General features: G+C 32.1%; 5 protein-coding genes across 5 annotated transcripts in view; 4 read left to right on the top strand and 1 right to left on the bottom strand.

Annotated features, from left to right (window-relative positions):
* Window positions 1-2,043, top strand: part of LOC134718700 (uncharacterized) — a 5,390-nt gene extending 3,347 nt beyond the window's left edge. The window contains exon 3 of the mRNA XM_063581364.1: window positions 1-2,043. This exon is cut by the window's left edge and continues 463 nt beyond it. The gene's annotated coding sequence lies outside the window, so the exon portion shown is untranslated.
* Window positions 2,044-4,568: 2,525 nt separating this feature from the next.
* LOC134719542 (uncharacterized) lies at window positions 4,569-8,219 on the top strand. The gene is made up of 3 exons (XM_063582535.1): window positions 4,569-4,704; window positions 5,872-6,105; window positions 8,020-8,219. The coding sequence occupies exons 1-3, from the start codon at window positions 4,671-4,673 to the stop codon at window positions 8,115-8,117; spliced, it is 366 nt and encodes a 121-aa protein (XP_063438605.1). The 5' UTR covers window positions 4,569-4,670; the 3' UTR covers window positions 8,118-8,219.
* Window positions 8,220-11,437: 3,218 nt separating this feature from the next.
* LOC134718699 (uncharacterized) lies at window positions 11,438-13,685 on the top strand. Its single transcript, XM_063581363.1, has 2 exons — window positions 11,438-11,696; window positions 13,109-13,685. The coding sequence occupies exons 1-2, from the start codon at window positions 11,471-11,473 to the stop codon at window positions 13,333-13,335; spliced, it is 453 nt and encodes a 150-aa protein (XP_063437433.1). The 5' UTR covers window positions 11,438-11,470; the 3' UTR covers window positions 13,336-13,685.
* A 113-nt stretch (window positions 13,686-13,798) lies between these two features.
* On the bottom strand, window positions 13,799-35,441 carry LOC134718698 (uncharacterized). The gene is made up of 15 exons (XM_063581362.1): window positions 35,324-35,441; window positions 32,937-33,057; window positions 31,737-31,946; window positions 28,205-28,444; window positions 27,465-27,622; window positions 26,303-26,425; window positions 24,748-24,859; window positions 23,455-23,612; window positions 22,537-22,635; window positions 21,659-21,733; window positions 19,147-19,270; window positions 17,969-18,078; window positions 16,966-17,142; window positions 15,621-15,714; window positions 13,799-14,293 (listed from the first exon to the last, which is right to left on the bottom strand). Exons 2-15 carry the CDS (start codon window positions 33,049-33,051, stop codon window positions 14,211-14,213), a joined length of 1,878 nt encoding a protein of 625 aa, XP_063437432.1. The 5' UTR covers window positions 33,052-33,057; window positions 35,324-35,441; the 3' UTR covers window positions 13,799-14,210.
* Window positions 35,442-37,433: 1,992 nt separating this feature from the next.
* On the top strand, window positions 37,434-54,065 carry LOC134718697 (uncharacterized). The gene is made up of 5 exons (XM_063581361.1): window positions 37,434-37,540; window positions 39,876-39,950; window positions 42,390-44,719; window positions 45,340-45,499; window positions 52,256-54,065. The coding sequence occupies exons 2-5, from the start codon at window positions 39,899-39,901 to the stop codon at window positions 52,708-52,710; spliced, it is 2,997 nt and encodes a 998-aa protein (XP_063437431.1). The 5' UTR covers window positions 37,434-37,540; window positions 39,876-39,898; the 3' UTR covers window positions 52,711-54,065.
* The last annotated feature ends 10,676 nt before the right edge of the window (window positions 54,066-64,741 follow it).

Raw genomic sequence — 64,741 nt, 5'->3', positions numbered from 1 at the left:
AACTGTTTACAAAATTTTGAATTATTTTAAATACTTAGGCTTTTCGTCCCCAGGCAAAGATAACCGAGCTGTATGTTGCCAAACTTTTAGGAATTTTGGTCCTCAATGCTCTTCAACTTCGTACTTTATTTGGCATTTTAAACTTTTTTGGATTCGAGTGTCACCGGTGAGTCTTTTTTAGACGAAACGCGCGTCTGGCGTATATACTTAAGTTAGTCCTGGTTTCTATGATGGGTTTATTCACTTGATTTTTCTATCTCTTACATTGACTGACAAAAGATCATTAATCAATAAGGATACATGTTTAGTGTTAATTGGTGTATTATGTATGAACTAATGGAACTAACATTTTATATAAAGTACAAAATATATATTGCAAACCGGACGTCCTTATTTCTAACCTAATCATCTTGACTTTGAATACATAATAACAATTAAAAGATAAATCTAATTATTATTGTGAATTATCGAACATTGAACAAGCGCTCTATTGATTAGTGAAGCATTACAGAAATGTTGGATTCATTATAATTTGCCATCTTTCATTTTTGTTCACATTCATCAACTACAATACACAGTTGGAGTAATATCCGTAACAAAAATGATAAGAACTAGTTACCTTATAAATTTGTGCAGTTTTTGTGCTGAATAATAGACGGTCAAACTATGTATTGAGTATAACTCTGTGAACCAGAGTAGGGGAAGTAATTTTGTGTCCATGATTTACTGCTAACAAATATCTCCACTATGTATATTTCTTTTAACTTTGATGTACTTGTGTTATATAATAAACTTAAAGTAAAGAAAAATCAACATTCAGATTAACTTTGTATCATTTTCTTAGTTTCTTATTAAATATAAAAAGTAGCGTTTTTCAACACGACGAACTAATGGTCTAAGTAACCTTTAACATGTTTACATCTTTCGCGAAAGAGGAACAAAACACAACTCTGAACTTCTATCCTTTGGATATCATATAATGATATTTCATCATTTTATGATGTACCATCTTAAACCTGGTCACCTAAACTGAACATCTTTCTTAAATGTTTACTACATTTGTTTGTACAGTGAGATATTGTTTCTAGAAATATCGTGATGAGTTATATTCAACCAGTGTTGTCAATCTAATGTGGATCCGTACAAATTCTAAAGAATTACAGCAAACTCTTTCACAATATTCAAATCGTGCAGTATCATGAAAATGTAAAAGAGGAAAGGTCAATTTCTTCATAGAAGGGCCAATTTCAAAAAGTGCTGGAAGAATAAAATTTACGATAAAAACAAGAAATAAAAATGATTTTTGATCAATATCTGGATTTTTATATATAATGATGTCTGATTTTTTTTTAATTAACCCCCAAAAAAGACGAAAGTCAAATATGCGGAATATACCGTGTTTTTGTACAACTTTTTTTATCCTAAAAAATGAAATTGGCTTAGACTGTCCTCAACACCTTAAACAACTTTTTTTAACAAATAGTGGAACATCACTCAAGTGCAACTATATAGCTGCTTAATAACAAATTCGTCCTTAAGAGTCGCCGTGGCTCCATCGGTAGCGCATATTACTAACATTAAATATTGGATTGCTTTTTAAAGAACGTGTTCAAATCTCACAAAGATTTTTTGCATTTTTTGTGTTGAAATATTAAAATTTAATATTCCTATCATATTTTGGGATGTTTGTTTAATTCAAAGAGTCATTATGACTATAAATCATTTCATTAAAGAAAAAAGTAATGTGTTGCTTATTGTGTGCGTTCCTATAACTATCCATACTCTTCACCTACTTTCAATTACTGTGTTCACCTTTATTATATATATGCAAGGAACAATTGCCGTCAAACTGAAGTAGGTGCTTGTACATATTAACCAATAACACGATAATTGATCATGTATCACAATGAAGCCCTAACGTTTTGTGTGTAATATACACATAACGAAGAAATGCCAGAGCAGAACAATTTCAAAACAACAAACTGTGTACTAGTACTGACATTGTTACCACCGTCCATAAATTAAATGTGTTTGTTTTAATTATTTTTGGATTGTTTTTTTCTGTTAGTTTTATGTTGAATAAAGCTATATAATGCATGTACACTACAATCACTTACCGATATTAACACGCTAACTGAGGCAACGGGTTTTTTAAACATAACTAATTTTGAACATCTTCTAGTTGATAACTCAATGAATTATATTTGGACACTTCTAAACATTTACAAACAAAATCAGTATTGATAAAAACAAAAAATAAATCGTCTTGGCCTTGTTTATTGTAGAAATACCTGTTCAAGGTATGAAAATAGATGATGTGACGTATATTCATAACTATAATAAGCATCAATCAGGCTTTTTAAAAACATGATTAACCTATTTTATCAAATGGAAAAAAGTCAGCAGAAAATGACCCTACCTCTTTGTCTGGAATATATTCAGTACTTTTCCCATGCTCAATTAAAAGATCTATAAAGGTCCAGTGTATGACAAACTGTTAACCCTAAAGATCTTATTTATATTATACTTGTGTTTGTCTGTGTGTCTGGCTGTTTCACTAACTTGAGAACGGAACTTTTTGATGTTTGGCAATGGTTTTTCTTTGGGCGTGCTATAAAATGAAATCCTTTTAAAGACATTGCGAAGCTTTATTGGCAGAAATGAATTTATTTCACAATTCTATATTTTTTTTAAATTACATGTCGATTAGTCTTAGTCTACAAGAAATCAGATGGGAGTTTAATAAAACATGTGTATCCCTAATTTAAATGACTATTCATTGTCCACCATTTTCTCCGAAGTTTACAGTTAACAATGTACAATAGAAACAGATAAAAAGTGTCACCGATGTTAGTACATGCGGGTCAATTGTTCGTTTGTTTTAAATGTGAGAGGGTTAGCGCTATAGAACCAGGTTTAATCCATCAGTTTTTACATTTGAAAAAGCCTGTACCAGGTCAGGAATATGACAATTCTTGTTCATTCGTTTTTTATGCGTTTTGTTATTTGATTTTGCCATGTGACTATGGACTTTCCGAATTGATTTTCCTCTAAGTTCAGTAGTTTTGTGATTTTACTTTTTAACGACATTTAAAAATGAACTTACTGACTATGATATCTTATGCCTTATTATTTGAGGGGGGGGGGGGGCTTGGAAATTTAGTGTTATTTTATGGGTAATCATGAATCATAGTTAAAATATCCCTTTTCAAATAAAATATCAGATCAGTAATTCTAAATAGTCAATTCAAAATATCAATTTGGTGTTATTTTACGGGTAATAGTTTATCATGGTTTAAATTTCCTTTTGTAAAATTAAATATCAGATGTGTAATTCAAAATAATAAAACCCAACACAATAAGGGCGATAGATACCAGAAAGACTTTCAAACTAAAGTAAAACAAAATAGTAAATCTAAAAGACGAGAACAGGGGTGGTAGAAGAAACCAACGGGACATTCAAACCTATCAGTCGAAGCTAAATTGAAACATCTAATCATGCATGTGTGATTTAGGACGTGTTACTAAACATCATATAGTTATCAAAGTGATAGGGTTAGCGCTATAAAACCAGGTTTAATCCACCATTTTCTACATTTGAAACTGCCTGTACTAGTCAGAAATATAACAGTTCTTGTTCATTCGTTTTTGATGCGTATTGTTATATGACTTTGCCATGTGATTATGGACTTTCCGAATTGATTTTCCTCTAGTTGAGTATTTTTGTGATTTTACTTTATATAAAGAAATATGAATGTGCACTACTTGTATGAATGATTTAATAATCTACCGTTTACGCTTACACTTTACCTTTAGAAAAGCACCGAACTTAATATGCTCGCTTATAATAATAATAATAAATTCTTTTTAACGAAAGAAACTCATTTAACATTACATTTGTTAATCTCACACAAGACCTTCACTCATTTAAATGAACAATTCATATAACTATCAATGCATATAGCACAATAATCAATAGAGATGTACACAATTACAAATACATAATGTATACACAAGCATGAAAACAGACTGTTAAACTAGCATGACAAGAATGTGCTAAACATAGTTTGTCTACTCCTTTTGTTTTGTGATACAGAGAATAGCAAATTTCTGCATAAAGCTTTCTAAATGTCTGAAATCCTTTATATTATTTGGCAAACTATTCCAAATGATTAGACCAGAATATTGAAAAGTATTTTTAAAGAATTCAGACTTTGGATTTGGTATTTGAAGATTTCTAGATTAAATACATTCTGAATAATGGCTTAGCAGCCACTACTTCCGGCTTTATTGTTATCGTGTTTATACAGGGTTATTTAAAGAAACTATAGCAAGAAGATGTTACTTAGTGTTCTCGTTTTATACATTATACGCTTGACTAATTTTGAATATAATGCATTCAATTTTAGCTGTAAATATAAAGTAAGAAAAGGATAAGCCAAACATTTTATTGTCAATAGGATTTTCAAAAAGGTTGAAAGTAGTACGTGAATTAAATAAAACGTCAAATACGTTTGAATTTTAATTATTCTAAATTCACCCTATGATAACAGCTAATTTTGTATAACCATTCAAGTGTCCTATTAGGAAGTAATCCAGTTAAACTTCCTTCTTCATTGTATATTCATTTATATTAAATTGATAGATTAGCTAAAGGTGTTAATTGAAACATGGAAAATATTGTGCTGTTATCGTCATTATTTGGTACGTTCATTAATTAATATACATTGTATTCATTTAATATAACTTTCACACATCAATTCAGACATTCTTATAAGTACTTATACAAATAAAGGCAACAGTAGCATACCGCTGTTCAAAACTCATAAATCCATGGACAAAAAACAAAAACAGGGTAACAAACTAAAACCGAGGGAAACGCATTAAATATAAGAGAACGACATAACACTAAAATGTAACACACACAGAAACGGACCGAGCATCAGACAAAATCCCACGAGAATATCAAATATAACATCAAAACCAAATACATGAATTTGGGATAGACAAGTACCGTGACACGTCTTATCGCAATGTGAATGTACACTAAAAAATAAGAGAAAACAAACGACACAACGTTAAATTGTAATACACACAGAAACGAACTATAATATAACAATGGCCATATTTCTGACTTGTTACAGGGCATTTTTTAAGGACAAAATGGTGGGTTGAACCTGGTTTTGTGGCATGCCAAAACTCGCATTTTTATGGCCATGTGAAATAAAACATCAAAATGACAACACAACACCACAGGACACCAATATAAATAAATTGGAGAACACAATTGACAAAGAATCACATGAGCAACAGCCAACAAAAGGCAACAAGTTCAAAATTTTAATACGCCAGAAGTGCATTTTGTCCACACAAGACCTACTAGTGACGCCCAGATAGAAAAGTTTGAAAGCCGAAACAAGTACAAAGTTGAACAGCATCGAGGACCAAAAGATAAAAAAAGTTGTGCCAAAAACGGCAAGAGTTTTTTGTTAGTTACCAGAATATCCCTATTATTTAGAATAATTTATACTTTTGCAAACAGTAAATTTTATAAAATGACTATACAAAAGATGTACATGATAAAACTGAAGTATTAACTAATTACAGGAATTACAAATGTATCGTCATGTACTGCTTTTAATTGTAATCCGACCACATTTTCTTATTTATATATAAACAGATTAGCCACATCATACATGTCATACTAGTATTCAAAATATGCTATACCAAGGGGTCCTAAACCCTTGTCTAATACAATAACATGAATTATGAAATTCAATTTCACAGACAGAATTATTAGATTACTGCCAGGAAATGCATTTTGATTATTTTCGCAAATTTAACGTAGTTATCTATTTTCTTCCTCTGAAGCTAACGTGTATGCAGGATCTTGCTACTACAAACATACGGATCCAACTTACTATACCTCTACCTATGAGTACTGCCTTGCTGGCTGCTGTGGGGCCGATAAACAAGGTGGATTAAAACATTGCTGTAACTCGACAGGGGCTACTATTGGGATTCTGATTGCTGTAGTGGTCTTCGTGGCGTTGGTGATCACAGCTGTATACATGTATAGACGACGAAGACGTAGAGTTTTACACGGTATAAGTAATGGTATTCGTTTGACTGTGTTACTGTCCTTTTCACAACCTCATTAAAATGCAGATCTGCAGATCCTGGGCCTTTTCATACAATAACATAACGTTCCTTCTTTTTATTTTGTTCTTGTTACTTTTTCATCACCCGATGAAGTTACCCCTTCAAAATTTTGAAAAGCATGTATCAATCCAAAAACACTGGAGGATCTCAAATATTTTTTTTTTAAAATAGAGAGTAGAACGGGGGGATTTCATTTTCCTTGTATGCAAAACTTGGAGACAGGAACTGTATGTAATCAAAAATTGTCAGTTTGCGCACTTTGTTGGAGGAACATATTTAAAGTGTTTTCCGTCCGTCTAACACATTTGTAAACACTCAGAACTTATTCAACGAATACGTTGTATACAAGTTTTCGAAGTTGTAAAAAGAGGCCTTTGTCCAGTCTAATGACCGCAATTTGATTTGACAATTTCTATGAAGATTATCGGATTTTTAGTATGTTATAACTTGACGCACGTCATAATCATGCATTATGTCAGTCTGACTTCATTGTTTTCGCTCTTATATAACCAGGGACTATAAGTTGTTTAATATTTAATTTTTTAAATGATAATGGGAGAATGTGTAATACAAAACTGTCAATAAATACACCTGATTGTTTTAAAGGATTTGTTTTGTTCGTAAGTTGATCTATATCATTTTCTAACTAATAATATAGTTTTCTCAAACTTACTACACACCACAAGAACAAAACTACACATAAAATCACTCTGAAAAACTTTAAATTAATGGAACAAAAATAATCTACTCCGAGGAAGAAATGGAAACGGAAAGTCCTCAATCAAATGGCAAAATCAAATTATAAAAAACATCGAACGAATGGACAACAACTGACTTGGTACAGGTAATGTAGAAAATGGTGGATTGAGCGTGGTTTTATGGCGCTTAACCTGTCACTTGTATGACAGTCACATAAAAATCCATAAAATTTACAACGATGCGTGTACAAAACATAAATAATAGGTAAAATATTCAAAACATTGGTACAGCAGTCATCACTGTGTCTCAATCTCAAAACAAAAAAATATTTTGAAAAAAAGCACAAAAGCATCTATCAAATTTTAAAACCACATTCATTGCCTCGCGTGTTTGACATCAGAATACTTACTTACTTATTTAGTCCTTAATATGCCTTATGACATAAAATGCATTGACAAGTTTCCTCCATTCTTCTCGGTTGTTTGCTTTTCTTTCCACTGTGACCCAGGCATATCCTCTTTCCTTTAGCTCATTTTCTATGGTGCGTCTCCATGTTGTTTTAGGTCGGCCTCTTTTTCTTTTTTCCTCTGATGTCCATCTAAGGGCTACCTTGTTCAAGTCATCAGATGGTTTGCGTATAACATGACCAAGCCACCTCAATCTTTTTTGTATAAGTAAAGTCTCCATGTCCTTGGTCATCTCATGTAGGTCTTTGTTATATATATAGAGAGAATATTTTCATTATCTTCCCCAGACATGTGTTATGGAAGCTGCAGTCATTCTCCAGCAATCTGAGACATATCGGAGTAAGGAAAGTACACAGCTGATATAGAGTCTGAGCTTGGCTTCTTTGAAAAGGCTGTTGTGGTCCAGATGTTGCATAATCTAATGAATGCGGATTTAGCTTTTCCTATTCTGATCTTGAAATCTCTTTCATCACCTCCTTCTAATGTTATACAACTGCCTAGATAGTTAAATGATTTACAGCTGTTTCCCTTCTATAATTATGACAGGATGTCTCTCTGAATTGAGATACATTAACTTAGTTATTATTTTTCATGGGTCGTAAGTCCAATAATTTTAGCTGTATCTGTTTTTGTTGGTCTTCTCCTGTATATTGACGTCAAAATATCATATTTATCCATTTTCGTTTTGTAGGTGGATCGACTGAACAAGACAGATTGGTGATACCAGGTTATCAGTCAACAGAAAGTCATACAAACTTTCAGAGACAAGCAAAGAATATTTACCAGTAAACAGAAACAGATCAAGGAATTGTGTGTTCACCAAAGAGTACTATATAAAGTCCGTACAGCAGACATAATACTACTTTGTTAACAATAAAATCATCTTCGATACCAAGTTTTGAATATTGTACGTCATACGCATGTCTCGTCTATCATACTCATCAGTGACGATCAAATAAAAAGAAAAAAGAATGAAGATGCAATACTGTGGATTCATTTATTTTCGTGGGAATCAATTTTCATGGATTGCTGAAAATTTGTATATTCGTGGATATTTGATTTCGTGGTTTTGCCAATCTCTGTATACAAAGCCTGATGGAAACATGATATTCGTTGAACATTTGAATTCGTGGTTTACCTGTATCCACGAAACCAACGAAAATTGGTATCCAACGAATAATAATGAATCCACAGTAGTATGATTTTATATTTAAAGATTAAATTAATGTTTTCACAACTTTATATTTTTCTTTGATGCTTTTTTCCACTGTTTAGCTCTGTAATATTCGTAACGATTAAAAATCTACGATAACATGTCTTGTTAATGGTAATAATCAATAAAAACTTATGTATATCCATCAAATTTCAAGCAGTCTTTGCTGCTTTGCTAATTACGGAAGGCCGTACGGTGACCTATAATTGTTAATGTTTGTGTCATTTTGGTCTTTTGTGGATAGTTGTCTCATTGGCAATCATACCACATCTTCTCTTTTATATTTGGACAATTTAGAGACCCTGTTGTATAATGATTGTTGTTTATTGATGTGGTTCATATGTGTTTCTCGTTTCTCAATTTTCATATATATTAAACAATTGGTTGTCCTGTTTGAAAAAAATAAAATAACAGAAATACTAAACTCCAAAGAAAATTCAAAACGGAAATTCCCTAATCAATTAGCAAAATCAAACGATAAAACACATCAAACAAATGGACAACAACTGAATTGTTTTCCATTAGTAATTTTGTAGCCCTTTCTCACTTGCTGTTCTGTGTGAGTCAAGGCTCCAAGTTTAAGGCCGTACTTCGGCATACAATTGTTTACTTATTTAACATTGTGATTTTGAAGCAGAATGTTTCATTAATTCCCATACCACATCTTCTTATTTATATTGATATCAATATAAACGAATGATGCAAACATATCGAGCAAACCTTAAACTTATATATATATATATAACACTGTAGAGACAATCTATTCTGAAAATTGTAAAACACAAAAAACAACAAGATAACGTCTTATAACTGATAAACCTTTTTGGAACTTTTTTTTGAAATCTGAATAAATGTTTTCTTATTTTTACATCAAAAGACATACGATAAACTATTTAGATAAGAAAAACAACTTGTTTTGGGGTTGTTGTCACAGTAATGTTGCGTTTAGCTGATTTTTGTCCGGTTTCAATGTTTAGTGAGCGATATAAGACAATGTGTTTATCAAATCTTGATTTTCATTTAATGTTGGTCAGTGTTTGCTGTATATAACAGTTCTTTTACAGATACTCTTCTAATAATGGTTTTTAACATTTTGAACAAATATAATAATTAGTAAGGTATCGGTAAAATTGTGGAAAGCATCAAATCGTGGTTCGGACTAAAATTATTTGCCTTTTTTAACCGACGCATGTGCATTAGTTGTAATGTTTATGCAATGGCATTTACGGTACCAATGTGTTATCACTAGATGCGTAATTTGGGATAATGGGGTTTCTACGACAGATGAAGATTACTTGAAATTGGAAAAGTTCATATGGTACATAAAATAGTATACAAATAACTTCTATAACCCATTGTTCGTACATATAGTTATTTAAAATTTTCGTTTCGTTTGGTCTCTTGTGGAGAGTTGTATCATATGAAATCATACCACATCTATTTATTTTTATATATATTTTTTTATGCATACATGTCGCCATGCATAAACACTCGTTATCATTACTGTCATAAGGATGTGATAAAATTTCTCTTCCGTGTTTAATATAACAAGGAACAACACTTTTTATTACACTTCATGTACCTGGGCCGTATAATCAACACAAATATGGAGAAAATTGTACTCTTGTCTTTGATTGGTTTAATTTCAGGCTATACATTTACCGATTCTATCATAGATGTGTTAATTAAAACAAACTATATTATACATGTAAAAATATTTTTGAAACATGTACTATGTCTCTAATGTCCTGATCTGCCTTTATAAAAAAAAAATCATGTTAATTCATACCTGCTTAAAATATTACTAGAGGTAAACACATGTGATTTAAAAGTTTTGTGTATCGTTAATCTTTACACCAATTATCCGCCGCTCTATGTGTTGTGTAAGACCGAAATGTTTTTGTTCGATAGCACGTACTTTGATAAAACACGAAGATAGAGACATCGAATGAAACATCAAAGATTGTTGTCTTGCATGTTTAGTTATTATGTATAGTCATCGTTTACTTTTCTACATTGGCTAGAGGTATAGGGGGAGGGTTGAGATCTCATAAACATGTTTAATCCCGCTGCATTTTTGCGCATGTCCCAGGTCAGGAGCCTCTGGCCTTTGTTAGACTTGTATTATTGAAATCTTAGTTTCTTGTTTACAATTTGGAAATTAGTATGGCGTTCATTATTACTGAACTAGTATATATTTGTTTAGGGGTCAGCTGAAGGACGCCTCCGGGAATGTCTCGCTACATTGAAGACCTGTTGGTGACCTTCTGCTGTTGTTTTTTTTATTTGGTCGGGTTGTTGTCTCTTTGACACATTCCCCATTTCCATTCTCAATTTTATTATTTATTGTGTATAATCATCGTGCATGTTTGTTGTAAACAAAAGTATTATTCTCAGTACAGATGAGGTTGATATTATATGTCATTTTTGGTAGGTTTGACATTTGGTAGATAACCGGTTTCAAATTTGTAAATACTTCATAAACATACAATATCACGTATTTTTGACAACAAAATGTATCTGGAGCAATTATTATTTATTTCGCAATTTCAATAACAGATACACAGCTTAGACAATTTCATTTATCTTTTACGACAAGTTCTTTATTTCACCTGTGTAAAAAGATCAGCATCTGAGTAGTGAGAAATGATTTAGTCAGCAAATCTGTTGTATGTTTCGTCTTAATTTTACGACCTTCTTATATATCATTAAAGTCAACATAGTTGCACATCCCAGTGGCTTATTACAATAGTAAGTGCACCTCCTTTTCTCATCCACCAAGATCAAGAAGGAAGCTTTGCAAGAGACAAATACATATGTTTATATTATTCTTAGATGCATTTATATGTATTTAACAATGATTTTCAATTAATAACGTTGTTTTATTGTAGCTGGAGTTGATACAGGATCATGTTACTATAAAAAGATTATGTACGATCCAGTTTTTCCGAACTACCATCCAGACGACTTTACGGTCTATGAGTTCTGTCTGAATGGGTGTTGCGGTTCAACTACAATAGGTGATATGAAACAGTGCTGCGACGAAATAGGAGTTTTTGTAGGGATTTGTGTTTGCATGGTGATCTTCTGTGTATTGATTGCAGCAGCATGTGCACTATATAGACGAGGAGGTCGGCAGGATTTTCGCATAAATGGTAATTTAACACTTTTTGAAGTTGAAATTTTCACTCCAAAATTGATCAGTTGTTTGTTCAAATTCTAATATACTCTGTTATCTACAATCGTTTATCAAAGAGAAATATACCAGCGCCTAATACTGCAACTGACACCCCTTACATATTTCAATCCGTTGCGAAAGTGATTTAATTCTAAAATCAATTTTAAAACAAACTCTTGCTGTTATAGTGACTTTTCTGTACTGATGTGGAGTATCAATCAATCATTTGTATTAGGTTTTAAATTTTCAAACATTTTATATTCGAAATTCAATGCCGAAATATAGATTGTCGTGATGCATATCTGGTGTAGTAAATAATTTCAGTAATGGTTTTAAATGTGTAACAAAGTGATAACAGAAAAAACAAAATCAAAAACGATTTTATAGAAAGGTTGAGTGAAAGAAGCAGATTGATATCATTAGAAAGTGGGAGGTTTAGCTTTATAAACCAGGTTTAATCCACCATTTTCTACATTTGAAAATACCTGTACCAAGTCAGGAATATGACAGTTGTTGTCCATTTGTTTTTTATGTGTTTTGTCATTTGATTTGGCCATGATTTACATACACAGTATTCATCCACAGCTGGCCCTTATAAAGCTCAAATAAGGAAAAACATAGAGAATTGAAATGGGAAGTGTGTCTACTTGGGATTTGAATGTTCGATTATAGTAATTTAAGATATTGAGGAGCAAACTATACAAATAAATAGTTATCAAGGTCCTAGGCTTATAATTTGATACTCAAGTCGCGCGTTTGGTCTACATAATACTCATCAGTGACATTAAAACACAAACGTTAAAAAACAAACAATAAAAACCCGTGGTAACATACACAAAATAACGAAAAGACAATCAACAGTATACGCAACACAACATAACAAAACCGAACACGTACCCTACTTAAAACGGGTGGGGGTCTTAGGTGTTAAGGAAGGCCATTGTTGTGTAGCTTATCTAAGTACAAAATAAGTCTCATCTTGTAATGTCACATTCAAATGCAGAAAGGAAATCATGTTGAACTCTGAAACAGTGTTTAATTAGGAGGTAATACAAATATTGTCAAACGGATAGCCTTTACTTGTTCCTTAAAACAAAATGAAAAAGTCGTAGATTTATTTAGTATCTTTGAATATTAAATGATAAACTATATTTAAACATAAATTGAACATATAATAATCCTTTTAATATTATTTCAAGCAATTCTTGCACATTTTCATAGGTCTTAATTTGGGTTTTTTCACTGACAATACAAAGTTGTTTATGTTGTTGTACTTCGTATCTCCTGCTGTAAAATCATTACATTGTATTGTGGATGAAGAGTTGTCTCATTGGCACTCATACCACATCTTCTAAAATCTATTTTTAAAGTGTATCAAATTTATTTTAGGAGGGTTGAGTGAACAAGGGAGGTTGATACCACCACCGTCACAGTATACATCCACAGCTGGTCACGGCAATTACCAAAGTCAAGAACAATATAATTACCAGCAAACAAACACAGGAACAAGATATATGTATCCCCCAAACACAGGAACAAGATATATGTATCCCCCAAAAACAGGACCCAGCCAAATATATTCACAGCAAATAATTCCGAATGAATCCTTGTATTAGACGTAACATTTAATACCACGAACACAGTGACAATATTTTATTTTTTTATATTAAAATGTGTTTGTACACAATTATCTAGTAGACGCTTTAGTATGTGTACTGTCATTTATATACCTTTACAAGAATTTTGGGGCTTTTTTTGTTCATTTTTATGTTTACCGTATAATGTCTTCATTCAATCATTTAAAAAGTGGAATCTACAGACTGTATTGAAATAGACTCATAGCTCAAAAACGTTGACTGTTTATCATGGAAGATTATTTGGATGGCGCTATGTGAACATTTTAAAAATGCTTTTAAAATGACACATTTTATTAACAGGTTTTCTTTATCGGAAGATGACGTATGATCATATTAGTTAACTAGGTAGATTTTTTATGGGGTGCTAGGACAGCAACAAATCATAACGTAAACAATAAATCATAGAAACTGTACCCACTAAGTAAACATAACATAATTGTAATTCAACTTTTATACATTTATTCTATTTCATGTATGTAAATTTAAATATCGAATATGTATGGAAGCCCATTTAGGACTTTTCAAAACGTACTGATCAATTTAATCTAACCGATTATCTTCACAAAATGTGATTTAACAGTCTTTAAGGGTTTATTTCATTATGTATTACACAGCACGCTAGTGTGTGTTTGTTGTTATATAATAAATCTTCATTAAAGTAGCTCTTTAAATTTACTTTTTGTTTTTTTATTAAACATACACACTAATTTAAAAAAAAAATCATTACAGGAACTAACGTCTGACCATGATATTGCCTAATAAATTGATGTTTGTAACGATATGATAATGTTTATATTGTTCAGTAAAATAAGTTCATCAAAGAGTATTACATGTATTCAATTATGAGATTGTGTTCATTTAAAGAAGAAATATGAGAACAGTCCCCCTAGAACTCCACCAACAATTGGCATGACTACACCGACTGCTGCCATTGTACCTGTGGAATAAAAAAAATATATGGTAAATGTATATATCCAAATTTGTCAGGAGCTCGATTTTATTGCATCAATTGCAAAACTACCTTTTACATGTATTATAGTAACTGGCTAAAACATTGACCATGTACTTAAAAAACAACATTTGTACTTTGAAACCCTTAAAAAAATAAAGTTCGACGTCCGTTCAATTTTGCTGTATGTAAATATTCGCGGCCACGTGCGATCAGAATGGAACGTACGTTGACTTCAATGTGGTATGACTACAAATGAGGAACTCTACATCCTAATTCAAATGAAGTTGATGTCACCAGTCAAAGGTAACTGTACTGCCTTCAATAATGTCAACCACATAACGTAAAGCCACCCAATACGGGCCCAAACATAAAAAATAAAGAAAGTCCAAACAAGAAACGTAATGGCCTTATACATTATCTGTATGATGTATAACAGTTATGTTACGATAAACAAATAAAGCAGACACAAACCAACGAAAACCACTGTACTACAGGTTTCGTTTATCAGACTTCATCCAGGTCGACCTGTAATTGCATGACCTCCATTTTCAGTTTTTGCTGGTCCTGAACAAGAAAGATTATTGCTAAACGTAATAAAATTAGAGTCAATCAATCGATCGATCGTCTCATTGACAGTAATGCCAAATATCCATAGCCTTGCAATTATGCACACGCATATTTGGAAATATCTACACACACGGATACTTAAGGCGATACCTAACACTACAGGGAGATAACTCTGTAAAATCGGTTAAACGTTTTAATTACGTTGTGGTGTTAACAGAATACTAAGCTTCTCAATGATCAAAATTAGTGTTTGTCAAACTGCTATATTAAACCAGTGTAATTTTTCTGATATATTGGTTGGGTCAAGTTTTTTTAATTTTTTATATTTTTTCAAAGTGTAAAACTAAATACTTTGTCAAAATTTTATGAAAATTAAACGAGCCAAATTCATTTTAGTAAAGGTGTTGGGTACCACCTTAAATGGTTACAATCATCCTAAACAATCGATATGTAACCAATGACAACCATGATGTTAATTTCATTTCTGATTTTTAGGGGAAAAACAAGTATTCACAAGACTGTCGAATTATTTCCTTTGATTCAGGAATACGTATACCCTTGCAATAATGTTTGAGCTACTACTATCTTATTATAACTTGGTTTGTTTGGCAATCCCCTCGAGGTCATCACCGACTATTTCGGGTAATGGCTTACCTATTTGTATATTATTGGAACTTAGTTGTTTTGTCACTTTTTATTTCGGGTATCTTTTGAGCTATAAGTATTGTTTGTTCTTCATACTAACCTGGTCCATTTCCGGTATCACTGGAGCTTGTTGTATTTTGTAGTAAGTATGTTATTTCCACAAACCCTGTCTTTTTTGGTACCATACCAACCAACTGCAGAAAATTTAAAGTAAGTATGCGATTCAATATTAAGGACAAGTTGAAACAAACATGATAAAACATATTTAATGCTACTTTTTAAAAAATGCGTTCATTGAAAACGCTTGTCCTCTTTAGTAACACACATTAATACTAAAAAAAGATAATAAAAGAATTGGGTTTAAATTCATAGCTCTGCTAATAAAAGTCTGTTTAACAAATATTTGTTTTAATTATAACAAAAATGTGTACCTTATACACGGATGCCCCGTCCGCACTATCATTTTCTATGCTCAATGGACAGTGGAAATATGTTTAAAATCCATAATAGGGTAAAATCTTTTATTTTGGCATTAACATTAGAAAGATCGTATCATAGGAAACATGTGTACTAAGTTTAAATGTTGATGGGACTTCAACTTCATCAAAAACAATCTCGACCAAAAACTTTAACATGAAGCGGAGCAGACGGACGAACGAATGTACGCACAGACCAGAAAACATTATGCCCATCAATGGGGCATAAAAACAAGTGAAACTGTAAGTTAATATTAAGACTATTGTGTCATTTGATTTACCAAAATTGTATTAAGACGTATACTAATTTGTAAAAAATAGTTTTTGTCGACATTGTAATTTTTATTTCTTATGTGCAATGTTGATAAAATTATTTCTCAATCGATCCACCTGCCATAACATCAGGTTTCTAATTTTCATAGTATTAAAGAATCTATAATGAAGCAAGCGAAGCAATATGCGTTCCTTTCGGAAAAGTCTTTGTGGAATTATAAAAACAAGTTAACCTGAAATAAAGAGCCCAACGAAATACAAGTTTCCAATTGCGCTCTGTCCTTAAATGTGCTCATATTATAACAGAAACACTTTGAATATGGCAACCAATCCCTTACCATCACCAATGGGCCACGTCTGGTCTAACATATCTTAAGTCTGGTACTTTTGACGAGTGTTTTATCTTATCTTCCTCTTGATATGTTTTCCCATTAAACTTGCAGTCAGACATTTTAGGTTATTAAATGTACCATGCTTGTTATTTGATACACCAGACGCGCGATTCGTCTGTATAATATTCATGAGTGACTCTCAGATCTAAATAGTTAGAAAGCCAGACGAGTACACAGTTGAAGAGTAATGAGGACCCACAATTCTTCCAAAAAAATGTGCCAAAGATACCCACCAACACCACTTCCCGGTTATGAAAATAATTTTTAATATCTGAAATAGCGTATAATTGACTGACAAGCTTACATTTTTGAATGCTGCGTCTTGCAACAACACGAAAAACTGATTGTTGTTAACCATTTTGACTAATTTATTGGCAGCTGTAAGTAAAGGTGTTTCCTGGACAATATTGGTTACATCGCCTATAATTGGAGCAACGTCCAAAATCTCGAAAACAACCAGAATGTCTTGGTCAATAAACACCTGTAATAGAAGGGATTTGTAATGGAAGTTTTCATTGACTATTTTAAGTGTAAATCAAATAAACTATTTCAATGTGCTTCTTGTCAAAACATGGAAAGGTTTTTAAGTATATATCAAGTTTACTACTCGAAGAGATGATACTTGTTACTGCTATGGCAGTGAAATAAAAATGTGTTACCTTAAATCTTACTACTAATAAAACTGATGTTTGTAATTGTTGTGTCAGTAAAATAATTATATATTGCTGTTAAGTTTGCTTCTCAGAAAGCTGTTAATTGTATCTCCTGTGTTATCGGAGGACGTATATATAAACCTTTAAGTTTGTCAATCGTAAAGCTGATTTTTGTTATTGTTGTGTCAGTGAAATAAATATATATTACCTTAAGGTTTGCCACTCGTAAAGCTTATGTTTGTAACTGTGGTGGCAGTGGAATTATTATAGATGACCTTTAATTTGCTACTTAGAAAGCTGATATTTGTAATGGTGTGTCAGCGGAATATTTATATATAACCTTTAATTTTGGTACTTAGAAAGCTGATATTTGTGATGGTGTGTCAGTGGAATATTTATATATAACCTTTAATTTTGCTACTCAGAAAGCTGATATTTGTAAATGTGGTGTCAGTGACATAGTATTTCGTATATTCATGTATGAACTTTAAGTTTGCTCCTCGTAAATATGATATGTTTTACTGTTGTGTCAGTGAGATAAATGTATCAGTTTGCCACTCATTAAGGTGATATTTGTAACTGTTGTGCCAGTTTAATAATTTTAAGTTTGCTATTCGTATAGCATAAATATCTAACTGCGGTGTCATGTATTACCTTTAAGTTTGCAACTCGTAAAGATGATATTTGTAACTGCTGTGTCAGCGAAATAAGTATATAATACTTGAAAAGTTTCATATTTTGAGTGACAGCACCTGCATAGCTACCTGTCAGAAAAATAAATTCAAATATATAACCTCACTTATCGTTACCAGATATAAACTTATCAGGAATACACTTTTGTACGCCATACATTTGTTTTCTCTACAAATGTCTCATGGTTGACGCTGCTGGAAATTCCGAATAACAAAAATTAAAAAGGCAAAAAAAAGTACGAAGTTGTAGAACATTGAACACCCAAAATGTCGGTAGGTTTTACCTAATACAGCTATATAAATTTATTCCGGAAGAGATTTTCATGCCTTGTATTTTGTCACTCATAATTAGTATCTTGGGGTTATGTTGGCGTATTAATATTTTCATCAAGTATTCAAGTTTTTAAGTTGTTCATCACCTTTTAATTAGTTGATTTTCTGCGATCCTGTTTATGTTAAATTTTGAATGACTCTTCGGACGCTACAATTTTATAATGTTTTATTTTTATTTTTCTAGATTTAGGTCTGTTCCATCAGCTCACTAGTCGATGTTTTGTTACTGACTGATCTATAGCATACTTTTGTAACTAAATTCTCTGTCGATTTTTGAAGAAAAAATAAAAGCTAAGGTTCTTAAATGTTATTGCACAGTTGACACAAGTTAATTGCCGTTATTCTTTTTTGAGCCTTTTTCCATTCAGCTGTGCATGACGTTTTACATCACTAGCCTTGACCTGACGTTTTTGATCATGAGCTTTGAGGGTTAACTAGTTACAGTAACGAACTTAACAACCAATTTACCAAGCTTTATTTTCACTTTATTTTGTATATAAAAAAGAAGATGTGGTATGATTGCCAATGAGACAACTATCCACAAAAGACCAAAATGACACAAACATTAACAATTATAGGTCACCGTACGGCCTTCAACAATGAGCAAAGCCCATACCGCATATAGTCAGCTATATGTATGCTTTTAGATTATTTGTTTTCAAATGTAAAGGCATTAAAGACTATTAAATTAGTATGCACCATGCACCATTTCAAAATCTAAAAATAACTATGGGTAACATGCGCATAGATATGTGTACAATTGTCAGTTTGAATATCGGAAAATCTAATCATTCAGTGTTAAATTACCTGGGAAATTCAGCTGGAATTTTCGTCTATTACCGTTTATATAACAAGCACTAATATCAAATCCCAATATATCGGGTTTGTTCTTTGCAAAATTATACAAATTATATTCATAATGTATACCAGCCTAAAAAAGAACATATATTTATTTTACATACAACATTTTGTTCAAAATGTATACTATTAGGGTGTTACGTGTTTATATCAACTTATATTTTAAGGACAGGCGGACGCACGGACGAACGAACGGAAGCACAAACCTCTTACTTCTATGACAGTGTGTGTGAACGAAAAAAACCAAACATAATATAATAGGTCATAAAAAGAAACGTAATGATAAAACATAATGCCAATAAATGGGGCATAAAAAAGAATATTAAAAATGTTAACTTTCAGAGCCATCATCTAATAAGTCATAGCAATTATTACATTATTAGTATAGTAAATAATTTTAATTCCATATTTTCAATTTTAGCGAGTTGTTTGTACCTTTTTTATTCGCTGATCTCAATTTGTTCTTATCTTTTATATCCCAGAATGGCGTGGTGTTAGCAGTGATTGTAATGAAATCAGTAGTATATGAATATATCTCACTTAAGGATAGGACTAATGTTCAACATTGAATAGACCTTATCATTACAATGATACATGTATGTATATGGTTATCTGTCTAAATATTTACATAAGATAAATGATACCAGGTTTAACATCAATTTGTGTTGATTACTTGACTATAACTGTACATGTTGAACCTTTGATAAACGAAACACTCTGTAACTTATATAATTTGTATTTGATGTTAATGGGGAAATGAAGTTTCTATTTGTGATAATTTTATATGTTAGATTTTGTAAATTTCAGCATTATTTTTATCTTGAAGGAAACGCCTCTTAGTTTTACATGAAAAGTGATAAACTGAAAATAAAAGTGAATTAAAATAAAATGCAATGTTTTATAATTTGATTATTTTAAACATCATTATTTAGAACTATATGTATTGCCATATTCGCAGTTGGACAACATTCCATTTTTGCTCTTTCCATTTTTTTTTTCATTTTCTGATTTAATTTTAAAAGGAGAAGAAAATACCTAAATACTCTAATGTAAAATCGGAAATTTCCTGACTTCAAAACATTACCTGTTTTAGAGATGGAACAAGTTGTCATTTGTGTCATTAATTTTGTTTTACACTATTGTTAAGAAAAGGTCGCATTAACAAATTGAAAGGGTTACAAGTAAGGCAATGCCCCGTCTACGCAAAAATAGGAGAGATCGAGCTATCTGGATGTTGACAGCAGGAATGACTCAAAAGCAGTCTGCAAATTATTTTAATGTATCAAGAATGACTACTATAAGGCGTAAGACTCGTCTATGAGATAAATGAAACGATGTTGCGTCAAGATGAGTACATCCGCATCATACATCTCAAGAATCGATTTATAAAATTCGGATACGGATTCATTGGAAAATGCTAACAGTGAGACAGGTTCTTTTACCGAAGAATCGAGGTTCAACTTGAAATTTAGCGACAGCTGAGCCAGGGTGTACCGGAGGTGTTCTGAAGCGTATTTACAGGAAACAGATCGGTTTGGTTGTGGCAGGATTATGGTATTGGGCGCAATAACCTACAAAGATGGCACCGAGCTCCAAATCATTGACGGTAACATAAATGCAAAAAATGCATAAGGACGAAAATTCTGGCTCCAGTTGCTCTTCTGTTTCTGAGGGTACATTGTTTCAACTATTTCAGCAGGACAACGCCAGTTGCCACATTGCACACATTTTAATGAACTTTTTGGAGTATAATCATATTCTCGTGTTGCCATGACCAGCAATGTCTCCAAATTTATCGTCAAACAAACATCTTAGGGACGAACTTATACGACGTATCAGAAATAGCAAAAGTCCACTGGTAACGCTCGCCGAGCCACGAACAGCACTTTTCACATCTCTTAAAACCATATTTGACCTCTTATTGATTCAATGAACCGGAAGTGTCAGGCGGCCATAAATGCGGTCATACACGGTATTGGCACGTAAATTTGAATGTTGTACTCGTTCTGATAAAATTGTCCTAAAATGTGCAATATTGTTTCAAAAGAGAAAATGTATTAGTGTTCTCTTCAAAACGATGCTGACTTACTGTTCTATAAACTTACTGTAATCATTGTTTTGTTATAGAAAATATAAATGATCTTACAAACATGTAACGTTTCTTTTTATGACCTATAATATTATGTTTGTTTGTTTTGTTCACACACACTGTCATAGAAGTAAGAGGTTAAACCAGTTTAAACTAGGTTTAGTTCACCATTTTCTACATAAAAAGTTTCTGTACCAAGTCAAGTATATGAAAGTTGTTATCCATTCGTTAGGTGTATTTAAGGTTTTGATTTTGCCATTTGCTTATGGGCTTTCCGTTAAGAATTTTCATTGAAGTTCGGTATTTTTGTTATTCTAATTTTTACTGTTGCTCTAATTTATCTAAATTTAATTTTTCACATCTATTTCTTACGTCACCGTTATCAATAGTAAGTCGTATAGGTGTACTACTTTGTTCTGTTCCTGTGTTTACTTGCACCCAATCAGCCTAAAAAACGTAAAATATACTTTACTTATAATTTGGACACTAATTACTACAGGGTATTTGAGGTAATCAACACAGTATCCCCCAAAAAATATTAATCATTATTAATGAATTAATCAATAAAAACCTGAATACATATGGAAAATATTGGAAAATACATAATTTAAAAGTAGCCAACACAAATACAACAGGAAAATGTTCGACTTAGGTATGGTGTTCGACTTAGGTATGGTGTCTGACTTTTTGTAGTTTTTGTATTTGAAATAAGTTATTGACATAAGACCTGGCGCAATATCCTACAGGGTAGTTGTCATTAACCCAAATTTGGATTAAATCAGACATGCGTTGTTATGTGTAGCACACAGTACTTCCCCTCTCAATATGTGCCTATTCCGAATCAATAGATCTTTCATGTTGTCTGTCACGATAATTCATTACTTTTCAAGACTCGGGAGGATTAAGAGAGTTAATTATTCCTTGTCCGGATTTGGTTCCATTTTACGTCCTTTATGGTATCATTAGGTTACAATATTTGATTAGTTTTTGGTCTTTAAAAATATTTCAGCTTCGATCATCGCTAAAATTGTATTTATTGTCATAATACGAATTTAGGGCACAAAATTAATGAAGCACTTGTCTGATTGTGGAGACAGCTTATGAATTGTTACTGTAGATGATATTTGTTGGGTTTTGTTTGTCGTCGGATAATTATATCATGTTATTCATCTCTTATGGTATGTTTCGTACGGGACACATCATGCCATTGAACAAACTTTACAGGTATTATTATTTATCAAGATACTTACTGTTGCAAAATACCACATCCATGTTGTGTTAACACCTGAAGCAGGCCAGTTCGTCCGGATTCCTACCCAGCTGTCACAGTCAATGTTCCGGATCTTTTTCTATTATAAAGAAAGGAATTATTATATTTAAGGTGGCACGGTAGTATTTCCTGGCCCATAGGGGATAATGATAGCCTTTTTAGAATTTCATCCATTTCTAACACTGTGAAAAATTCTACATTCACAGTGAACTGAAATACTTTCATTTTACTATTCAGAAATTAATTTGAATGTGTATCATGACCGTTTACTTTTTTTGCTATTTTAAAAAACCTAAGGCCACTAGTGCATTTCGGTCTTTTATCGCGCAGTGAATACAAATTTTTTTAAAAAATCCCAAAAATTCATTTTCATCTGTATGTAAAATTATTTCATATTTTTCTACACCTGATTCATCCCTCAGTTTGGGAAAGTATGTTCAGTTGATACTGTATTTTAAGTCCAATCACACTGTTCAGATACATTGACCTAAGTAGGGTACACAAAAGAGGAACCTAAATTATGGAATGCAAATACTACCGTGCCACCTTAAGAATACATTGATACACGGTACTTATACATCTTCGGATTTCGAATCTTTGGCTTTGAGCGTTCCTGGTGAAGGTTAATCCAGAAAAGCGCTTTGGACGCATTGAAATTATTAAACATGTTGGTTTCAATAAATTTTTTAAAGCACATATGTGGTTTTTTATCTGTTATAAGCTGAACCGTGCAGCACTGTTGCGATAAGCTTACAAATGAGAGTGTCTTTATACAAAATTTAATACATGTACTGCAAAACAGGGAATTTTATCACGTGTATGTGCTTCTTAATTGCCTCTAAAAAGTACTTTAAATAATAGCCTCATATGTTTAAAACGAAGTATGTAATTAACTCACCACTCCTTCGTATGTATAATTTATGACGTCAAAATAAAAGAATTGGGCGGGATTTCTCATTGACACGTGACTTAAGTCAACCCTTCTGTCATCGAACGTTGTCTCTATTTTCTGGGCTGTACAGTTGCCATGCATGGTATCGGTAACATATGCAACTCCTGTAATGAGAAGCCTTCAAATGTATATGATATGATAACAATTATAATAAGTTTATGGATAAACAACTGATTGTGGTCTTAATAACTAAGAACAACCTCTACAAACTTCTAAGCAATGCGTATCACCACAAAACTCAGATCAAAGTACAAATGTGGTTAGCATCACTTTTACAGTTCTTGAGATATGTCCGTTTATAAGGGTGTTTTGCTAATGCGTTTCATCATCATTGTTTTTTTTTGTTTTTTCTATTTTAATTTTTCTGTTTTGTTTTATTTTATTTGGCACTTTTTAATACATACGTCCTCGGCTTTACTATTTTGAGTTTGAACGTTCCTGATAATTTGCAATTCAGAAAAGCGATTCGGATGCACCAAAGCAATAAAGTGAATTGCAACTTACCTTATAAATGTGTATTGTTGGGAGAGAGAGAAAATACTTTGATACAGTGTTATGTAATATAGTGTCGATCGGGTTTACAGAATAGCAAATAATTGGCAAGAGTTTTAAAGAAAAAATTTATCACAAAATAAATAAATATTGTAGCCTATGAATTTCAACACTCTACACGTTTTTATATACAAAAAAGGGGGTTCCATTCCTCAAGTACCTGTATCTGAGCATATGTGAAAGAGGGACGAAAGATACCAAAGGGACATTTAAACTCATAAATCGAAAACAAACTGACAACGCCATGGCTAAAAATGAAAAAGAAAAACAGAAAAACAATAGTACACTTGACACAACATAGAAAACTGAAGAATAAACAACACAAACCCCACCAAAAACTAGGGGTGATCTCAGGTGCTCCGGAAGGGTACTCAGATCCTGCTCCACATGTGGCACCCGTCGTGTTGCTTATGTGATAACAAATCCGGTAAATAGTCTAATTCGGTAGGTCACATTCATGAAAGGGAAGGGGGTTGTAGTTATTTTGTTCTTACTCATAAATGCTAAAAGATAGGTGGAGAAAGAGCAAATGCTCATTTTCAAGTCTTTGGTTTGACACGGCTGGAATGGAATTCAAACACACTGCTGAGATTTGTTTAAATCAAACTTTTGTATATATAACACAAACAGTTTTCATTCCAAATTAAAAGTTGAATATTACTTTGGGAAAAGTGAAAAGTTTCAAACCTGTACTAAAATCGTGAACCTCCATAAGTGTGTTTGTTCCAAATTTGTTATTTTCTATTTTGAGTGGTTTGTAGTTGTACAATACTGCCAGGCCACTGTAGTCATAGAATTCCTAAAAATAAAAAAAATAATGCGGTATTAATTTATTCAGAATTAAATAGAAATGTAGAGCATACATGTATGTCAATATAACAGGAACACAAAAAAAATGATACAGGATGTTACACGGCCAACCTAAAAAAGAAGAGATGGAAAATACCAACGGCAAATTCAAAATTTAAAAATGAAAAACAAACAACGAAAAACAAACAAATTCAGAACACAATATGTCTGAACGCTAAAGATTAAGTAACCCAAACAAAAACGTGTGTGACATGGTGTATTCTATATCAATCAACGAGTGTAACTACACAACTGTGTATCTACAAAAACGTGTTTGACATGGTGTATTCTATATCAATCAACGAGTGTAACTACACAACTGTGTATCTACAAAAACGTGTTTGACATGGTGTATTCTATATCAATCAACGAGTGTAACTACACAACTGTGTATCTACAAAAACGTGTTTGACATGGTGTATTCTATATCAATCAACGAGTGTAACTACACAACTGTGTATCTACAAAAACGTGTTTGACATGGTGTATTCTATATCAATCAACGAGTGTAACTACACAACTGTGTATCTACAAAAACGTGTTTGACATGATGTATTCTATGTCAATCAACGAGTGTAACCACACAACTGTGTATCTACAAAAACGTGTTTGACATGGTGTATTCTATGTCAATCAACGAGTGTAACTACACAACTGTGCATCTACTAGTCTAGTAGCTATAACATTGCTAGCCCTTACAGAGAACCTGGACCGTTTTAGTGGGGTTCTGTTGCTTAATTGTTTGTGTAACTGTTGTTTGTTTGGTCGTTTTATCTTTTGATCATATCCGGTAAAAATCTTTTCATAAAAATTGAGGTAAAAACGGGAAAGGTGTCAAAGAAATAAAAATCCTAGGAGATTTTATATTGGTTATATAATTGCCATCCCGTTCATGTATACACGTCGCCTTAATTAAAGTTTTACTTGATAAATGTAGGTATCAATAGTCATTGCACTGTGAAAGTGATATGGCAACAACACAAACAATGGCGAACTCTGATATAAAGTATATCGTTGTGAGAAAAAGTTCAATTATGACAATAATGTTAGTTCTGTAATGTACATTTTTTGTTTAGCTGCAGGTATTTGATTGTCCTGACCATTTGTTCATTTGTTTAAAATACATCTCGCAAAAATCGGGGGTTGTTTGTTGATGCCGTCTGTTGTAATGTCCAGTGTTACTGTGTACCTTTTTGTTTAGTATACTAAGTATATATAATTGACAAATATAAAAGAGGGACGAAAGATACCAAAGGGACAGTCAAACTCATAAATCTAAACCAAACTGACAACGTCATGGCTAAAAATGAAAACGACAAACAGACAAACAATAGTACACATGACACAACATAGAAAACTAAAGAATAAACAATATTAATTAAGAGATAAATACCTGCATGAATGAGATAGTATATCTGGTCTTGTCTATGAATTCTGAGGTGAAGCTGAAACCTTTCGGCATTGTTGGTAAAGACTTTGTGTTCTGTCTTCCTGGACATTGAACTCCTGCAGGGGTCTACGGAATTAAACAAAAATAGTTGTAAAGAGTTATTATTCAAAATCGAACTTTTAGATAATACTTTATGTGTTAGAGAGACACATGGTATTGTTTTGGAATATTCTGCAACACTAAAAACAAAACTTGTATACGTTTTGTTGTCCCTGTATATCGTACCCTGCAGGTATTGTTGTATGAAGAATATATCTGAAACATGACAACTAAAGAATATATATATGATTCTAACATCACGTGCTTCTTCATCGTCTCTATCGCTCGGGTAAAAACAATCACGAATATAATGCCTATCCATGTAAAAACTTCAATAAAGTATAACTTGCATCAATTATTTCTTAAATAAACATATGATATATGTTCAGGTAACACATGTACTGACAATGAGTGTACTTGAATATTTAGTAAACATGGAATAACATTTGTTTATTCTCACTATAAATTGCACTCTTGTGGGGATCATTTTTTTTGATAGAAAATGTGACCAAAAACAAACAGACGAAATTGTACCCTGATTAGACATACTACTCTGGGTTCAATTATTTTCGGTACCAATTTTCGTGGATTGCAGAAATTTAACGCTTTCGTGAATATTTAATTTCGTGGTTTTCCTAAAGTCTGCATACTTGTCTATGGAAAATTTGTAATTCGTTGAACATTTAAATTCATGGTTTATCTGTACTCACGAAATCTACAAAAAAAAATAGTATCTAACGAAAAATAACGAATCCACTAATCTTCGATCTGTCAAGGGCTACGTGTCTTACAAGTAAATACATTCTTCAAGTCTTTGTGCTGACACTTTCTTCGCTCGAAGTAAGGCGAAAGTTAGCACTATAAGTTATGTATTTAGAAGATGTAGGAAATAACGAAATTAATAAACGAATGTGTCTTAGTTACCTCGAAGATTGTAGGGTCGGGCATTTAGGTGAATAACGAAATGAATGAATGAATGAATGCGTCTAAGTTACCTCAAAGACTGTAGGGTCGGGTATCAAGGTGGGTAACGAAATGAATGAATGAATGAAGGTGTCTAAGTTACCTCGAAGACTGTAGGATCGTCAACAGTTGGTCTGAAGTGGAAGAAGTTGTAGTAGTGTTCCATGGGGTGTGACACTGTGTTGGTATCCCACACAATACCTTTGACGTATGCTCCTACAGGTACGACTTGTCCGACTGAGGTGTCCCATTCGTTTGGATCTGTTATATCATAGTAAATGACAGGTCATTTACTTCAAGGATTGCAATATGCATTTAAGAAAAAAAATGGTAAGGGATACAATTTCCAGCCCATTTTACGTTGAATCAAAATTTTATTGAAAAAGTCTATAACTAATAAATTAATATACAAATAACAAAAACAAAATCACGAAAAAAAGTAAAATATATATGTACTTTTTAATGAATTTAAACATATTTTCTCATTTTTCGTACAATTATAGTAAATCTACAAAAGTCAGCTGGTCATTGCAAAAGAAATACAAAATACGAACATAATTGCTCGTGAAATACTACAAGACTACCATTGACAAATTAAGAGCCAATATATTTCTTTTAACTTTTAATTTCTATAGAAACTCGATCCTATAGTTACTTTAAAAAATCCCAATAGATGATACAAAATACCAAAAACTTACTTGTGAAATACCACGAAACTATAAACGACCAATTAAGTTATCATATCTCTTTTAACTTTTGATATATATACAGAGAGAGAAACTCTATCATTTATTTACTCTAATTTTTTATTCCTAATAAATGATACAATTTACCAAAGCTTACTTGAGAAATACCACGAGACTTTCATTGTTGCATCATACGCAGCCCAATATTGACAAGACTGCCACGTGTCCACCATAATACCTCGGTAACTTTGTACACCAGTATAAACCTGGTTTATCCCGGGACCATTCATGTGCAACATCTTCCCAGCAGAGAAAATAGATCCTACGGCACCTTTTGGTGTGTAACCAAACAAAAACCTCTGATCGGATGTTCCTAACTTCTGTACAAAGCATTGCTCTAAAATAAAAAAAATAAATTAAAAAAATGATAAAACCGAACAAATATTTCATCTGACGTGTATAAAGCTTGAGCGAAACATTGAATTCTAATAGAATAGCATATATTGGATGAAACGCAACTTAAATCCCTGATCTAATGTGTCTATTGCTTGAACAAACCATTGCTATAAAAGGGAAAAAAATAGAAATATTTGGTGAAACTAACAGAAATCTCTTATCGGATGTTTTAATGCTTGTATAAACCATTCCCCATAAATAAGAATAAAATAAACATATAGTGTGTAACCAATCAAAATATTTGATTTTTGGAAAGATTCTTATTATACTATCGTGTTTGTTGAAATGATTAGGAACACAACACTAGTGATGTTATTTATATATATATATGGGCGTTTTTCAATAAAAACGTATTTTCTTGTCCCAGCCACTTTTAAAACTAGAGGCTCTAAAGAGCCTGTGTCGCTCACCTTGGTATATGTGAATTAAACAAAGGAAGCAGACAGTTCATGACAAAATTGTGTTAAGGTGATTGTGATGTGTTTGTACATCTTACTTTACTGAACATTCTTGCTGCTTACAATTATCTCTATCTATAATGAACTTGTCCGTGTAGTTTCAGTGGAAAATGTTAGTAAAAATTTACAAATTTTATGAAAATTGTTAAAAATTGATTATAAATGACAATAACTTCTTAGGGGGTCAATTGACCATTTTGGTCATTTTGACTTATTTTTTTAGTCTTAAATTGCTGTACATTATTGCTGTTTACAGTTTATCTCTATCTATAATAATATTCAAGATAATAACCAAAAACAGCAAAATTTCCTTAAAATTACCAATTTAGGGGCAGCAACCCAACACCAGAATGTCCGATTCATCTTAAAATTTCAGGGCAGATAGATCTTGACAAGATAAACAAGTATACCCTGTCAGATTTGCTCTAAATTCTTTGTTTTTTGAGTTATAAGCCAAAAACTGCGTTTTACCCCTATGTTCTATTTTTAGCCGTAGCGGCCATCTTGGTTGGTTTGTCCGGTCCCAAAACACATTTTTAAACTAGATAGAATAATAATGATTCTGGCTATGCTTGGTAAAATTTGGCCCAGTAGTTTCAGATGAGAAGATTTTTGTAAAAGTTAACTAAGATTTACGAAAAATGGTTAAAAATTTACTATAAAGGGCAATAACTCCTAAAGGGGTCAATTGACAATTTTGGTCCTGTTGACTTATTTGTAAATCTTACTTTGCTGAACATTTTTGCTGTTTACAGTTTATCTCTATCCATAATAATATTGAAGATAATAACCAAAAACAGTAAAATTTCCTTAAAATTACCAATTTAGGGATAGCAACCCAACAATGGGTTGTCTGATTCATCTGAAAATTTCAGGGCAGATAGATCTTGACCTGATAAACAATTTGATCCCATGTTAGATTTGCTCTAAATGCTTTGGTTTTTGAGTTATAAGCCAAAAACTGCATTTTACCCCTATGTTCTATTTTTAGCCATGGGCGGCCATGTTTTTTGATGAAATGGAAATTAAAACACAAATTTATTCTAGATACCCTAGGAATCAATCAGATGAAGTTTTGTTTGAATTGGTTCAGTAGTTTCAGAGGAGAAGATTTTTGGAAAAGATCATGGAGATTTACGAAAAATGGTTAAAATTGACTATGAAGGGCAATAACTCCTAAAGGGGTCAACTGACCATTTTGGTCATGTTGACTTATTTTTAAATCTTACTTTGCTGAACATTATTGCTGTTTACAGTTTATATCCATCTATAATAGTATTCAAGATAATAACCAAAAACAGCAAAATTTCCTATGTTCTATTTTTAGCAATGGCGGCCATGTTTTTTGATGAAATGAAAATTAAAACACAAACCTTATTCTAGATACCCTAGGAATCAATCAGATGAAGTTTGGTTTGAATTGGTTCAGTAGTTTCAGAGGAGAAAATTTTTGTAAAAGTTAACGACGACGGACGCAGGACAACGACGACGACGGACGACAAGTGATGAGAAAAGCTCACTTGGCCTTTTGGCCAGGTGAGCTAAAAATGTGTTTGATCTTTGCAAGTAATTTTTTGTGCAGTCAGTACATTGAATTAGATTTAACATTTTTAAGGAAAGAAACAGTTTATTTTTAGAGAGATTGATAAGATATTGACTCCTGGATGGTCCAAAACAACCAAAATGGCATGTCCCTAGACCGCCTGTTCAACATTCACACTCTAAAATATCGTTAAAAAATGAAGAAATAAATAGGGTTTTTTACTTTACATAAGTTCTTTAATAATTCAAAAGTATGTTCAGAGCCAACATATTTGAATTAACAGCTTTCAATATAGTTTTTTTTAATTTCAGAAGGTGTGTCCCTCACAAAATGTCCACAACGAAACGAAGTCATTAAAATTTGCCAATAAACAGTTTTTCTAAAATCAATGTTAATTTTGTTTGCAAGAGATATAAACATTAGGGTCTTACAAAAGAAGTGATGCTTTTATAACGGCAATTAAATTGTTGGTAAGAAAAATTTTGCACATCAAATGGACCAGAGTGATACCGTATTTTTGTTAATGTCCACTACGAAACGGGTCAAATCTCCTTTGGTATCTGGTTTTAAAATTATGAAAAAATATCAGTGTACAGCTTGATAAATGCTTTGATGAATACAATCAGTCTTGTTACTATTGCAATAAAGGGATTGTGGATAAAAATAAAACATCGAATACGTCCCTTACGAAACGGTCCCCTACGAAATAAGTATGGGAGAAAAACGTTTCGTAGTGGACACTAGCTATCACTAACATGCAGTCTTTTTTTAATCTTTTTTCAATTATATACGTGCTAAACAAATAACAAGGGTTAGTTTCATGTAATTTTTATTATGTTTTTATTAATATATAATAGGGTTGATGTCAACTATGATACTTTTTGTCCACTACGAAACGGTTTTGTCCACTACGAAACGCATCAAAATGTCCACTACGTAACCTTCATATATATATATATATATATATGTGAAGTGCTGTCTAATTTTTATCGATAAAAATAGTTTTCCAATTCAGAAAGAAATGAGATTTTTCTAGAATTTGAAGTGAACAAAATGGAATGTCTATAGGAAAAATTCAGTAAAATTGCAAAAAATATGTGTGTTGTTTCGTAGGGGACAAAAATAGATTACGAAATAAAACACTTATAGATAAGGTTACATCTTAGTTCTTTTAAGAAAAATTGCAGTATACTCAGATTTTTTTATATAAAACAAAGGAAGCAGTGACTTACGTGTAGGTTTATAGTATGCAATGAACTCGTTCGTGTTGTAATCATACCAAGCATCCAGTTCCAGTCCAAGATCGAGTTGATGGACGGCTCCTCTATTATTGGTGTCATCGTAATATTCATGTAAATCAGTGGTCATGTTTTTATTCACTATGACACATTCAATGTGAGCAGAAAATTGACTTGACACGGTAGGCATGGTTTTAGATACAACTGAAAGAGTAAAAGTAAAATGTCCTGAGTGAGACATATTTCTGTTTAATTATTCAAAATGATCTCGAGAATAAGACCAAAATATAAAAATATCCACTCTCCTAAATTGGAATTAAAGAAAGACCAGGATCGAAATGATAAGCTGAGTAACAAATCCTTACACAATTGTTTTGTAAATTTGATCTTTATGGAAGACAATTTTGAATTGGACAAATAACACGAAACTGTAAAAAACGAGAATACATTTTGCCTTATTAATCGAGAAATTTAACTCTCTGTAAAATAAATCAATAATAGTACATGAAAGTAAATACCAGAATAAATGTTTGCCTGTATTTTTTTTGTTACCGTCTTACTTTCGGCCAGTATTTGTATATCAAGAAATATATATTTCCTTTCAGTCTATTTATGCAGATTTAACAAATTCTGAAATTTCAGTAGTTTTTTTTTCTTTTGATAAAAGATTTATTGAGTCTGTCAGCCTAAAAGTTAATTTAAACTTGTGTGAAAAATAATATGATACCTCAGAATCAATGATGGGGTCAAATATAATAGCAGATAGATGTTCTTTCCAAAAAAAACATTAACAATTGGAAATTGATATAACTGCTGTCTTGCAGACCAATTCAAATTAAACTAATTACATGTTCTAAACTGGTTAATTTTCCGGTTTATGAGTAGACGGCGATAGTAACCCTTCAGTGGGCGATTTCTATTTTTGTTAGCATAAATACTATTTTTGAATACTTTGTTACCACACTACACGAGTGTTTTAGTTTTAGGTTAACGGTCATCATAGTTTTACATATTCAAATTTATTTCTGAATTGTAATGAAAGTCATTTAAATAATTGTGTATGTATAGGTTATTGGGCAGTGTAAAAAGATGTTAAAAATTCTAAAAGGCTGTCATCCTCTCTATGGCTCAGCAAATACTACCGTTCGACCAGCAATCCTTTTATGAGTTTTCTTTCACTAACTAATAACTTACTTCCCGGAGCCGCAGTCGGTGAAACTGAACACACAGAGATATCCTGTCCATGCTTTGGTCCGGAGTTTTGAGCAAATGTTGTTCCCAGCAGGGCAAGAAGTAAACAATACCACATGTTTGTCTAAAGAGATTAAAAGAAGACAGTTTTGATATATTTATGAAAATGAAGATAGGAAAAAGTTTACATGCATTCATGTTTTTGTCAATACGATAATATGTAATACTCATTTAGCAATAATTAGTAAAATATTTACGCCGATATCTCTCTTACTTGAAAATTAAATCTTAAACGATAGTCGGCTTCAAACAAGCCGTAAATGAAAAAACAAATCCTGTGTGATTTCATATCAATTAAGGTAGATCATAAGTAAATCTTTTTTGAGACAGAATTTTCTTGTACTTAGCCAAAATGAAGATTTTAGTATGATTTTTTCAGAAATGTAATAAAAAGTATGGGTCACCGTGCTATTTTTCAAGCTATGTGTCGTTGAAAATTGCCTAAATTTGGTTAGATTGTTAATGGAAAAACACATTTGTGTGTATAACAAAAAATCTATGAGATAGAATTTTTAAATAAATTGTGAAAAGATAGGTTTTGTACTACAGTTTAAGAAAATAAAAAGAAAAAATGGTGTCACCGAACTTGTTTTCTTGCTACAAGTAAAATGAAAAAAATTTCCTATTAGTCTAGTATAAATTTTTTACTAAAAGAGTTATCTTCCCTTACATGACTCATTTGAAAGAAATGATTCTAAAAGCAAAAACAAATATATTTGTTTAAATATTTTGAATAAAAAAATAAATTACCAACTTTTCTTTATATTATCAAACAGTCTAACCTTTAAATTGCAAATCTGTCTCCAAATTTGCAGATTTAGTCAAATAACTAGACCGATGTTTTACTGTGATTATACAATCCAAGATGGCGGCATATGCCGGTATACCATGTATCTACCTTAAAATGCGGCGGTTTCCATTAATGGACTAGTACTCGGTAAAAGTTCTATACATTGTCATATATATTTATAAGTATACGTTATTAAACTTCCAATCGGTTCTATAGTCTATGAAAAATATAAAATGTCTAGGATTTGTTGGAAACGCAGTTGAACAAGAAGTTAACTTTTTTTCAACCGAAAAGTGAATGAGGAAAAGAACTACGATCACTGCAAGTCATCTTCCGTCCGGCAATAACCCCATTTAAAAGTTTGGCTTTGCGGGATGTAAATGTACGCAACCACGTCCGGTTAGAATGAGGACCTTAAATCCGATGCCTCGTGTAGATAGAGTGTCTAAACTCTCTTAACGTGAGGAAACTTCGCGACTCTTTTAAGGGGTTCACAGATGGCCTGTTGCCAGGCAAACTGTCTGTCCATAACCAATTTACTCTTATTTTCCAGTGGTAGTCTAAATTTTCACCGAGTTGTCATTGCAGACGGCCTCTACTAAGGGACGACATCAAAAGATCGATACATAGGATGAAAAAAACGTAAATCAAATAGTTTGGGGTGGGGGGTGGGGGTAAGATTCTGAATGTTTTGTATATGTAAAATCGATTTTTACATATATCCCCATTGGTCAATCTATTTTTCCCAAATTAAGTTAAGAGGGAGGGGGGTCAGTGAAAAAACTATATGAATTAAGTTGTTTTATCCTACATTGAACTTTTGATGTCGTCCCTAAATGACCTACCTAAACGAGAAATACTTGCAACTGGACGTCAATCAAAACTAAGAATCAACCAATCAGCATAGTTTAGTTTGGAATCTGCATGTATATTATTCGTGATGTGGTGTTTACAAAATAGAGAATAATTGGCACAAGTGCAGAACAAAGGGCGAAAATATAAGGAATAGAGAACATATGCCAAAATAATAGAGAATGTACAGCAATGGGTGCTTAAATACGAAGAATAGAGCAAACAAGTATAAGACGATAAAGAAATAAAGGATTCTGCCACCCCGGACATTATTTGTACAGTGTTTTGTGCAACACAGGGATGAGTAACATTTCATTTCTAGCGATATTTATGATATAGTAAATAATAAACTCCATTTTTTTAATATGTCGTTTAGACACATTAAGCTGGAAAACTTAATTTTTCAGATAATTACACGAGTGACAAAAATACAAAGAAAAGTGTTCTTGCATCTTTCTCTTTTGTCGAAAAAAAATAAATCGAAAACGGCTTTAGGGGTGTCAGGGGATACCCATTCATGTCACTTCTTATACCAATACGTTGGTTTGCAAGGTCCCCCTTTTCAAAATCCTGGATCCGCACCTGAAAACGTCAGTTATCGTAACTGCTACATCGGGTAATTGTTTAAAATTAATGTACACATTAATTTAGTAATTTATGAAAATATTAAATATTCTATTAAGCATACCTTTTTATCTAAAAATCAGTTTGTGATGAATTCATATGTGAAAGATACGTGTCGCCTCCGCCAGTGTCCAAAAGTCCACTTGATAATCATTTACCTTGACGTTTGTTTTGAAACGTTCCACGTCTGTGATAACCGGGTACATATCAATTATTAGTTTGATACGGTCCCCAATAGATAAATCATATCAATATATGATAATGTATTCAAATACAAATTAATAAATTAAAGTAATTCGTATTATTGTTATACATCTAAAAGATAGTATTGTGTATCTATATACATGGTCCAGTCATCATGTTTAGTACATAGGCACTTGTCTCTAAAAAGAAATTACCTATATTTACTTTTATTTATCCTAATACTATATATTATACTCTGATATTATTCTAAGCTACATGTAGTATAATAGTCCCATATGCATGTGACGCAGTATTATTTTACTGCAAATTTCATTTATTAGTATTTTACATTTATTACATGCCAGATATTATACTTCATTAGTCACTTTACATATTTGTTATGATATGGTATATGCAGTACTGGTAACTATTGTCTGTTAAATTTTCTCATCTCCTGTACTTTGTTTATTAAGAACTTCATAAGTGTCTTGATCCTCCTTAAATTTCATTTTCATCGAACTTTGCAAGAACATTAGACTTTGACATAGAAGACGTCAAATTTTTATTGTAAACAAGCATTTTTCACCATTATCAATGCTTCCTTAGCAGAGAGTTCGATCTTTTGAATAGATTCCAATGTCTGTCTTGTTTAAATTGATGCAAGGCCATTTATTAACAATTCTTCCGCCTTGATTTTATATTTGACTGGTTATTTCAAGCATTACTGTCAAGTTTTGTTATTATCAGCTTAATAGTTTTAGATAACATTTGGTGTTTATAATATTTATAGGAAATTATACTTCCGTTTTTGCAACCATTCTTCCAAAAAAATCCAGATCACGTCGCATCATGAATGAATGTAGTATTCACCAACAAAAATTAATGATCAAATATTTTCAAATATGCATACAAACAGTGGATTATGATACAAAAGATGATTTTAAGAAGATAAACACCACTAATGTAGCTGTTTGTTTTCATTATAAGATCCTTTTGGGTTCATTTATATACATCTCATACCTCAAAATTTGTATTTTGGGCTAATAAATAAAAAGAATCGGGGATACTATCACACATGTGACAATAAATGAGTAATTGAGCTGTCAAAGCTGAATAAACTATCCATATAAAAGTTTACCGACACCATGCAGGTTTCAATAAGGCCTACTGATGTAAAACTTCAAAAAAAAGTTTACTACGGCAGCGTTCGAGAGAGGGATATATTATCATCGGAATTCCTTATCATGAGTACATGATGTGTTGTCAATGCCAAGTCATTTACATTTTACTGTATTTTTTTTTCTTTAATACAGAAATTTATACCTAAAAATAAGTTTTCTTTTATAGCCCAATATAGGAAATAAGAAAACAAATTTAGAAAAAGCTTCCCAAACCATGGAGTATGGCTTGCTTAGCCTCTTCCTACTAATTTTAATGGAAGAGTCGTATTTCAAGGCAATTTTCCCTCAAATATATTTTTTGGGAGTCAATCTACTGTGAATTTTTCATGTTTCAATATTTCTGTGAAATACCATTAGTGTTTTGCATGTTAAAATTTTGACATGTCTTACTAAATAAAAATAGTGAAATAGTATGTGGGGGCGGGGGCAAGCCTGAAATTCTCATATTATGTTTGATTTCTAAATTAAATTACCAGCCACCCTCCCATGTAAACTGAAATTTTATGTCCTGAAGAATTGGAAAACAAATATTGTCCAAAAGAACACATTTTTATTTAAAAAAAATATTTATGTTTAAAAAAAAAAAATAATATGTCCAGTATGTTAGTTTTCAAATATATGTAATTATTTATTTTATGTTTATTTATTTATTAGAAAATATCTTGGACTATTATACTAAAAATATAACGTTAGTATAGTATAATTTAATAGTCCTAGAAAATATTTACAAATTTTCTTTTTTTTTCAGTCCAGAGGAGAAATTAACCCAAACAGAGCCCCTAAGCAAAATCAGGTACTAAGGGACATAATCGAAAACTCTCCTGTCATTCGGTAAATAGGTCGCACCTGCCATTTTGTTGTTTTTTGTAGGTTGTAGCATCCAGAAAGGGCGTGAAGCGAGAATTTCACTTACACAGGTAAGGATGCACACACAAGATATTGTAGAAAGTACCATCAAAGTAGATTTATTTGGAATGATGCATATTTTAATACTTTAGAAGCGACTAATCAAGACCCAATTTAGTTCTTGATGGATCTGGCCTTGACCTGAGTTTGACCTGTATTACCGTAATAAACAAAGCCGACGTAAACTATGTCATTTTCTAATCATTTCAAACTTTTTAACTTTAAAAACTAAAAGTTATTAAAACCTTTCTAGTCGAGCTACTGATGAAGTCGTGATCATTTTTTTCTATAAAATTGACAAGTAACAACTATCCAGAAATAAATTTATAATGTGGCCTTCAACCTCACCTGTAAAGACTTTTGTTTATTTTTGCCACAAATTTTTTCTTTATCAGAGGCTTGTACTTTATAAAAATGAGTATATATTATCTAAGGCCTAACCAGATTCAGCAAACCTACATTTGGCCCTAAATTAGGTCACCTAAAAAGGCTAATACAAATTATACACTGTATCCTAGTCCAACTAATTATGACTCTGGCAATGCCATCCTTCATCCCAGAAAAAAAATAAGATAGCCTTGCCAGACATCATAATTATTTGGACTACTAGGATGAGGTGTATTGTAAAAGGTGATCTAATTTAGGACCAACTGTAATGACTATATGAGGTCATAATTATTTGGACTAACCTTATCCCTATTCCCTACTTGAACTTTTGACCTCAACAACAATCGTTTTTCCATTGTGGCGTCAGATATTTTGTTTTGTTTCGTCAAATTTTTTTTGGACCATGTGTGATACATGTATCCAGCAATGGCGGACAAATAATATCACGTTTTTATTTTGCATGAATTTTAACCATGAAAACAGGAAACAACATCAGACAGCACAGAGAAATTATAACTTCTGAGTGTAATAAACACAACAATAAGTACATTGTATTAAATATGCTAGGCCAGTTCTGGGATGCAGTTTTTAGACAAATCTGTTGTGTGGCTCCGTCACCATGTTCATGATGTTACAAAAAAACGTCATTTCAAACACATGTTGAGGAAACAATTAATTTGTGTTTTTATACTGCACAAATAATTGGGAAATTAAAGTCTAACAAGATGATCACACTCTCAGTTGTATGGCAATCATGATTACATACTTATAGGGAACATAAATTATTTCTATACTACCTTACAGAATGGGTATGAAAGTGCTAGAAACTTTTTATAAAACAGGGATAGAAGAGCCTTCTATCTGGTAAACAATGTCATTAAAGCATGTGAAATTGATGATCTTTTCTGGTGAAAGACAATTTTCCAGAATTGATGTATTCTGTTAAATCAATAAGCTAGATACAGGATTAGACATTCCTAATGAGACTTATCAAATTTTACAGATTTTAAAAATCTCAAGTCAAAGTGAGTCGACAATGGTCAAGGGAAAAAAAGTTTGGCCCTAATATCGAAATTTAGGCAAAATAGCAGAATATTGTTATAAGATATGGTTTTAAGATTTCATAATTTTTGGGACATGTACTGTACACAGTTGTGGTATAACCCACTGAACGAATCAAAGCACTTGTCAACCGTCAGTCTTGCAACAGTGGCAAATTTACTAAAAAAACATTAGTTACTATATCAGTGTGGTACATCAAACTACAAATCTTCATAATCAATCTTTTTTTCCTTCATCACACTTTTTAACATTTGTTTAAGCAAATTATGTCTTTGAAACATCATGAACATGTACAAAACGTACAAAAACAACACAAATGCAAATTATATTACAAATTCAATTTATTTCAAAACATGTATAAGTTGATATATTTTGTATATATATAGATTCCACAACTGCAGTGCAACAAGTGTGTTATGGTATTTCTCGACTCCAGACAGTTAAATTTAATTTTTAAAGCGTGAGGCTTTGCCGAGCTTTTTAGATACAAATGGACATGAAATAGTTAAAATTTAACTGTCGAGATGGGAGAAATATCATAATTCACAAGTTATAGTCACAGTGATTGAATCTGTTTCTCTAATGACTTTTATCCTTTTTCTTCAAAGATTTGAAGAAAATTGTGTACTTTTTATGTGACGTCATCAGGCATGATCGCCTTTTTTCATGACGTCACAGTAGGAAATTCAGAAGAAACAAAGAAATTTTAACGTCACAATAAATTTGGACAAATCATCTGTTGAGAACAAATTTTTTACTAGAGATTAGAAATATTTTTCTCACACCGGTCAAGAAATTAGCATGAAAATTAGAGAAACATGTATAGAGCAATTATCATGATGTACCAAAATCCTTTGTAGCACCCCTGATAATATATTTACATGATTTATTTTACAGATAGAAAGAATGAAGGAAGAATAATGGATTATATTATTCAGGTCAAAGAAGAGCCTATGGATGAAACCTATGAAGGTGAACACTTTTAATTGTATAAAAAAAGAAGGTATATTAAAAAGAAGATGTGGTATGATTGCCAATGAGACAACTTTCCAAAAAAGACCAAAATGACACAGACATTAACAACCATAGGTTTCATACAGCTTTCAACAATGAGCAAAGCCCATACTGCATAGTATGATTGCCAATGAGACAACTCTCCACAAAAGACAAAAATAACACAGAAAATAACAATTGAAGGTCACCGTACCTGTAACTGCAGTCAACAATGAGCAAAAGCAAAGCCCATGCTGCATAGTCAGCTTCATGTATAAAACAGGGTTTCCGCTGGCGGTCGCCATTATCGCAATTTGCAAAAAAATAATAATTGTGGCGATAAAAATTCGTCATTTGCGAAAGAAATTTGGCGAAAGAAATATATATAACGATTTATTTTCCTCCATCTTATTTATTTACTTTTTTACGAGTTTCTCGGACTTTACCAGATTAGACAATACTTGGAATTCACCTTGGCCTCATTAAGATTTGGAAAATCACTAATCAGCTGATTGCATTTTATAGCTATCGACAACAAAGGACTAATTAATAAAGGTGTTGATTGAATTGTTTGACAAAATGATATGGTTAAATGGCTTCCGCTAAATGTCACATACATAATTTATTTACCAGTTTGCGACGCACGTGTTGGAAGCAAACTTTTGACGTCTCCTCTCCTTTTAAAGATAGTTAAGAAAAGAAAGCTCTTGTTGTGACAAACAATGTTCAAAAGCCAGACAAATCTCCGATTTAAAACTTTAAATATGGTATTTGATTAGGGAGACTACTTTAAAGTCGTTTGAGTGACACACGTGTTTCAAGCATAGTTTTACTTCTCATCTTTTTCATTTACGATGGTCAAGAAAAGAAAACTGTCATAATGAAGAAATCTATCCAAAAGGTTGGAGACAACCCCTCGAATGCAAGTAACCCTTAAATGGTATGAATACACATGAAATGAGGGATCAATTTCATGAGATAAAAGCTTAAATTGTTTTGTTGTAAAAACCACTTCTTAGTACAAAAGGGCACATCAGTAATTTTCTTTGAAAGAAACTTTCCCTACGAACTATACTGGTATTATATGATCAAAACATTTCCATTAATTTTGTTATATCCAGGACTTATATCTTCTTTATTATTAAAAGTATAGTGGCCCCCTCATTTAGAAAAGTTGTTTAAAATACAATGAAGATTTTTCCCTTTTAATTAAGTTAAAAGAATTTCTGTTGTTTTAGATAAATGTTTAGTGTTTATTCATTAAAATGTAGACTCTAATAAAATAAGTTTGAGGGAATAATTATAGAGCCAATGGGGCAAAATCATATTATTTAAGGGAAGGGGGGGGGGGGGTTAGAAAAAAGGTAAATTTTTATCAAAAAATATATTTGTTACTTGGCGAAAAAAATAATAAAGTGGCGAAAAAATATTGTTTTGGCGAAAGAGGTGGCGAAAAAAATAATTGACCCAGGGGAAACCCTGATAAAAGGCCCAGAAACGACAATGTAAAACAATTCAAATGAGAAAACTAATAACCTAATTTATGTCCATTACACACAAGAGTTGATTTGATTAGAGTTTTATATTTAAAGTAGTTTTATTTTCAAACCCTATATTTAAGAATTGAATTATAACATGTTTAAAGGCTACAGATGCAAAGTTACCAAGGTTATTTAGGAGATAACTGTATTGTAGTTTAAGCTCCAATGGCATTAATTGGGGATTTGATGGTCACAAATTAAGTTTACTGGCGACCCGTTAGCTGAGACAGTAAACAGGTATTTGCAACCATCAAATCCCCAATTTATGCCCTCAATTGTCAATTGATGCCATGTAAAAAAAGTGGCGTTATCCAATCAAAATGAACGTTACAAACGTTGTTGCATAAGAATTAACATTGTTTTGCAGTAGATTTCTTTGTTTCGTTGAACTTTCACTAAAACCAGGAAAACAAAAGTATCAGCATGTTTTAACTCTTTAACCATGTTAACCTTACTTACATGTTCTAAAATTTTGAAACTAAAGGTGTAAAAAAATGTTTCAAGAATATTAAAGGGAGATAATTCAAATTATTCTTAAAATGAAAATGAAAATCTTTCAAATATATTTTATAAGTACTTGAAGCTTAATCACTGATAAAATACATTTATTTTTTTTAACAACAATGTTCAACATGTACAAGTAAACATATACATTTTATCACAAAATTTAGCTTACACAAACATTTCACTGTTCATTCAAATATATTGTGTAAAGCGATAAAGCACAGTTAAAAGAATTTACTAGTGTCCTTGCCCCTCACTCATGCACACCAGACATCAAAACCAGGTGTGAAAATAACCAGATGTAGTGGATATATTTAGCTCTAAGTTGTATTCCACTGTTATAGCTCGATAAATCTTTCTTTTCTCATTGCAGTCATTCATTTAGGAACAGAACTTCATGACAGGAGAGCTCCAGATTTTAATCAGGTAGAGCAGCATTCCATTTCTGAAAGGAATTTGATTATAGATAGCAATGGTGACAATGTTCTTTTTATTGCCGAACACATTAAATCTGAACCAGATAATAATAGCAGGGGAGGTAATTCAGAGGACCATGACGAAAGTATTAGCAGCAGGAAGAAGACAAGAATGTCAAGTTCATTATTAAAAATTCTCAATGCTAGCCCTCAACACAATGGAACAAATGTAACCATGGTAACAGATGAAACACGTGAAATAAATCGTAAAAGGTCTCAACCTACGTTATATGGGTTACTCAATGGTACTGTTCCTCCTTTACCTCAGAAACCGGTAGTTACTGATCAAATTGAAAATGACGTTCATATAACACACATTACAGCACCAACGTCTGCGAAATCAGGGAGCAGTTCTACTTTACAAAAAATGCTTGCTTCTCCATACAGTGGTAAGAGTCCCCTGCTGTCTTCAATGTTAAAAACCCCTTCAAGAACTGATTCAACCATTGATAAAGTTTTCTCAACCCCTACAGCTAACTCAAACCAGGTTAATTCAGTACCATCTATTCAAGGTCACAGAAATAGGTCAAACTCTACTCCAGAATCTACAACGAAAAGGAAGCTTCCTGCTTTGTTGAAAATAGGACCAGATCTTCCTTTGAAGAAAAATTCTAATGACAGACAAAATTTAAGCACAATTAATGAATCGGCGACCAAGTTTACGGAAGCCAATTTTACAAAGTTAAAGCCAATAATTGACAAAACTTTATTGCCAGACCCCCATCCTGACAAAATATTACCAACGACGTCTTCCGTTGTGAAATGTAGTCCACAGAATAATGGTGTACCTGCTGGACTACAAACTGATTTTATTAATAGATGGACAGAAGTTATTACACAGAAAGTCATCGCAGAATTCTCTAAAGACGTCAATGCAACATTGAACTCTTTTGTGAAGAAGGCTATAATTGACAGTATCAAAGATTCTTCCCCTAATCATCTGCCTATTGTTCCCGCAGCCTCATCAGCAAGTTCTGCAGACAAACAAGTACCAGGTGAGGTGAAACAAGTTTCATCTTTAGCTAGTTGTTTATTACAGTCTCTTGCAGATAAAGTAAACGGATGCGGAATCAAGGACATTGCTAAGGGTTTGAATGTGGAAGATGATATCAACTTAATTAATGTATGTCAAAACATTCAGAAAAGTTCACAAGATATTGCAAAGTTATTAGCTTCATCTACAGCTGCTGAACCAGACCACAGTAATACAGTAACTGTTCGTGAACAAATTCCAACTAATTCACAGTCTACTGTCCAAAAACTTGAAATAGAAAAGGAGCTTTCCAGCTATACAAAAAACTCTGCTCCAACTGTCCCACCAGAAGAAGTGAAAAAGCTAGTTTCAAATTTAATAGGCACCACAATTAATGTAAATCAGACAAAACCAGGAACACATGTTCAAAAACCACCTATTGAATATATAATAATTCCATCAGAAAATGAAGCAGAGGAATTAAAACCAGTGGAAACCAGTTCTGTCAAATCTCAACCAGTTCCTGTGTCACCAATAATCACAAATATAAAACACATGCAAGATAAAGACGGTAAATTTTTAATCTTCTCCTGTAAGATATGTGGTAAACGATTCCAACATCATGGCACACTGAGTGTTCATATGCGGACTCATGTAATGGAAAGCGGGACCAGTGAATTCAAATGTGATATTTGTGGTAAGCTCTGCACTGCTAAACGATACCTTGATATCCACATGAGAACACATCAGAAAAGGGGATCGTGTCCCATGCTGACAAAACATCTAGTGTGTGAAACATGCGGGGGAGAATTCACTAGTGAAGAAAACTTGTTGATTCACAAACGGATGCATTTAGGTGAAAAATTGTATCAGTGTGATGTTTGTCAAACAGGATTCACAAGAAAGTCACAACTTTCAATCCACATGCGAATCCATTCGGGTGAAAAACCTTACACCTGTACTATCTGTGGTAAAACTTTCCGCCAAAGTAACGGACTTAGCCTCCACCTGAATGTTCACACTGAGGATAAACCTTATAAATGTGAGATATGTGGGTCAGAGTTCTCACGTAAAGCTCACTACGAGAAACACATGAGGAAGGAGCGCGGAGAAAGACCTTTTAAGTGTGAGGAATGTGGTAAAGGATTTACGGACAAGTTCAATCTACGAATGCATACCAGAACTCACCTTAAGTCTAAACCACATCAGTGTGATAAATGTGGTAAAAGTTTTGTTCAAGTTGCTTATCTAAGGGTGAGATATCTTCGTAAACAAAGTTAAAACATAAAAATAAGAAGAGAGGGTATGATCATGATGATTGCTAATGATACAACTACAAATGTATCCACTAGCTCAGTTCAAACAAATAACATGTTAAAACAAAAATTGGCAACTCTCCTACAAGAAAAAAAAACATATGCATTTGTAAAATATAATAGCATACATCACATACATGTGGATACATTCTTAAGCATCCACACAGCACAGCAACAAACAATATAAAAAGGAGATGTGGTAAATGCATCCAAGCAATTTCAAATCAAGTTGATGTTTCTATACATGTAAAAATGTATATATGATTACAGATACAAAATTATGATAACTAAGTATATTGCTTAAGGTAGATATTCTGATATAGCAAAAGTAAAGCAATGATCAATGATCATGGAAATTTATTTGACACATTAATTTATGGTCATGCTGGTGACATGTACATCGCCACAGTCAAGGCAGTAAGATACGTACATGTAACTATAATCATACAACATATTTTATTTTTTTATATTCTAAATGTATTTATGCATGTTATATATTAAATAGATGTTTTGCATTGCACAGTATAAATAATATATATCATTATGTAATATGAATAGAATCACAAGAAGTTCCACACAGGAGAGAAGGGTTTTGATTGTCCATACTGTCCTGAGAGGTTTGAGTTAAGAAAGGATTCAAAGGATCATATAACAGCATTACACAAGGACAAGGAGGACATGAGTAGAGGCAGGAGGAATTCAGCTAAATCATTTAACGGTTGGATTTTATAAATGTATAATTTGTATGCCTAGAAAAAAATATTGCACCACACTTTGACTTACACCATAAACATTATAAATGATTGGATTCTAATATGGGAGAGAAATATTCATATTTTCCCTCAAATTATCTTTATAAACTGTTAAACTAAAATATACCAATTGTTAGTGATGTAAAATGGACCTTTATATATGGGCAGGAATTCGCTAATGCTCCTTTAGTGTGACATTGTAAGAAAAAAATAAAAATCATTATAAGCTTCTAAATTTTTTACAAATGGTGTCCTTCTATTTGTAACCAAAAAAATCATTTTTAAACTTGCGTCAGTTTGGAACCAAAGCAAATAATGAATTTGGAGCATGTAACATGGACACTTTTTCCAAATTGAGATTAATGATTCCTTAACTTATTCAACATTCAATATCATATATATTGATCACAAAACATTGTCTATCATCAGTCAGGGGTACTACTTATACAAGTGTATTTTATTTACTTGAAGAAGTAAAAAAAAATATACACATATAAGTAAATTTGTAGGATACTTATACAAGTGAAATTTATTTACTTGTATAGGTAAAAAAAAATATGGCTGAGTTATGTCCCTTTGGCATTCAGATTTTTTTACTTGTATAGGTAAAAAAATCAATCTTTCTTCTTTTCTTGAATTCTGAATATTTCTTTGCTCTAATAGAATTTTAAATTGTGTACCCTTTGCAGATGTCTTTACTAATCATTTAAGTGTAATTTCATGGACAATAAAAGTCCCATTTGTCTGTTATCTTCTTAACACTGCTCATTTACAAGCCCCAAAGGAGCAATTTTTGAAGGCCTTGCGCAAATATACAAGATCTTTGCTCAATCAGTTTCTTTGATGAATTAATTAGATGAAACATTGAACTTTAATGAAAAAATTTGAGCAAACCTGGGAAAAATCATTAAAGGCATGATTTTACATCTCAAAATTTGAGGATTTTTGTTGGATTGTAAGAAAAATTTACTTATACAAGTAAATTTTTCAGAAAATTAAGGGGAGATTATTCAAACATTATTTATTTACTTATATGTGTATATTTTTTTCCACTTCTTCAAGTAAATAAAATACACTTGTACAAGTAGTACCCCTGACTGATCATCAAAACTCTAAAATGTATATTTTCATTTCTTTCAAAAATTTTGTGAAAACAAGTTTCTTCTACTTTTCTGTCAATGTTACATGCAATGTTTAAGAGAAAAAATACAGTAAGAATCATTTTCTTTCTGAACATGTAAAGGCTCTTTTTCATTGTGTTACCCTCACATTAAAAAATTGTATTAATATTTTTGCAATTATCTCATTTCTGTCATAAAATAGTGACTTAAATGTTGCATGTAACGTGGACACAAAATATATGAATAATGAACCATGCCAGAATTGACCTTAAAAGATATAAAAAGCCTCCAAACAACCATCTGAATGTAAATTAAACAATAATACTGCCACATTTCTCATATATGATATTATTTAAATAGTGGTTAATACCAAAACCATTCACCTAAATTTCAGACAGCAGACATATTTTTTAACTATACCAGAAGTTATGCTTGTTCATGGTGGTACACTATGGAAGGCTAAATTAAAAGATATTCAAATGTCAAAATAACCAGAAAAATAAAATTAAGACCAAAGATAGATCAATTAATGAAGGAGTCATCCAAAATTTCCACAACATGAAACATTTTTATATCAGTAAGTAAGCAACCGTTTTTTTTATGCAGAGGGATGAGATTGATAAGAAGACAACCACACAACCATCAGCATCCACAAGTTTCTCACTCAATAACTAATACTGACAAAGTAAGGGTACAAAATGATAACATGTATCCCTCATTCATGTGACACAGTTACACTTAAAACTAATAGTATGAAAAACCAAGACAAAACATGGACAAATCTACGAGAGGTTGATACAGCTGCATTTATTGAGAATCTTATTTTCAATCGTTTACATAACTTCTATAAAGAACAATTTGGGTTTTATCTTTGAGGTTGTTGTCTGATAGACATATTACCCCATATCTCTTTTTATTTCTGCTGGTTAATCTTACATTTATGATAACTTTTTAAGGTTTAAACAATAATTTTATTTCAAACATTCAAAACAAGTTTCTTGTTTCTTGTTTTCTGTCTCCAACATCTTCAACTATCTATCTGAAAAAAGAAAAAAACAAAACAACAATGAATCTACCCTCAAACAGAACCAAAATCCATGCATAGATTATAAAATTTACAATAATATAGAAACTCTCAAATTTCTTGTTTTGATTTTTCAATGCCATTTCATCTTGAAAACTTGTTACCTAAACTATAGGAAGCCACAATTTAAAGGGCCCCATAATGACCAGTGTAAAACAATTCAGAAGAGAAAACCAACACCCACTAGACCATAGTCCTGTTTTCAACTTTATTTGGCCTTCTTTTACTTTTTTGTTTCATTGGCGTCACTGAAGAGTCTTTTGTAAACGAAAAGCGTTTCTGGCCTACAAAATTTCAATTCTGGTATCCATGATGAGTTTATTATTATTATTTTGAAATCAGAAGGAGCCTGAACCTCTTATAATGCAAAAGATATTCTGGAATGTCAATTATTGGCATAACAATTTAAAAAAAAATGTTACAAATTGAATTCCTCATGATTTCTATAATGAGCATCAGTAAATACACATGATACATGTGTTGACTGGTGATTGAAAAGGGATAAATAAACAAGATTTTGAAATAACTATCTTCTACACTGCTGTAGAAAAGTCAAATTGGAGATCACTAGTATGTCTGCATGCACAGTCACCATCATCTGGTTTTCTGACACAGAAAAACACTACTATCTGACTGGCTGAAAGGACCGTCACCACCTGACTCACTAATAGGGACCTTATCAGACTGGCTTACACAGACATCATAATCTGCCAGGCTGATAGGGTTATCACCATCTGACAGGCTGAAAGGGATATCACCATCTGACTGGCTGACAGGGACATCACCATCTGACTGGCTGACAGGGACATCACCATCTGACTGGCTGACAGGGACATCACCATCTGATTGGCTGACAGGAACATCACCATATGACTGACTGACAGGAACATCACCAACTGACTGACTAATATGAACATCACCATCTGCCAGGTTGACTAGGACATCACCATCTGTTGGCTGACAGGAATATTACCCTCTGACTGGCTTACAAGAACATCACAGACTGACTGACTGACAGGAACATCACCAACTAACTGATTGACTGATATGTACATCACCATCTTCCAGGCTGACAGGGACATCACCATCTGTCTGGCTGCCAGGGACATCACCATCTGACTGGTTGTCAGGGACAGTATCTTTTTGCAGCATCTTCCTGAGAGTTTTCTTCATCACATTTATTGCTGATCATCTTTTTCTTTCTTAGGTTTATATTGCCTGTAGATTTTTTTTATTAAAAAAAGCATGTAAATTTTCAAGACCGACACCAATTTTGTTGTCAATGAAGAAAATACACTTCTATAAAGAATATTTATATTTAGAAATAAAGATGAAGTTTGATGGTGGTAAAACAAGTTAAATTATCAATAATCTCTTAATAGAGCAAAGGAGTTAGTAAATGTTATCAGTTCTGTTCATGCGTGTAACATTGACAGAAAAGTAAAAGGTTGTATGTCAATGTTACATACATGAAGACCAGAAGATATAAGTGGTGTGCTTAATAGTCAACTTTGGAGAAATAATATAATTGCTGCCCAGTAATATCTAATTAATCATTTAGGTTATAAAATGTTATATAAATGTCTTACTTTAAGGAAGTAATACCTTTGCATGTAACATAAAATAATCTTGACACAAAACATTGTTGTCAATGTTACTAACTAGTGTTAAAAGACAAATTAAACAGGAAAACATGAAAACGCTTTAATTTTGTAAAATAAAAATAAGATAATAGCTCCATATGGCAGTAAGTTTTGTTTACGCATGTAACACTGGCCTGAACATGTAAAAGTCTAAATAATAGACTCTGTCAATGTTACATACACAATTTCTTAATGAAAAAAAGTTTAATTTGGGTTTACTTTATACATTATTTTTTAAAATAAGTATCATAATAATAACTTTGAATATTAAAAATTAGATTAACTGTTGATTTTAACACAGTAAAATCTTCTCATGTAACACAAAAAAGACCTGATACAAAAATCGTAGTCCATGTTACTCATAAAGTTATCATAGGAGCATCAAAGAAATTGTGTGATGACAATATTTCAGATGTTAGTCATTTATAAACTCAGATAAACTCATTTTAAAGCTCATAACAGAGGTTTGGAAATCAATGCTTTTAAAACATTATAATTCTGGGTTATGTATGTAACATTGACAGGAACACCAACAAATGATGAGGAAAAATTGCTGGTCAATCAGGAAAAAAATAAACACAAATAATTAAAACTCATTTATTTCTTTAATATCATTTTAATGAAGCAAATTTAAATTTCAACAAGATTTTATTGATTGAATAATTGTATGCACATTTATTAGGTTGTAGCATGTAACCTGGACGCAGAAGATGTGTCAATGTTACATGCCTTTAAACGTTAAGAATTACAAGTAAATATTGTAAAGTCTAGAAATCAAGAAAGATCAACAACTTCTCTGTTTAGAATTCAGCATAAATTTACATTTGATTTAATATTATGCACTGGCCAATTATGCTTTAAGTGTAATAAAGTAATATTGTTTTTATTCTGGTGTCAATGTTACATTTTATGTTTTCAAATTAAGTGGCCAGTTATCTTTATAATGCTGAGAATGAATACAAGTACTAGTTAATCAAATTGGCAATTAATCTGTGGTATTTCATGTAATAAATTAGATTGATAAGGCAAACCGTACAAAAAAAAGCTTTTGCATGTATCATTGACACCTTTCCTTGGTAAATATTTTCGTGTCAATGTTATGTACAGAAATCTCTCCAGCAATAAAATGAATATCGTAAGGGTCAAACCTGTTTAAATACAAGATAAACTTATATTTTTTGACAAAATTGCAAAGCAAGTCACACATCATTATCAAAGAACCTAATTTACACAGAAAGTGCATGTAACACTTCATTGTGAGGTCAAATTAACCTGGTCCCACTCTCTTATCATCTGCTTGATCACTGGTAGATGCCAAGTGTGAAAGATGGCAAAGCCACATTTTAATGTAATTGTCAGTGGGTTGAAATGTGAAAAAAATAATTATGGTAATGCTTACTATAAAAAGTATGCAACTGTTATAAAAAGATGAGTATTATTGGGCAGTATTGACACGAAAATGAAATAAATTTTCTTACCTTCTATATTTTTCAAACTTCAGTTGATTGATAAAAATCATGAAATCCAAATTGTACCCATTGTTGACAGCTTTCAAAATTTGCCATGCTGGACCAATAACTTGTTTCCAAAGCTAATCAGCTAATGAAAAGGTGCATGTAACATTTGTTGACACGAAAAGTTACATGCACTTGTCCATTTTCAAACGTATTTTATTTGCAGCAATAATCGGATTCTGTACAAAATGGGGTTTCTAAATGATAGACCGATCATTTTGCAGTTGATTTTCAACTATTATAGTAGAACAATTCTTTAGGCATATTCTAAATATGGCTAGGTTTTTGCCACTGCAGAAATGTCACACTTTTTGTCTACAGTTTTCAACTGCCAGCACTTAACAAGTGCTGATTTTTTGTTGATTTTTTCAATTGGATCCATTTTTTTTGCATTTGGCAATAAAGACTAACCCACTTTGATATTTAAACAATATTTATTCTCCAAATTTGCATGATTTCTTTATTTTTTAATTGGATAAACACTATTGACCCTAAAATTTCACTAGCGAATTCCTGCCCATATATATTGAAAGATGGATTTTTCCCCAATTGAATTTATATTCAGGATATGAAAATACTTCCAAAAACTTCCTTAATCCTTAAACCACAGTTGAAAATCAAAAATACTATAGTTCTAACAGACTTATTTGGGAAGAATACATGCATGTTCTCAAATGATATCAACTCAATTAGAATACTGAAATTCAGAAATTATTGCTTGCATTTATTTTGTGATTTTTAAAAAATAGCTAGATAAATAATTGCAATTTCAGGCAAAACTGCATACAGAAATATGTATCAGATATCAGAATGTAATTTCTTATATTATTGCAAGATTCCCTCAGACATATTTTCCCCTTAAATAAAAACCTCACAATAATCTCAGAATCTACAATATTGACTATGTAAAATCATAAGGTTTATCTCCCTTTGAACATGGTTTGAAAATAATAGACTTTTTCTACATGTCCTTTTTCATTTAAAAAAAAATGTTAATATTTTTTTAATAAGAAAATTTTTGTTATTACCAAGCAATGCTTGGGACTAAAACAGGAGACCATTGTCAGTCCTATAAGTAAAATGAACACCATATGAAAATAAGATGTGGTATAATTGTCATTTAGAAAATCCTCCAGAAGAGACCAAATGGCATAGAAGTTAATAACTATAGGTCATCATTCAGCCTTCAATAATTGATTAAAACACATACCTTATAGTGTAAGTGAGCTATTTAAAAGGCTTGAATGGCAAAATGTATATCATGTAAAACCATGCGTTTATTTTCAAAGGACATGCTTATGTCCAATTTTAGGTATATTCAAGGATACATATTAAACATACAATGATTTTCAAATTTTAGGTACATACAAGGATATTATGGATGATGATGATGAAGAAGAAATAACATCAGAGGAAGAAAGTAAAGACAACAGTGATGAAGAGATGGACAAAGCTGGTGCCTATTCTGACATGATCATGCATATAGCTACAGATATAGACGGGTCCCCGGAAAGTCGACAGTTCGTAACCGAGGAAGCAGACAATTCAACAGACATGCTTGAGTTTGTAAATGCTAGTCAGGATTATACAGATAATTTTACCGATACAGATATTAAGACTGAACCTATAGCGTTCAACGAACTTAAATCTAGATTAGGTGATAACAAATATATTAACTTTGATCCCTCTATTGTTAAGGTAGAACCTGAAGAGATCATTGATGAATCTGCATTATCAGAAAACCCTGTAGTTAGTTCTAGGGTCAATGTGGAATTCAATACCTTAGCGGTAAAATGTGAACCTTTTAACTCATAGCTGTGAAAAGCCTGCACATGAAAGTGTTATTGGTCCAAAATTTTCTCTGTGCTAAGTTTCAGAATTTTTTTATTTTTTTTAAGAACATAGGATATCATAGGTAGAATCAGAATTAGTTTTTCATATCTTATGTATAAGAATAAATGAAATTGAATACTTCAGAATAATTATGACAGCTGTTTGATAATGTTGGTTTCAGTAATGTTAAGAAATGTCTATGCTTCTTCTTTTTTATTGCAACACTAGACTCTATTAATCTTACTAGAGATAAAATTTTTCTACTTTTAGTTCAAATTTTGATTTAAACATCTTCGAATTCATATTGTCATGGGATTGAAAACATAAACAAACAATGTACAAGTTAACATTGTTTCTGATATTTTTGAAAATTTTACCGTGCACAAAATTGGAAAACTAATTTGTCATATTTTTAAACAAAGGGATAATTCACTGGTCAATCAGATCACCAAATCTTTCTGTTTTAATTTATTTTGTTTCATTTAGTTCTGATATTTGACTCTAAGTTTAACTTTATAGTAGGTCTTAAACATAAAGTTTCATAACTTAAATGTTTGTATTAGACATTATTGTGTGCATTTATTATTGAGATTTTTCACAAGTGGTAAAAAATGCAATTGAAATTATGAGATACTCACCCAGTCAGATGTTTGCAATATTAAAAACTTAGCCTTAATTTCTGAATTTATGTAACTGTTTTCAAAATGTAAGAATTTACATGATTCAGGAGTTTTCTTCAAAATTCTTAAAACACTAAGTTATCATTTAAGTATTCATTTAGTGCTAAAGCAGCCTATTTGGTGGGATTTCTCGCTGTGTTGTAGACTCATAGATGGCCTTGTGCTGTGTCTTTCTGACACTCCTCATTTCTATTCTCAATTTTATTGATTGAAAAATAGTGTCTGAGAAAATGTTCAAATCAGAAACTTTTTAATCTTAATAAGGTTATTACTATAAGTATTAACTTTTTAAAGATCAGTCTCAAAAATACAAATAAGACACTTATTTGAAATGTGTTAAATTTGAAAATTTTGAAAATTGCACAAGGAGGATATTATTTTGCTTCTGTTTTCATTTGGAATACATATTTTCATTTACAGTACAAATGTACGGTAAAGAAATTGTAAGATGGTGTTCAGACCTGCATTTTTATATGGATGTGCAATTGACTATATTTATGTACTATATTTAGTTCTATATTGTTGAAGAAATTATACAATATTTTTTTCTCTGTACTATTACATGATGTTTCAATGAATTTGAAATCTTTGTTTTCTTTATAGTTTTGTTTGAAAGTATTTTTGTTTGATTTAGCTATAAAAACCTGATGAGATATAGTTATAAGTACTTTCTTGTTTTATTGATACAAACTGTCACATGTGTCATAGTTATACATACTACTGTATATTTATTATAGCAAGTAATAAAAATCATATTCTGATTATTGAGTATATAAAAAGATATATCTGACTTTAGAAATTATTAGAAATTTTAAAATTGAAAAAGTTGTCAACTCTTGTTTCTCATAGAAAAAGTGTATTTTTAGTGAAATAACCAGAGCTTATACTACTAAAGTTATCCACAATTTAACTTTGCCACACTAATTGTTAGAGTCTATAGTTTTTGAAAGGTTATGTGAAGTTGTTTGATTGGTTTAGTTGATGTTCTTTGATTTTTTCTGTACATTTTTGTACTTGCATTATAATGTGGATGTGAGTGAAATGAACCTGCCAGATCTGTGATACGATTTGAACTTTCATTTTAATATAAACTTTAGCATGTTCAGTGTCTTTCAGGAGTATTTCAATTCTCAAGTTTTGACCAGAATTATAGTTGTTGAAGATTTATTAAGAAATAGACATTATCAACTGATTTTGATAGCTTTTATAGCTGACTATGCGGTATGGGCTTTGCTCACTGTTGAAGGCCGTACTGTGACCTATAGTTGTTAATGTCTGTGTCATTTTGGTCTTTTGTGGATAGTTGGCAATAATACTACATCTTCTTTTTTATATATGGTGACCAGGATGGCCAGTCAGATTATTTTAATGTTGGAAATGGACCAGTTCGAAATATAAGATTTATTATGTTTTAATTTTTCACACAATGTTCTAAACAAAACCAATTGCTATTCTTGTTTGACATTTATCATTTTAGGGACTGTTTATATAGCTTCCTATGTGGTATGGGTTTTGCTCATTGTTGAAGGCTAAATGATAACCTATAGTTGCTAATTTCTACGACATATGGTCTCTAGTAGAGTGTTGTCTCATTGGTTATCATACCAAAATTTCATATCTTAATATTGTTTTGAAATGAGTCATTCAGATGTAATGGGCTAATTGATTGTAAAATGACCAGATAGAACAATGTCCAGTTTGAATGGGATGTTTTCTGATGGATGTAGGACTGTATTGTGCTAGTTGCTGACAGAACAATAGACTGAATGTGAATGTGATGATTGTGGAGGGATATTGTTATATTTGAACCAATACCACATACATCACATTTACATGTAGTCTTTATATCAACAGAGTTATCTGCACTTGTGATAGATTTCTAGTTCTTACCTTCTTCAGTTGTGTTTACATGTGTTAGGATTGAAAGACAGAGGGACACAGTTTTAAGATGAATGGCTTCTGAGGATGGTTTATAGGCTGAAAAGGGAAACTTATCATATTTATGCCCCTGCCATAATGGAGGTGGCTTTACGTTTTACCCTTGTCTGTACATAGGTCCCAAATTTGGTTTCTGACTGTAGTTTGCCACAACCAAATAAATGTTATGAAAGTTAATCACAATTCTTATTTCCACAAAACAAAGACCAAGTTTATATTTTGGTGTTTTCACTTTAACCGCTCTAAAGTTATCCCCCTTTTCAGATGGAAAAATTGTTAAGTTTTCTTTTCATTTCTCTTACTTTAGTTTTCATTAACCAAATGTTATGAAACTAATACATGATAAAAAAAAAAGAAGATGTGGTATGATTGCTAATGAGTTAACTATCCACAAGAGACCAAACAGACACAGACATTAACAACTATAGGTCACCGTATGGCCTTCAACAATGAGCAAAGCCCATACCACATAGTCGGCTATTAAAGGCCCCGCTATGACAATGTAAAACAATTCAAACGAGAAAACTAACAGCCGTGTTCATATAAGAAATGAACGAAAAACAAATATGTAACATAGAAATGACCACCACTGAATTACAGTCTTCTGACTTGGGACAGGCATATAAATTATGTGGGGGGTAAAATGCTTATTAACACAAAAAATCAGATCAGTTAAAATTTAGTGGTGTCATCTTGACCCTTCTTGAGTCCTTTGCAAATAGAAAATAGCTGAATTTTTATATGACAGCAAAAATTTTAATTTTCTGGTCGTATATTGGTATCAAATTGGCATCGTCGTGGTCGTCCAAATACTTTTGGTCTTCGCACTATAACTTTAGTTTAAGTAAATAGAAATCTATGAAATTTAAACCCAAGGTTTATGACCATAAACGGAAGGTTGGGATTGATTTTGTAAGTTTTGGTCCCAACAGTTTAGGAATTAGGGGCCAAAAAGGGCCCAAATAAGCATTTTCTTGTTTTTTGCACAATAACTTTAGTATATGTAAATAGAAATCAATGAAATTTAAACACAAGGTTTATGAACACAAAAGGAAGGTTGGGATTGATTTTGGGAGTTTTGGTCCCAATAGTTAGTGAATAAGGGGCCCAAAGGGTCCAAAATTAAAGTTTGTTTAATTTCATCAAAAATTGAATAATTGGGGTTCTTTGATATGCCAAATCTAACAGTGTTTGTAGATTCTGAATTTTTGGTCCCACTTTTCAAATTGGTCTACATTAAGGTCCAAAGAGTCCAAAATTAAACTAAGTTTGATTTTAATAAGAACAAAATTCTTGGGCTTCTTTGATATGCTGAATCTAAACATGTACTTAGATTTTTGATTATGGGCCCAGTTTTCAAGATGGTCCAAATCAGAATTCAAAATTATTATATTAAATATTGTGCAATAGCAAGAAATTTTCAATTGCACAGTATTCAGCAATAGCAAGAAATCTTCAATTGTACAGTATTGTACAATAGCAAGAAATTTTCAATTGCACAGTATTCAGCAATAGCAAGAAATCTTCAATTGTACAGTATTGTGCAATAGCAAGAAATTTTCAATTGCATAGTATTTTTCAATAGCAATAAATATCTAATCACACAATATTGTGCAATAGCAAGGAATTTTCAATTGGAGTTATCTTTCTTTGTCCAGAATAGTAGTTGAATCAACTTAAATCATTGTTTTATACAAAATACAATGTATTTTCACTTTTACTACCAACTGATAAATTAAAACAATTTTACCATTCAGTGATAACAAGCACTTTTTTTTACATTTTAATATTTTATGATGTATTTAAATGAGCAGTTATTGTTGCAAACTCCATTTGAAATATAGATCAGTTTTTGAATTAGGGAAAGGGGGATGTGAAAAAAAAATTGGGGGTGGGTCAATTTTTCTCATTTCAGATTTCATAAATAAAAAGAAAATTTCTTCAAACATTTTTTTGAGAGGATTAATATTCAACAGCAAAGTGAATTGGTCAAAGGCAAAAACAAGTTTTTTAAGTTCATTAGACCACATTCATTCTGTGTCAGAAACCTATGTTGTGTCAACTATTTAATCACAATCCAAATTAAGAGCTGAATCCAGCTTGAATGATGTGTCCATACTTGCCCCAACCGTTCAGGGTTCAACCTCTGCAGTCGTATAAAGCTGCACCCTGCGGAGAATCTGGTTTGTTTCTGTCCTTTTATTTAAGTTAGCCTCAACCAAATTTTATGAAAATTATAAAAAAGAAGATGTGATATTATTGCCAATGAGACAACTATCCATAAGACCAAAATGACACAAACATTAACAACTATAGGTAGCTGTCCGGCCTTCAACAATGAACAAAGCCCATACCGCATAGTCAGCTATAAAAGGCCCTGATAAGACAATGTTAAACAATTCAAACGAGAAAACTAAGAGCCTTATTTATTTTAAAAAAAAAATGAATGAAAAACAAAAATGTAACACATAAAGAAACGACAACCACTGAATTACAGGCTCCTGACTTGGGACAGGCACATACATAAATAATGTGGCGGGGTTAAACATGTTAGCAGGATCCCAACCCTCCCCCTAACCTGGGACAGTGGTATAACAGTACAACATAAGAACGAACTATAAAAATCAGTTGAAAAAGGCTTAACTCATCAAATAGACAAAAAATACAAGTGGAATTGGCCGGGTACTTATACATCCCGACACAAAAAGACACAATGAACAGATCTGAGAGTACTATCTGACAGCTAGTTCAAAGCCACTTACAACTAATTAAAAAATCATTCATCTAAGACTAATGCCTATTATCACAAAATACAGACCATGTTTGAATTTTGTTGTAGTCACTTTAACTGTTTTAGAGTTATGCCCCTTTACAAATGGACAAATTGCTGAATTTTTCGTTTGTGTTCTCTTACTTAAAAGTCAGCCTAAACCAAATTTGATGAATATCATACACATTGTCTATTACCACAAAATAAAGATCAAGTTAGAAGTGTCACTTATACTGTTCTAGAGTTATAGGTATAGGCAGGTGTGGAGTGTGTGCCAATGAGACAACTCGCCATCCAAAAAATGCCCTTTTACATATAGGAAAAAATGCTTAATTTTTCGTTTCGTTTCTCTTTTCTGAAGTTTGCCTCAACCAAATGTTAGGAAAATTTAAAACAATACTTTTAACCACAAACCTCAGATCAAGTAAACATTTGGTAGGTGTAACTTTTACTGTTCTTCAGTTATGTCCGTTTATAATTTTATATGATATGCAAGCAGGGGCATAATCTGTGTCCTAATTCCACGTTTTTGTTGTTGTTGGTGAAATATTGAAAACTCGTGAAAAAGTGTCCGTTTTCTAGTTTTATCATAATTTAAGGTTGTATGAGCTAGTTGCAGTAAGCAGGGTAGAGTGGAGAAGCACCCCTCTATAGTGGCAAGCTAGAACACTAGGTTTTCTGCTGACTTTCAATGTTGTTCTACATAGTGTACATTTTAGTTGCAATTGTTGTCAATGTATGGCATAGACCATAACAAAAAAAATTATGAAAAATTCACGTTTCTGTGAGGGAAAAAGTAAGGAAAACTATTAAGGTTTATCATTGGAACGTCTCCGGTTTAACATCACCCATTATTCAGGGGCGGACCCAGACACTTTAAAAGGTGGGGGGTCCAACTACATATCCCCATTCAAATGCATTGATCGTAAAAAAAAGGGGGGGTTCCAACACCCGGCCTCCCTTCTCCTGGATTTGCCACTGTTATATATATCAAATCTTAGTTCTCAACATGATGTACTAATACTAAAATGAGAAATGTGATAAAAGAAATTCAGTCTGACTTCTAAAAACCAAGGGTAGGGATATTCGATATTTTACATTCACCATTCTGAATTTCATGTCTATCTTGACTGCTTTGTTGTGTGTAAAAGTATTTAGCATTTGCTATCACTTATCGTCTATTGATTGTCCATCTCTCTTGGTCTCCCTACATGTCTTCGGTCTTCCATCTTCTGTAAACGTTTTTTTTTTACATCATCTCTGAAAGTCCTCAATAAATTGAAACTAAGTTTGTATCTTAATCTATACATCTTCAACATCACATTCTGTGACTTTCGTCCAAGTTGATCAACCAGCATGGTTTCTAAAAATAAGACATTAAAGACAAACTGCTGTTTTGTCTGATATTTCAACAAAAAAAAATAAGAGAAAAAGTGACGGGAGTAAAAACGATCATCACACCCGAGTTCTATCTACCCTGAAATTTGTAAAACTGGTTAACTTATTTTCAAAAACAAGAGGAGCTAATGTTAAATCATAAAAGAGCAAATTGCAAAAATTATAAGCATGAAAAATCATCTACTATGCAAATTTCACTTTTGAAATAAGCTATTATACTGTTAGAGCCTCAAGCTGTGAAACTGTGAATTAAAAAAAATCTACAATACAACATAACTGGCTATTTTTTTCAATTAACTTCTTAGAAAACATCGTACCGAACGGGATTTGAACTTACAAACACAGATTTGATACTCAGTGTATTTGAACTAGTTACTTCACTCTTCCACCCATCCCTTAAGCGTGATCGTGTCAATCTTTAACAACTGCATGAACATTTTTTAATAAGATATATAGATTGATTTAATGTTGTTTGTTTTTTTCCAGTGGCAAATATTATAGAAATATTTTAAATCAACCAGATTCAACCATTTAAACATATCGTTACTTTATGCTTTACTTTTAACCAGATGCACGAACGCTCGCACGTAATAATGAAGAAAGGACTACATGGTTCCATAGTTGTGTGACGGTATACGCGCTACCTTGTAAAGCAGAGGTCCCGAGTTCAAATCCCGGTATGGAAACGAGAAATTTTATAATGAAATTCATGCTCTCCGGTTACAATAGCGTACATCCACTTCATCTGAGCTTAGTTAGATACTTGTCTCATTATTTCTATACCCTCCTACACTTTTCTCTGTTAACATTATCAACATACTAAACAGAAGCTGGGATAATTCCGCTATGGAAACAGAACAAATTAACCGTATTGTATTTAAATTAAACTTAAAGGTCGTCTATAGAATCTTATTCCGGTATAGTGTCAAAATAAACTAATATTCAACACAGAATATTATATTTTCGTAGAGATTTATGTTTGGTTTAGTTTAAATGATCCGATATGATATTTGTAAATCAATTTTAAATTCTGGGATTTTATCAGGTTTGAAATGTTTTGTTGTAACGACATTAAACATTTTCAAACAATCAATGATCGTACAACCATTTTATATCATGAACAATATTTTAATTATTCCATATTTACATAACCTCCACTTGTGATATTATGAAATGTCAGAATTTTTATTTAATACTCAAAGTATTGCATTTACAAACACATTACGTTTTATGCCAAAATACTAAAACGAGACCTTTTATAGCTAAATATGGTATTGGCTTTACTCATTGTTGAAGGCCGTACGGTGACCTATATCACTTAATTTCTGTGTCATTTGGTCTCTACTGGAGATTTGTCTCACTGGCAATCATACCACATCTTCTTAGATTGTTCCTAAATTAGTACAGTCTAGCTCAACGTGTGAATCAAAATATGAGCTTAGGTACACGTCAAATAGACAGCAACCAAACTACAAAAATAACCAAAGAAATCTAGAGGTTAGCATACTATTTTCAACAAGTATAGATTAGGGGACATAAAGAAAACACCAACCAATCAACAATATACATAATATAAAACACTGAATAAATCTCATAGTCGTACGTTTCTCAAAATAGTACATAGAGAATAAATGGCAACAATATAAATAAACTCATCATAGATACCAGGACTAAATTTAGTATATACGCCAGACGTGCGTTTCGTCTACAAACGACTCAGTGACGCTCGAATCCAAAAAAGTTTAAAATGCCAAGTAAAGAACGAAGTTGAAGAGCATTGAGGACCAAATTTCCTAAAAGTTTTGTCAAATACAGCTACGGTAATCTATGCCTGAGGTAGAAAAGCCTTAGTATTTCTAAAAAATACTAAGGCTTTTCTACCTCTATAAATTATAGAGAGAAGAAGGTAATAAGATATAAAATACGAAATAAGGTGTGACGAAAGTATTATTAGTCGACCAATATTTGATCACCATCCAATAAGGTGGTATAGTATTGAAATAGAATCATAATTTAAAGTTTATCCAACGACATGTTTGAAGATTTCAGAGGGGACTAATATTTGATCGTTTCTCTATACAGACACCATGAAATAAGGTGGTATTGAAACAGAATTATAATTTAAAGTTTATTCAACGACATGTCTGAAGATTGCAGAGGGCTCCAATTGATCGAATTTGTGTTATATTAATATGTTGGGTACAGTGACACTACTTTTTCTGTTCAGATTACTAATAAAATAGAGAATGGAAATGGGGAATGTGTCAAAGAGACAACAACTTGACCATAGAAAAAACAACAGCAGAATGTCACCAACAGGTCTTCAATGTAGCCAGAAATTACCGCACCCGGAGGCGTCCTTCAGCTTATCCCTAAACAAATATATACTAGTTCAGTGATAATGAACGCCATACTAATTTCCAAATTGTACACAAGAAACTAAAATTAAAATAATACAAGACTAACAAAAGCCAGAGGCTCCTGACTTGGGACAGGCGCAAAAATGCGGCGGGGTTAAACATGTTTGTGAGATCTCAACCCTCCCCCTTTACCTCTAGCCAATGTAGAATGTTAAACCAGTAGTAACGGTATTTTTTGTAGTTGTCTGGGGAAAGTCTATAACTGTTGTTACCTTCTAAAAGGATGGCCTGGATGGGGTAAACAAAATAGAGAAATATTGACCAGCACTACAGAATCAATGGAAAAAAACCAATTAAGAATTATTTATAGACCAAAAGTACTCCCCCTCCCCCCCAAAAAAAAAAAATTAAAAAAAATAAGGACTAGAGACAAATTGCGATGGCTTTAAAAATAAATAAAGTACACAATTGAGGGTTCCTCCTGGACCCTCTTCTAGCAATCCTGATACAAGTAATTAAGACATACAACAGATATTTGAATTAATTATAATGAAGCAATTTCACTTATTTCTAGACCAAGTCAATACTATTGTGATCTGTTTTATAGCTGTCAAACTCATGCATGTAAAGGTAACCAATTTAAATGTTTGCACAATTTTAATGTATCAATTTAAATGACATTTTATTTAAACTGATGACATTAGAATCAAAATTGAAATAGAAAAACTGGTCCATATATCAATCAACGACTTTTATATTAAGTCATATATCAACATGAGAAGTGTTTAAATGGTTTTTTTTCTTTGTATGATTTTATGCCTCTTTTAAAATGGTCGTAAATGAGTCGACACGAGTGTGGTAAATGTAGGTGACAGCAGCAAATCTTCGCTATGTTGGTTTTACGTTATAAAAGAAGAGGAGATGTTGGTTATTCGTCATGTTTCAATGAAGCACAGTGGCGGATCCAGCCATTTGAAAAAAGGGGGAGGGGGTCCCAACCAAGGATAAAGGGGGGTTCCAACTATATGTCCCCATTCAAATGCATTGATCGTCCCAAAAAGGGGGGCCCAACCCATGGAACCCTCCCCCTGGATCCGCCACTGAGGCAGCAACACAATGATAAAAAAAATCCAAATGACATCTAGATAGCAACACATACAGTCTTTAACAATTAACAAGTGTGACGTGTCTTCTCGAGTATATATATATCAATTATGAATATGTTTAACAAGTTTAAAAAAAAGCAAAAACAAATACAATTCCGACATTATAACCAAATCCGCTAAATAAGAATTTTGATATGATACTGGACAGCTACTGACAAAATTATACGGACTTCTTGGGACAGACACATACAAATGGGTAAAACTAAATCGGCAATCCTCGGGTGACTCCGCTTCTCTCCTTCTATGAGATACGGAATCGGCCGAGTTGTGACGATTGGGGTAAAACTCTAAAACTTTCTCCCCTCTTCTACTGGATGATTGGATCGTTACCCTAGGCTGCATGGCGAAGATGTTAAGACTCAAGTATGTCTGCACGGTCAGCTACATGTAGGTAGCAGTAGCCCTTTTCACAAAATATCTTAAGTGTAAAATTTATCGTAAGTCTACAATATTCCTTAACAATTCAACTTATATCGTAAGATTAATTTTACACTTGAGATTTTTTTTTGTGAAAAGGGCTACAGATTCTTCGATAAATAGAGATATGATACATGTATAAAGGCTTGGTGTATTATGTGTAAATTGTGGATGTTCAGTTTGAATGTATTCCACTTAGATAGATCAAAACAAGGCCCAAAAATGAAGTAAAATATAGTCCCGAAGTTTAGGATACTTCATATGACATAAGAAAGACAAAAACTATCAAAATCATAATTTACGAATCATCAAATAAAGCTTCATAGACTTTTAAAAACAAAAAAAACACAAATCTTTTGAATACTTATTTGCTGCATATAACCACAGAACGTATACTGAAAGATAACTTAAAAAAGAGGGAGGGATGAGAATCGATTGATAAATGGCAAAATGGACCAAGTATGCACGTTCAATTATAACATAAACATGATCTTAGAACCTATATAGAAAACAAAACCCACATCTTTTCAACCTAGATAATAATTTAATTGGATTTGCCATCAATAAAAGAATAAATTTAAAGTATATTTTATATAAAAAAGAAGATGTGGTATGATTGCCAATGAGACAACTATCCACAAAAGACCAACTTGAATGACACAAACATTAACAACTATAGGTCACCGTACGGCCTTCAACAATGAGCAAAGCCCATACCGCATAGTCAGCTATAAAAGGCCCCAATAAGACAATGTAAAACAATTCAAACGAGAAAACTAACGGCCTTATGTATGTAAAGAAATGAATCCATATGAATACATATCTATACTATTAATCAAATGAAAGCAATTAGAGAATCATTAGACGACTATCAAAATGTCATTCCTTCTTTTATGCACATTTTACATTTGTTTTTAAATTCATTTCAATGTTGCCTTTAATTTTATTCGGACAAGCAATTCATGACGCTCTTTCATTTGTTTTCGAATATTTTTATGTTTCACGAATAGTTTTGGCTAGTGTAAAGCTAAATGGTTTCGCGGAAACCATCCTTTAATTGAAATACATAATTCATATATAACAATTTCCGTGTCATTGTTATTAATAAAACATATGACAAGACTTGTTTTAAGATAAATTTATTTTCATAACAGTGTCAGATTCATAACCATGCATGACTTACTATCGTAGAATCCAATGTGGGGTAAAATAACTATCACTATATAAATAACGGGGACATAAAGCACTGTTCTCGCGGGAATAATAAATGTGCACGTAACACAT

This window comes from Mytilus trossulus, chromosome 5, assembly GCF_036588685.1.
Source record: "Mytilus trossulus isolate FHL-02 chromosome 5, PNRI_Mtr1.1.1.hap1, whole genome shotgun sequence".
In the NCBI taxonomy this organism is placed as follows: domain Eukaryota; kingdom Metazoa; phylum Mollusca; class Bivalvia; order Mytilida; family Mytilidae; genus Mytilus; species Mytilus trossulus.
This window is presented reverse-complemented; position numbering and strand designations above follow the sequence as displayed.

What these genes read in the sequence shown, in the direction of transcription:
- LOC134719542 (XM_063582535.1), top strand. Translation starts at nt 4,671, where the DNA reads ATGGAAAATATTGTGCTGTTATCGTCATTATTTG. An exon ending in GCTGTTATCGTCATTATTTG is followed by an intron (nt 4,705 to 5,871) that starts GTACGTTCATTA and finishes CTTCCTCTGAAG; the next exon opens with CTAACGTGTATGCAGGATCT. An exon ending in AAGACGTAGAGTTTTACACG is followed by an intron (nt 6,106 to 8,019) that starts GTATAAGTAATG and finishes TTCGTTTTGTAG; the next exon opens with GTGGATCGACTGAACAAGAC.
- LOC134718699 (XM_063581363.1), top strand. Translation starts at nt 11,471, where the DNA reads ATGTACGATCCAGTTTTTCCGAACTACCATCCAGACGACTTTACGGTC. An exon ending in GCAGGATTTTCGCATAAATG is followed by an intron (nt 11,697 to 13,108) that starts GTAATTTAACAC and finishes AATTTATTTTAG; the next exon opens with GAGGGTTGAGTGAACAAGGG.
- LOC134718698 (XM_063581362.1), bottom strand. Translation starts at nt 33,051, where the DNA reads ATGTGGTATTGTTTACTTCTTGCCCTGCTGGGAACAACATTTGCTCAA. An exon ending in ATTATACATACGAAGGAGTG is followed by an intron (nt 22,636 to 23,454) that starts GTGAGTTAATTA and finishes TCTTTATAATAG; the next exon opens with AAAAAGATCCGGAACATTGA. An exon ending in TTACTATTGATAACGGTGAC is followed by an intron (nt 19,271 to 21,658) that starts GTAAGAAATAGA and finishes GTTCTTTTTTAG; the next exon opens with GCTGGTATACATTATGAATA.
- LOC134718697 (XM_063581361.1), top strand. Translation starts at nt 39,899, where the DNA reads ATGGATTATATTATTCAGGTCAAAGAAGAGCCTATGGATGAAACCTAT. An exon ending in TATGGATGAAACCTATGAAG is followed by an intron (nt 39,951 to 42,389) that starts GTGAACACTTTT and finishes TTCTCATTGCAG; the next exon opens with TCATTCATTTAGGAACAGAA. An exon ending in TTCAAGTTGCTTATCTAAGG is followed by an intron (nt 44,720 to 45,339) that starts GTGAGATATCTT and finishes TAATATGAATAG; the next exon opens with AATCACAAGAAGTTCCACAC.